Source organism: Acomys russatus, chromosome 15, assembly GCF_903995435.1.
Source record: "Acomys russatus chromosome 15, mAcoRus1.1, whole genome shotgun sequence".
Taxonomy (NCBI): domain Eukaryota; kingdom Metazoa; phylum Chordata; class Mammalia; order Rodentia; family Muridae; genus Acomys; species Acomys russatus.
This window is the reverse complement of record NC_067151.1, coordinates 36,193,913-36,266,001: the sequence shown is the minus strand read 5'-3', so window position 1 is coordinate 36,266,001 and position 72,089 is coordinate 36,193,913. Positions and strand designations below refer to the sequence as shown.

The following is a 72,089-nucleotide window of genomic DNA, read 5'->3' as shown; positions in this document are numbered from 1 at the left end:
ATGTGCTGCTTATGTTAGGGCTCTTCAGTGCCCACTGTAGACTTTCCTGAAGAAAGCAAGGCTAGAAAATGAAAGCAAAGAGTCTTCTCAGAGCTGCAAACTAGGACACTTCCCACTTTCAGTGAAGACTTATAACAGACAAAATGGTCTATGATTTTCTTCTGCTGTTCTGATTTTCATAAATTATTCTTTGTCTTTTCTGTCGTGCTATAATACTAATAACATGGTAAAGTAAGACAGATAATAGTATTGTTTTCAACATGTAATATCAAGTGGTTTTGTCCAGTTGAATTGGTTTATGGCATGCTGCTTTATTATTTTCATTGTTGCTGCTCCTTTAGATTACTATATGTCAAAAACTCTTGTAAGCATACTGGTCACAACACATGCCTATGTCCAGATCACTTGGGAAGCTGACACAGGTGGGCAGAATGTTCTACATATATCAAAATAACTTTTCACCAAAAACTAAACAAATCTTTAACCAAGGTCTTTCTGTCATCTTCAGTAAGATTCTTCAGATCATGGTCCCCTTTGGTTGACATGTGTGAATAAATGTGAGTGAACAGGAGAGTGTGCACCATTTTCTCGCTGAAGAAGATGGAATGTTTCAAACAATGAGTAATTGTTATGAAAGTCATCATTAGACACTGTTTTAGTGTTGTACATTTATTTACCTCAGATAACTAAAATAAAACTACCAATGCTTTTGTTTAAAAGCTACTTAATAATTAGCCCTCATTATGTCTTTTATTTATAGCTACAGGATGACCCACAATACAAGGACAATATTAAGGCACAGACCTTGCTATACCCTATACTACAGACACTTGATACCTTGACACCATCTTACCAAACATATGAACATGGCCCCTTTCTGTCAAGGAGAATAGCAATGAAGTTGACATGTCTATATTTAACAGACAATAAAGAATTACCTGAGACAATACTCAGAAATAATCATGTGCCTCACGAATCAAGACATCTGTTCAAGTTTGTTAACTGGAGTGACTTTCTCCCAGAGAAATACAAAAAGAACCATGTTTACAAGGAACCAGTTCTTGGAAACATAAATGCTTCTCACCCAGCACTTATGGATAATAAAGTGTCACCCTTATTAGTCAATGACTCTCAGTTACAGAGGTTGCCACTAACTTACATCCTCACATGTGAACATGACATCGTAAGAGATGATGGACTTATTTATGTCACACGACTCAGAAATGCTGGAGTTCCAGTCACTCATGACCACATAGAAGATGGATTCCATGGAGCCATATCATTTGCCACGTCACCACTTCATTTACAACTAGGTTTGAGATTAAGAGATAAGTATATAAGTTGGCTAGAAGAAAATCTGTAAATCAATGGTATATGTAGCTAGGCAGTCACTCTGTTAGCAACTTAATTTCTGCCAAGGGTTTTAGTTGTGTGATGTCCATACAGAAATTCAATTTCCTCAGTGTAAATTAGATTACTTTTTGGTTTTATTCACTTTATATGAAGTTTATATATTGTTTAGTGCTAAAGTTTTCTGTGTATTGGGGACCAGTGTTAACATCTTCACTATAAATAGTTCCAAAGCTTAGCTAAACTTTAGAAAGATCAAGCCAGGTTTGGACCTACTAATTGCCTATCTGATAAAAAGTGATCAGTCTTGGAAACATATACATGCAAGTAGCACTAAATCACAAATATATGTGTTTATATATACATATTTATATACATATATACATGTTTACATATATGTATATATACACACATTAATAGGGAATAAGGAAAAATATATGGGTTGATTTCAGTTGTGAGGAGCAAATGGAAGCTGAAAATTATGCAATCATACTTTATTTTAATTCTAAAAAAGCTAAAACTTCATTCACTCTTGGGAAATGATTCTTAATCTGAAATGATAGCTATCCAACTATGGGAGTCATATTTATTTGTAGTATTACTTTTATATTTTGAAGGGATTCATTAGCCTACATAGAAGTTTCATACCTAACCTAAGAAGGTGTCTGAACTGATGATAGCCAGGCTTACATGCCCCTGTTGTAATAGGATCCACACCTCTGTCAGTAGCAACAACTGCATTTCCTTGCGGAAGCACTAAAATCATTGTCTGGTGTCTCAGTACTGCTGCTGTTTCCATATGGTTGTGTTCACATGTTTTGTGCCTTTGCTTAAAGCTGAGAAAACTTTAGAAAATTATGTATGTCTGATGAATTCACTTAACAAAAGAATCCTTATCTTCATTACTTGCATTAATTTTTTTTCTTAAAGTGTGAGCATTTTTTTCTTCTTAACAGCAATCAGACTGCTGATCTCTGTGACCTTATCATATGAGGTTAAAACATTAAATTATTATTGGTAAACCAGAAAAGCTTGGTTAATATATTTCTTTGTTGTCATCTGACCCAATGATAAGTGTGAATATAAAACATCTACAGGATACTTTTTGGTTTTGTTTCTGTCTTTTTATTTATGAAAGATAGGGATCTTTAATCAAACTGTTTTAAACCAGAACTGACAAAGTTTTTCTCATGTACTTTATTTTGATACAGGAAATATTTTTAAATATTGTAGGCATAATGTTAATGTGTACTGTGTAAAGATTCAAATGCTGGTTTCTGTTCCTTCTATATCTTGTTTTTATCCCTTTTCTGATAATCTTCTGTTTAAATTTTGCTTCCCACTAGTTCCAAGATTTGTCAATAAAACAGCTTAACAGCCAATCACTGAGTAGTTGAGAGAACATAGCTGGACTTCATGACATCCATGGGAAGAGGAGAGAGAGAAGGGAAGTAGGGATTCAGCCATGGGCAGAGATTCAGAAGATACGAGGGGAGAACAGCTGCAAAGAGAAAGTCATAAAGTACAAGGAACTGGGATATTTATACTGGAAGGAAGCCAGATTAGCTCAGAGGTATAATATAGATATCTGTTGCTCAGTTGTTGTGCTATAAAGCTTATTAAACAATTATGCAGGTGCTAGCTGGGTTATGAGAGAAACTTCACCAAAAATTTTTAATAGTAACACTAACATTTGGGTGTACCAACTGGGGCTAAGACTTACAGAGAGTATAAACTTAGACACACAGTTTTAAAATTGCCACTAACAAAATATCAAGTTACATAGTAATTTTTGATAAGTATAGAACATTGTGGAAGAAATTATCATACGACTTTTTTAATGTTCATGGGTAAAATAATAGCACAAATATCATGGGAGTATTAACTTTCTGGTTGAATTGAAGGCTTATCCCACAGGAGGCAAAGCATGCCAGGTACCTGCAATGGGGTCAAGAACCTAGAGCTGTGACATTCAAAGGACTGACGGGTGAATGAATCACTATTATGTTCGTAAGTGCACAGTATTAAACTCCCTTCAAAACGCATTCTCTATCTTCATAGATTAGTGTATAAGAATTCTTTCTGTGCAGGTGACAGGAGGAAACACCAAAAATTACAAGTGCTCAACGTGTACAAATACTTTGGGTTCTTAGGCCATAAATCTGTAAGGTACATGATTATTATGCCCCCTTCCTCCGTAGATCATTTAGAAAGGGAGGGCATGAACACTGTAAGAGCTAGATGTTGGAGAGAGCCAGAGTGAGATAAATATCCTATGGATTGATGGGACAGTTGCAATGGACATGAATGGAATGGCTGCCTTTATGATACCTCAACAAGATCAAGTCATGATCAGTAAACATTTCATCGCTAGATCTCAGTCCCTTAAGGCCAGATGAGAATCCACTGATAACATATTGCTAATAAGAAGAAGAGTTTTTATTTTAAGGGCATGGTCCTTTGTAGTTTCATCATGATCCAGTGGATGGCACCACACATATGTATGTATGGGCAGCACAAACTGGACCCAATGGGATATTAAAAGCAAAAAAGAAGACATAAAGTTGAGTAGGGTAGGCATATGGATGGAGGAGGAATTAGAGGTAGAGTTGGGGGGGGGGCTAGTGTGATAAAAATGTACTATATGGATGTATAAGATTTTCAATTAATTTGTAAGAGTATTATATTTAAAATGACTTTAAAGTCCAGAAACTTAAATAATTTCACCTCACTAAAAAAGTTTATGTTCCATGGTCTCTCATTCTATGTCCAATGGTCTCACATTCACTGTATACTATCTTGTTGCGGGTCTCTATATTTGCTCCCATCTCTTGCAGAAGAAGGCTTCTATGATGATGGTTGAATATTTGGTCTGTTGAAACCTGGGATTCACACATAAAAATTTTTTCTAGTCACATCCATATATTTGCCTGCAAATTTTTGGATGCTGTTGTTTTTAATGGATGAGTAGTAATCCATTCTGATAATGCACCACATTTTCTTTTTCAGTTCTTCTGTTGGGTAACTAGGTTGTTTCCAATGTCTGCCTACTATAATGAGATAGTAATGAATATGGTTGAATGAGTTTCCCTACGATAAGATGAAACATGAGAGACCTTGGAACACTCATCCTAAATGAGATGTTTCCAACAAATTCTTTCCTTCAGAGCTCAGGGACCTCTGCAAAAGAGAGGACAGAAAGAGTATAAGAGCCAGAGGGTATGGAGGTCACCAAGAAAACAAGGCCATCTACACCCACATGAGCAAAGCTTATGAACTAACAGACAACATGAACAGGACCTGAATGGTTCTGTACTATGTCCTCTGCACTTATATTAAGTCTTATACCTAAGTGTTTTTATGGGATTCCTGAGTGTGCACACAAGTGGGTGTCTGACTCTTGTGCTGTCTCTGGAGCTCTTTTCTTCCTATAGGCTTATTTTGGCCAACATTAATGTGATGAGTTTTGCTTTTAAACTTTTTATGTTATACTTGCTTTAAGAGGGGAAATCTATTTTCCCCAAAAGAAAGACAATGGGTATATAGACCACAACATAATAGACCTCATGTTCAGGAGTAGTTGACAGACATAATTGACTCCAGAGTTTCTTTGTAGTTTGTTATTTTTATGACTTTAGTGGCTGCAGTGCAGCCTTTTTTCCCTTTCTTTTTGGGTAGTGATGTATTTGGATTTCCAGGTTTGAGAGGGGTTGTTGTTGTATTGAGGTTTTGGTTTATTTTTCAAGAAAAACTTAAAAGTTGCATAGGCAGAGAGGAGGAGAGAATGTGGAAGGACTTGAGGGACAGAAAGAATATGATCAAAATATACTGAAATTTAAAATTTTTTAATTAAAAATATAATAAAAGCAAAAAAGAACAAAAAATTTAATGTTTATGTAAATGCTCATGAAAATTTTGAGTTGAACACGTTAAATCATCACATTACAAAAATACGCTGAACTTCTAGAGCTAACTATGAAAACATAGTTTTATAAAAATCCTAGGCTGGGAAGTATTGAGACAACACCATGGACCACACCCAGGCTGCAGGTCAATGATGGGAAAGACAGAATTAAGCAAATAAGTTGTGGAGAGAGAGAAGATGAAGAGAAGCAGAGCAGTGTGTGCACTGTGAAGACAGGCAGAACTGAAGACGGGAAGATAGTTGCTGTTCTTGCTCCTTGGGAAATGGTGAATTACACTATCCATCAATAAAGCCAGTGACAAATGCAAGTGCCAGTGGGCTTATGCCTTCTTCCTTTAAGAAACCTGCCTGGACAGTATAGTAGAGCAGATCCTGATGGCAGGGTCAGGGGTGCCAGTGAGCTGGCCCTGAGAGCATAAGCCTGAGGGAGCTGGCCCACCACTTAGCTTCCTATAGTAGGCTGGAGATCTGACTTCACCTTTCACCTGAATAGCATGGGAGAACTGGCTCAAGGGCGTAAGAGTAGGAGGCCTGACCCCTTTACGAGCTGCAAAACTCAGGAGAGTCGGACCCACACTCTGCCTGGGTCATAGATAAGCCAGCCTTGAGGATGTGAGAGTCTAAGAGCTGTCCCTGAGCCTTACTGGTGGCAAGACTTGAGTAAACTGGCTCTGCCACTTGCCAAAAAAGTGAGGAAGAACTGGCTGCAATGCCGTGGTGGCAGAAGAGCTGGTAATCAAACTGGCTCATCTACCACCCAGGCCCAGACCTAGGACTGTGAAATATTCCACCCCAACATCTATCCCATATGTATGCTGCTGGAGCATGTTAATGGGGTGGTCCTGAAGAACTAAAGTTTCAAGGTCTCCATGACATAGGGCAACAACAGAATATCCCAGAAAAGTGCTGCTAAGGATACATTGGAAATATAGCAGAACCCAAAGCCCTTGAATCAGACCATTGCTTTAGTGTATCTTGAAGACAGGATATGAACCCCCCAGACTTGAGGGGACAGCTCAGGTGGTCAAGTTTGCCCCCACATGGGAAAAAAGGCCCAGGATCAGATCACAGAATTCCACCTTTCCTTGAGCTCAAAAATTCCACCAGTCCCCTGAGAGTGCCCCACAAAATAGCAATAATCTCAGGCCACCTTGGAAAGCTCCATGCTCTCACAAAGACCCCAATATAATGAATACCTCCTGCTCAGTTCTTTGCTGCTTCTCACCCAAACAGAGGCAGCCACTCTCAGGTCTTTCCCAATAAATATTTTTCTGTGAAGTTTGCAGTGAAGTGTGACTCTGTGGTAGTCCTTGGCTCCTGACTGTAGGGATACCTTTCCCTTTAGAGCTGCAACACTTACAGTAACCAACCAATATCAGCTTTTATTTAAAGCCTATTCTTGAGATAGACCGCATACAGAATGCTGTTCATGTGACAATAAAACTAGACAGCCCAGGGACATAAGGGAAAACCCCACAGATTTCACCATGGTGATACTGGTCTCTTATTAATGAAAACTAATTATTTATATGCCAGACATTCAGCATCAATAATCTAAATAAAGGAAAGCTTTCACTTCTACAGACTGCTAATAAAAATATTACATAAATGACTCTGATACAGTATTTGTTTCTTTGTAAAACTTCACAAGTCAGGCCTTTTCTACCTGGACCTCTGTCAACACTGATTTCTTTCAAGTTGCCATAACAAATGATCAATCATTAAGCAATCATTGCCATTTTTAGCCCAGAGCTCCCAAAACTTTCCCTTCCATATAATACCACAGCAATATCCCACTCACAGGTAGAAATTTATCTTCTAATTTGCTTCCTGTGGATTTAAAAAAGAAACTAACCAAAATAAATGTGTGTGGTTATTGTTAGTGTAATATATAATTTACAGACACCCTTGAAGGAAGTGAGAACTAGAGCTCTGGACCAAAATTTGGAGGCAGGAACTACATCAGAGCTCATGGAGGAGTGATGCTTTCCATGATTTGGTCATGTTCCTTTCTCATGCAACCCAAGACTTCCTGCCCAGGGATGGCATTGGCCACAGTAATCTATCCAACCACAATCCTTAATCAAGATAATGTCTCATAGACATGGCTACAGGCCAATGTGATGAGACATTTCCTTAATTTAGGTTTCCTCTTCCCCAATTGACTCTACTTTTTATCAATTCAGCAAGAACTAAGTAGCTTACTGGTGTTGTCCTCATAACAAAACATGAAAAATTAAAATGACAAACTGAAATCCACAATGAGATACTAACAAAATTCTTATAAACAAAAGTCAAGAACACATCAAAAAGCTCACTCACCATTAGTAGGCTCCATTGCAGCTGTGCAGAGATGATTTAATATGCACAAATCAATAAATGTTGAAAGTAAAATAAATGAATTCAAGAATAAAAATCATATAAATGTTTAAATAGGTGTGGAAAAAGATTTTGACAAACAACACTCTTCACAGTAATATTCAGATGGGAAGTATCACATCTCAACATAATAAAAGGTATATGTGCAAAAACTATAGTTAACATCATTTGAGGAAAAGTGACAAATGTGTGCAATTCATCCATTTTATTTGATATAATGTGGGTAGCCATGCCAATTTCTATCATGTTAGAAATCCCATGCTTAGACTGCACACTGTGACCTTCAAGTTGCTGACCTTTGCTGGAGGAGGTCTTGTGTTTTAGGCTATCCTTGGACTACTTACCTTTGAAAGAAGTAGGGAAGTACCTACTGGGAACCACCCAGAGGATTAAGGAAGTTCTTACAGGGAGCTACTCAGAGAAATATGAAGTTCTTACAGGGAGCTATTCAGGCCATTGTGTTCTTGCCTGGGGGCTAGGGAGAGTGGGATTAGAATAGATCCTATTGATCTTGCTATATATGTATATTATTATTCGTCCACATTAGAGGGAATCTTGATCAGAAATTTCCAGACTTAGAGGATCCAAGATGGCGGCGAGCAGTGTGGACCGCATTTGGAGGCTCCAGTGAACAGTTCAGGGAATTGCACAGATTTCTGAGCCAGGAACACCGAGGTCCAAACATCACGGCAGCGGGAGTGCTCCACGGTTCGGAGGGACCAGGGTGCGGAGGACCTGCGTGCCCCTGCACACGGGAGGAGCGTGGTTTTTCTCTGATCGGAGCGGTAGCAGCAGAGGCAGCAGCACCAGCGGCACCAGCAGCGGCAGCTGAGGTTTGCAGCTCATAGCCTTCCGGTGGAGGCGATTGGTGTGGTGGCTGGTGGGAATTGCTGCGGGAGAGGGGACTCGGGGCAGGATTTGGGTCGCGTGGAGCCCTTGGACCCAGACTGGACTCGGCGGACAGTTCGGCCCCAGAGTCCCGGGTACTGGCCCGGCCCAGCAAGCAATTCTGCCTGAGGCACTAACTCAGTGTGGCCACAGCTCCCCTGCTGTGGCGCAGGCTGGACAGAGCTCTCGGTTCCACCAGCTCTAAGACTCTGGTTGGACACAGTGTGCAGTTTGAATCCAGAACTCCTGGCTGAGATTGGTGGTCAGTTCGGGCCCTGAGTCAATAACTGACCACAGCACGCACTTTGAGCCAAAAGGCCCTAGCGGAGCTTGGTGTGTAGTCCCAGTCCAAAAATTCTGGCTGGACCCTGTGTGCATTTCGGGCCCAAAATCCCTAGCTGAGCTTGGCAGACAGTTCAGGCCTTGAGAATCTAGCTGAGTTCTGCCCGTGGTTCGGTCCCAGTGCTCCTGGCTAGACTTGGCAGGGAACACAGAAGGCTGTGGATACCTTGGCCTGACCCAACGCTCATTCAGAGACCGAGAACAATTACAGGATCCACAGCAAAGGGGGGCTGAGGATCACTGGCTGTGAGAGACCAGAACAACAGGGCTAACCTCCTAACATCCACACCAGTGAAGCTTTGAGCTCGCAGCCTAGGGAAATCGTGAGAAAACAAGTGAATCTATCGTCAGACACCCTCCATTCAACTCTGGAAGCTACCCAACAAAAACAAAGACAGCAAGATGTCTAAAGGACAACGAAAAAACATACGCAAAAAAAACCCAAAACAACATGGCGTCTCCAGTTTCCAGCTATCCCAAAGAAAACAACCCAGAGAACTCAAATACAACGGAAATACAAGAAAATGACCTCAAATCCTTAGTAATGAGGATGATAATGGAGGAAACAAATAAAATTCGTAATCAAATGCAGGAAGACGCAGACAAACAGGTGAGAGACATAAAAGAAGCACATAGAGTGGAACTGGAAAAATTGCAGGAAAATGCAAACAACCAGATGAAAGAAATAAATTCAAGCTCTGAAGACCTATAAAGAGACAATAGAAGAAACTCAGGAATATACAAAAAAATCAGATGAAAGAAATCAAAAAATCAGTTCAAGATCTGAAAATGAAAATGGATTCAATGATAAACACACAGACAGAAGAAAAACGAGAATGTGAGACCTCAGAGAAGAAGGCGAGCAACACAGAGGTGAGCTTTTCTAACAGAATCCAAGAGATGGAAGAACGAATCTCAGGGCTAGAAGATACAATCACAGATATTGAATCAACCATTAAAGAAAATGCCAAATCTGGAAAACTCCTGACACAAAACATCCAAGAAATTAAGGACACCATGAAAAGAAGAAATTTGCAGATAATAGGCATTGAAGAAAGAGAAGACATCAGACTCCAGGGCCCAGAAAGTATTCTCAACAAAATTACAGAAGAAAATTTCCCCAATCTAAAGAAAGAGATGCCTATAAACATACAAGAGGCCTACAGAACACCAAATAGAATTGACCAGAAAAGAAAAACTGCCCGCCACATAATAATCAAAACACAAAACATGCAGAACAAAGAAAAAATATTAAAAGCTGCAAGGGAAAAGGGCCAAATAACATTTAATGGTAAACCTATCAGAATTACACCCGACTTCTCAGCAGAGACCATAAAAGCCAGAAGGGCCTGGACAGAGATCCTGCAAACCCTAAGAGAACACAGATGCCAGGCCAGACTACTTTACCCAGCAAAATTATCAATAACCATTGATGGAGAAAACAAAATATTCCATGACAAAAACAAATTCAAACAGTACCTATCCACAAACCCAGCTTTACAGAAGGTACTAGAAGGAAAACTCCATCCCAAAGGGTCAAGCTACAACCAAAACTACCCAGGAAATAGATAACTACCCCATGGCAAAAACAAACTACACAAACGCTCGACTGGAAACAACATCAAAATTAAGACTCTTAACAGTCACTGGTCATTAATATCTCTCAACATCAATGGCCTCAATTCTCCAATAAAAAGACACAGACTAAAAAAAAAAAAAAAAAAAAAAAAAAAAAAAAAAAAAAAAAAAAAAAAGACACAGACTAACTGAATGGGTACATAAACAAGATCCAACATTCTTCTGCATCCAAGAAACACATCTCACCCATAATGAAAGGCATTACCTCAGGGTAAAAGGTTGGAAAAAAATATTTCAAGCAAATGGTCACAAGAAGCAAGCAGGCGTAGCCATTTTAGTATCGAACAAAATAGACTTTCAACCAAAATTAATCAAAAGGGATGAGGAAGGACACTTCATACTCATCAAAGGTAAAGTCAACCAAGATGACATCACAATTCTGAACATCTATGCTCCCAATACAAGGGCACCCACATTTGTAAAAGATCTCCTAAAAAAGCTTAAACCACACATCGATCCCCACACAATAATAGTGGGAGACTTCAACACCCCACTCTCACTGAAGGATAAGTCATTGAAACAGAAACTAAGACGAGAAATAACATCATTAACCAATGCCATGGGTCAAATGGATCTAACAGATATCTATAGAACCTTTCACCCAAACAAGAAAGAATACACCTTCTTCTCTGCACCCCATGGAACCTTCTCCAAAATTGATCACATCGTAGGTCACAAAGCAAGCCTCAATAGATACAAGAGGATTGAAATAATACCTTGTATCCTATCAGATCACCATGCTCTTAGGCTGCAATTCAACAACAACAGAAATAACAAAAAGCCTACACGTACGTGGAAACTAAACAACTCTCTGCTAAATGACACCTGGGTCAGGGAAGAAATAAAGAAAGAAATCAAGGAGTTTCTGAAATTCAATGAAAATGAAGAAACAACACACCCAAATTTGTGGGATACATTGAAAGCAGTGCTAAGAGGGAAAATCATAGCACTGAGTGCCTTTAAAAAGCAATTGGAAACATCACACATAAGCATCTTAACAACACAACTGGAAGCCCTAGAAAAAAAAGAAGCAGAAACACCCAAGAGGAGTAGACGCCTGGAAATAATCAAACTCAGGGCTGAAATTAACAAATTAGAAACTAAGAAAACAGTCCAAAGAATCAACAAAACCAAAAGCTGGTTCTTTGAGAAAATCAACAAGATAGACAGACCATTAGCCAAACTAACTAAAAGGCAGAGAGACAGTATTGAAATCAACAAAATCAGAAATGAAAAGGGAGACATAACAACAGACACTGAAGAAATTCAAAGAATCATAAGATCCTACTTTGAAGGCATATACGCCACAAAATTTGAAAATCTAAGGGAAATGGACGATTTTCTTGAACAATTTCACTTGCCAAAGTTGAATGAAGAACAGATAAACAAGCTAAATAGTCCCATTTCCCCTACAGAAATAGAAGCAATCATCGATGGTCTCCCAACCAAAAAAAGCCCAGAGCCAGATGGTTTCAGTGCAGAATTCTACCAGACCTTTAAGGGCGAGCTAATACCGATACTCTTCAAGCTACTCCAAAAGATAGAAATGGATGGAAAATTACCAACTTCATTCTATGAGGCCATAGTCTCATTGATACCTAAACCTCACAAAGACTCAACAAAGAAAGAGAATTTCAGACCAATTTCTCTTATGAACATAGATGCAAAAATACTAAATAAAATACTTGCAAAACGAATACAGGAGCACATCAAAGATATCATTCATCATGACCAAGTAGACTTCATTCCAGGCATGCAGGGATGGTTTAATATACGGAAATCCATCAATGTAATCCACCATATAAACAAACTGAAAATAAAAAACCACATGATCATCTCCTTGGATGCAGAGAAAGCATTTGATAAAATTCAACACCCATTCATGTTTAAAGTTTTAGAGAGATCGGGGATACAGGGCACTTTCCTCAACATAATAAAGGCTATATACAGCAAGCCAATAGCCAAAATCAAAGTAAATGGTGAGATACTCAAGGAAATTCCTCTCAAATCGGGAACAAGGCAAGGCTGCCCACTCTCTCCATATCTCTTCAATATAGTACTCGAAGTTCTAGCCAGAGCAATAAGACAACAAAAGGAGATCAAGGGTATCCAAATGGGAAAGGAGGAAGTCAAATTATCCCTCTTTGCAGATGATATGATAGTGTACATAAGTGACCCTCAAAACTCCACCAGAGAACTCCTAAAGCTGATAAACACCTTCAGCAAATTGGCTGGATACAAAATTAACTCAAAAAAGTCTGTAGCCTTCCTATACACAAATGACAAGCTTGCAGAGGAAGAAATTAGGAAAACTACACCCTTCACATTAGCCACAAGCAATATAAAATATCTAGGAGTTACCCTAACTAAGCAAGTGAAGGACTTGTATGAAAATAATTTCAAAACTCTGAAGAAAGAGATTGAAGATGACCTGAGAAGATGGCATGATCTTCCTTGCTCATGGATCGGGAGAATTAACATAGTAAAAATGGCCATCCTACCAAAAGCAATCTACAGATTCAATGCAATCCCTATCAAAATAACTACACAATTTTTTAAAGACATTGAAAATTCAATTCTGAACTTCATATGGAAAAACAAAAAACCCAGAATAGCTAAAATAATCTTGTACAATAAAAGGTGCTCCGGAGGAATCTCCATACCTGATCTCAAACTGTACTATAAAGCAATAGTAATTAAAACAGCATGGTCCTGGCACAGGAACAGGCTGGTTGATCAGTGGAATCGAATCGAAGACCCAGATATGAATCCACACACATATGGTCACTTGATTTTTGACAAAGAAGCCAAATCCATTCAATGGAAAAAGGATAGCATCTTCAACAAATGGTGCTGGTCTAACTGGAGGTCTATGTGTAAAAAAATGAAACTGGACCCATATTTGTCACCTTGCACAAAACTCAAATCCAAGTGGATTAAAGACCTCAACATAAAACCAGAGACACTAAGCCACTTAGAAGAAAAAGTGGGAAAGAGCCTGGAACATATTGGCACAGGAGACAACTTCCTGAACAGAACACCAACGGCCCAGGCCTTAATGTCAACCATTAATAAATGGGACCTCATGAGGCTGAGAAGCTTCTGTAAGGCAGGAGACACTGTCAAGAGAACAAAGCGACAGCCTACAGACTGGGAAAAAATCTTCACCAACCCTACATCTGACAAAGGTCTAATATCCAAAATATATAAAGAACTCAAGAAATTAAACACCACCAAACCGATAACCCAATTGAGAAATGGGGCTTGGAACTAAACAGAGAATTCTCAACAGAGGAGTATCAAATGGCTGAGAAACACTTAAAGAAATGCTCAACCTCCTTAGTCATCAGGGAAATGCAAATCAAAACAACTCTGAGATTCCATCTTACACCCATCAGAATGGCTAAGATCAAAAATTCAAGCGACACCACATGCTGGCGAGGATGTGGGGAGAGAGGAACACTCCTTCATTGCTGATGGGAATGCAAACTAGTACAGCCACTTTGGAAATCTATCTGGTGCTATCTCAGAAAAATGGGAATAGGGCTTCCTCAAGACCCAGCTATTCCACTCCTTGGAATATACCCAGAAGATGCTCCAGCACACAACAAGAAAATTTGCTCAACCATGTTCATAGCAGCCTTATTGTAATAGCCAGAACATGGAAACAGCCTAAGTGTCCCTCAGTAGAAGAGTGGATAAAGAAACTGTGGTACATATACACTATGGAATACTACTCAGCTATTAAAAACAAGGAATTCCCGAAATTTGTGGATAAATGGATTGAGCTAGAAATGATCATAATGAGTGAGTTAACCCAGAAGCAGAAAGAATCAAATGGTATATACTCACTTATATCTGCATACTAGCCCAAGGGGCATGTCCCACAAAAGCCTTCACTTACCAGGAAACTGGGACAGAGGGGAAGGCATCCTATTGGGACTCTAAATGAGAGACGCATGGGAGAACAGCAAAATAAAAGGATACAGAGGGTCCTAGAAATCTACAAGTAGAACAATATGATAGGCAGATTTGGGCTTAGGGGTCCCACTCAAACTAAGGCACCAGCCAAGGACAATACAGGAGGTAAACTTTAAACCCCTTCCCAGATCTAGCCAATGGTCAGAATATTCTCCACAGTTGAGTGGAGAGTGTGATACGACTTTCTCACATATTCTGGTGCCTCACATTTGACCATGTCCCCTGGAGGGGGAGACCTGGTGGCACTCAGAGGAAGGACAGCAAGTAGCCAAGAAGAGACTTGATACCCTATGAGAATATTTAGGGGGACGTAATCCCCCTCAGGAACAGTCATAGGGGAGGGGAATAATGGGAAAATGGGGGGGAAGGAATGGGAGGATACAAGGGATGGGATAAACATTGAGATGTAACAAGAATAAATTAATAAAAAAAAATTCCAGACTTGACTCATTATTTCTCATGTCTCTGTACCCCACTTTCAATGCCTACTCCTTCTTTCAGATGAACCCTGGTTTGATTTGCCCCATGGGCCGGGACATATCATTTGGTGCCTGAACAGGGACCTGGAAATGAGGAATTAAGTGACAGACATTGCATGGAGGGGTCTCAGTGAAAAGACAAGTGAAAAAACAAGTGGACCATTTCCCCCAAAGCTGCCCACTTCGCAGAGAAATGGCAAGGTAAGCAACGCAAACACGGGACAGAGCAAAAGCAAAGATTTATTCAGATAGGCATTGGAAAATAAGCTTCAAACTCAAGGAATAAGGGCAAATACTGAGCAATTGGATACATTTTTAGGTTTTGTCAATGAAGTATATCCATGGTTTCTTGAAGAAGAAGTGGTTAATTTAAAAATGTAAGATAGAGTTGGTAAAAAGTTACAGGAACACTATATTATGCTTTTAGACCTATAAAAGTTCCTATACATATTTTGTTTGTGTGTTTTTTGGCTTTAGTTAAAGATAGTTTAAACCCTGGATATACCATTTATTGTCAAGGTTTCGAAACTGCTTCTTTTTGTCTTGCCTATCAGACTGTTTGTTCGCTTTATGATCATCATGTCAAATTTTATGTCTATGTCTGTAAATTTGTTTAATTGTATAAATATCGTTTCTTTTTCTATATTTTAAGACAGGACTAAGCTTTACTTGCTGGCCAATTTTCTAAAACATTGTAGCCCAATATGGTACACACAGCACATGAGGCAGTAAGAGTACTGCATCTGTGGTGCTGGCCAACAGTAGACCCACACTTGTGGGGGCCTGGACCCAGGGACAGTGGCCATCTATAGGGAACAAGCCCAGTGTTGGACTGTCCATGAGCCAAAACATTTTACAGGCACTGGTGCTGGCTGCCTGTGGAGCTCAACTCTTACAGAACAGAGATGTCTGTGAACACGTGGCTAGTTAGAGAAGTATGGTCTAAAGAATAGAGTTTATTGCCTAAAACTTAGAATTTTCTTCCTTAATTTTTATTGTAAGAGACTAACAGTTTTCTAAACTGGTCTAGGGAATGGAGTTAATTACAAACTCCTTAGCTACAAGGTGTTTATAATTTTTTTTTTGTTTCTTTCCTTAATTTTTACTTGAGATATTTCTACAAATTTTTAGATTCTCAAAAAAAGAGAGGTAAGCTAGTTTTGTCCTTGGAACTAGACATTTACAGCTGGGAGTTTCCAGCTTAGATCAAACTAGCTAAACAAGCACAGGGATATAACATCCTTGGACAGATACTTTTACAGACACTGCTCCTAGTTATCTGTGGGCTTGACTCTTACAGGGCAAAGATGGATATAGACATGTGTTCTATTGAAAAGGTGGATCTAGGAGGCTGATAGTTTTCTAAACAAGCCTAGGGAATGCAGTTAATTGCCTGCAAATTAGAATTTTCTTGTTTCCTTGATTAATTTTTGTTTGAGATGTTTAAAGATTTTTTTTTACTAGAATTCAGATGAAATAATTAAACAGGGTGTGGTAATGCAGCCTTTAATCCCAGCACTTGGGAGGCAGAGGCAGGCAGATCACTGTGAGAGGGCATGGTGGTGCACATGTGTTTAGTCCCAGCACTTGGGGATTAACACAGGCCAAACTCCTGAATTCCAACCTGGTCTCCACAGGGTGTGATATGCTGGTAAGCTAAATTACTTACAGAGATGTAAATTTTTAAACTTACATGAGACTATGAAATTTGTGGGAACATTGCAGCCAGGACTACCCACTCCTGTGGCTTTTCCCAAGAATACTTTCAAAATTGTCATACATTTTAAGGATTGTTTTTTTACTATTCCCTTGCATCCAAAAGATTGCCATCACTTTGTTTTCAGTGTGCCTTCTGTGAATTTTAAAGAACCAATAAAGAGATACCATTGGCAGGTTTTGCCTCAGGGAAAACAGCCCTACCCTATGTCAGAAATTTGTAGCTATAGCTTTACAAAAGGTTAGAGAAAAATATACTGATTTATATATCATTCATTACATGGAGGATATACTTGTTGCTGGAAAGGATAGACAACAAGTGCTTCTGTGTTGTGCTTTTATGGAAACCTAATTATCTCAGGCTGGTCTGCAAATAGATTTGCAGCCCTTATTCAAAATCTTGCAAGGAGATTCCTCTCCAAATTCACCCTGGGAGCTTACAGCTGAAGCCAGGAATGCTTTGGCATTAGTAAAAGAGGCTATCTTTCATCAATTCATAACCTATATAGATTATGACAAGCCTCTAGGGTATATTATCTTGGTCACTCAAACTACGCCTACCACGGTGTTCTGGCAAGGTGCTCCTATTGTGTGGGAACATTTGCTCATCTCCCAATAAGGTAATAGTACCATATTACTTGGCTGTTGCAAAGTTGATTCATATAGGTCGATGGCAAGGAAGAAAGTATTTCGGCAAAGAGCCTGATTTTATTATTCAGCCATATTCTAAGGAACAGCAAAATTGGCTGTCACCTAACTTGGGCGATTGGCCATTGGCTTGTGCACAATATTGTGGATATATAGATAACCATTTTCCCTCTAACAGGCTTCTCCATTTTTTAAATAAACATTTAGTTATTTTTCCTAAGATAACTAAATTTCAGCCTGTGAGAGATGGTTTGCTGATTTTTACTGATGGGTCTTCTAATGGAAAAGCTAGTTACATAGTAGAAGGACAGACATATGTTATTCCTACTGCTGCTAAGTCTGCTCAAGTTGCTGAACTGTAAGTGGTAGCTACTGTCTTCCAATATTATGTCTTTGTTTCTTAAATTTATATTCAGATAGTAGCCATGTAGCAGAGGCAGTTTCTAGCCTAGAAACTGCGGTACAAATCCAACCCCAATCACAGGCTAGTGGATTATTTTCTCAAATCCAGACAGCTATTCTAAAGAGAAAAAACATCCTTTTTATAGGACATTTAAGAGCTCACACTGATTTACCTGGACCTTTGGCTGCAGTAATGCGTTAGCAGATGCGGCTACCAAAACTTTGGTATGCCTTACAAATGTAGAAAAGGCTCAACAAGCTCATGATTTACATCATATTCATAGCCAAAGTCTAAGATTTCAATATAGGATTACTAAAGAGCAAGCTTGAGCCATTGTGAAGGCATGCTCCACATGTCCTCAGTTTCTTCCTGTTCCACATCTGGGAGTTAATCCCAGAGAACTGATCCCTGACCAACTTTGGCAAATGGAATTTACTCATATACCTGAACTTAGAAAGTTAAAATACATTCATGTGCCTATAGATACATATTCTGGATATTTAATTGCCTCTCTCCAATCTGGAGAAACCACAAAAAATTTTAATCGCTCACTGTCTGTGTGCCTTTTATCACATAGGTGTTCCTAAGGCTATCAAGACAGATACTGCCTCAGGGTATGTCAGCAAAGCTTTTCAAAAATCTTGTTACTGTTTTTCCATAAAGCATATTACAGGTATTCCTTATAATCCCCAAGGACACGGTATGGTGGAATGAGCTCATTCTACAATAAAAACCTATTTACAAAAAGTAAAGAAGGGGGAACTTACCCCCAATCACCTACATGTTCTGTTTATTTTAAGTTGTTATTGCTTGATGCCAAAAAAAAAATCTGCAGCTGATCGATTCTGGCACAGCAATACTGAGTCATCCTTCACTAGAGTGAAATGGAAGCATCATCCTTTAACTGGACAGTGGAATGGACCTGACCCTGTATTAATATGGGCTCAAGGCTCTGTTTGTGTTTTCTCACAGGAACATGATACTGCACGCTCGCCTCCTGAGAGGCTCCTGCATCAAATGGATGCTGGTATGGATGAGTCTGTTGATGATCCCGAGGTCGAAGGGGAGGCTTCACTGGACACTTATTCCTGATCCTTCTCTTCTTCGACCTGCTTCTTGGGATAACGTATGTCAACAACACCCTCTGTCTGATTTCCCTGTGTTTGAGGTGGAAAGGAGAACTCAAGTGTTCCAGTACCTATGAGGCATCCTCCTTGCGGACGTGACTGAACTTTGGAGTCGGTGTTTTGCAGAGACTCTCCTTCCAGAAACTCAGATTTTAAGCTTTATAAGTATTTTTCCACCCTAATTGTTAGGGTCCGTTTCATCTACAGGACTATGGAGAACTGAAAAGGGATTTGTGGCATGTTGTTGGGTGGTAAAATCTCTGTTGTTATTATTCTTGTATCCACTACTGTTTTTGCCATTGCTTTACTAATATTGTTTATGCCTTAAAACTAAGAGGTTAGCAATTTGAGATGACTGAGCAAGTTACAATGTCACCCTAGACATACCTAGACTCTTTATGAGTAGGATGCAGTTAGATTCACATTCAATATAATCCCTTTAGAATTGACAGTAATCTACAGCATGGATTATCCTTGGCGGGGATGACAGGGCTCAAAATCATAGCCTGTGCCTGCCTTCATTTCTAATAGAGCTCATGTCTCAGCAATCACAGCCAATTCAAGCACAGCACATGGCATAGAGCTCAAAGCCACTGCCCTTCTTCATGTGTTCATATGGAGGCAAGCCAGAGATGGGTAAGAATGAGTCTGAGCCTTATCTAACCTAAGACAGGATATGAATGATGGAAATCATGTGCCAATGATGGGTAAAGAAAGATAAGTGTTCTACTCACTGACCTAAGACAGACTCTTCATAATTTTATTTTAGAAGGGGCAGATGTGGGGAGTTTTGCAACATTCTGCCATGTTAGAAATCCTTTGCTTAGGCTGCACGCTTTGACCTTGGAGTTGCTGACCTTTGCCAGAGGAGGTCTTTTGTTGTAGGCTATCCTTGAACTATTTACCTTTGAAGAAGTAGGGAAGTACCTACTGAGAACCACCCACAGGATTAAGGAAGTTCTTACAGGGAGCTACTCAGAGAAATATGAAGTTCTTACAGGGAGCTATTTAGGCTATTGTATTCTTGCCTGGGGGGCTAGGGAGAGTGGGATTAGAATAGATCCTATTGACCTTGCTCTATATAGTCTTACTCATCCTCATTAAAGGGAGTCTTGATCAGAAATTTCCAGACTTGACTCATTATTTCTCATGTCTCTGTACCCCACGTTCAATGCCCACTCCCTCTTACAGGTGAGCCCTGGTTCGATTTGTCCCATGGGTTGGGACACATCAATGTAGTGCCCAAAAACATTGATGGATAAATAAAACAATATAAGCAAATTAAAAAGATGCAAGCAGCAATGAAAAGCCAAAATTCTCTATCTACATATTACATTATTCTATACTTAAATGAGCCTAATGTTTACTAGAAGACACTGAGAACTGATAAACACATATAAGAAAACTACAGGAGACAAAATTAAAATACAGAAATCAGTAGATTTCCTCTATAAAAAGAGTAAACAGATATAAAAATCTATTAAAAATATAATCCCATCATGAATAACTTGAAAGTTACTGCTATGTGATTCATATAAAAAGTAGGACTGAGAGATGTTTACAAAGAAAATGTTAAAACCTTAAAGAAAGAAATGGAGGAAGACATTAGAAAATAGAAAACCCAACCATGGCTATGAATATCAATAATTAATATTGAGAAAATTGTTACTATACAAAACCCTATGACAGATTCAATGAAATCCAACAAAAATCCTAGTGTAATTCCTCATTGAAATGGCTAAAAATAGAAACCAAACCAAGCAAGAAAAAAACCCTTAAATTTCTTGGGAAGCACAGAAGAACATGCAGAGCCAAAGCAATTCTGGGGTAAAGAATATCGCTTAATGAACCCCCATACTAGATTTCTTATAGTGAAGAACCATGGAAAATAAACCTCATACTGAATTAAAAACAGACACATGGATAATTATTAGAATATAAGACACAAATAGTTCATGTCACCACATCTACCTGATTTTAGACAAGCACTCCATAAATAAACATTAGAGGAAAGACAGGTGGGAAACATGACCCACACTCTATTTTACTTGGTATTGGAAGAGACTTCTGCTTTCATCATTCTGGTATTGCTAGTAGAAGTTGAATCGGAACTGGTGGGATGTAAAGCCTAGCTGGCAGAAGTACCACTGGCTAGGTGGAGAAGGTTGGATGCTATACTGAGCCTTGTAGGTTTTTTGGGTTTTGTTGGTGGTGGTGGTGGTGGTGGTTTTTTTGTTGGTTTTGTTTCATTTTTATGGCTAGAGAAATAAAGTATCATGCTGTCTGGGAACATTTACTATTTACCTCTTACTCTTTCTCCTTCTTCCACTTCTTCTTTTCTTCTTCCCCTCCTCTCTGTTCCTCTCCCTCTCCTTCCTGTCCTCCATCTCTCCCTCTGATCATCCTTCCCCATCTCCCTCTGCCCCTTCCTTCCTCCCACATCTTTTATATTTTGAAAATACATCTTGCCCCATAGTAAGATCAGCCTGGAGCTTGCAATGCTGGCCAGGTTCACTTTGACCTTTAACTTCTTCCCAATGACCTCCCTCTGCCTGAGATTTCAGCTCTGCCCCACTATACCTGCCTTAGTTTTGTTTTTAGGGTTTTTTTTCTTTCAGATATTTGATTGGGAACAACTCTCTCCTTTAAAGGCTGCCATTTGACCCTCTCTACTCAAGAGGAATTGGGAGATTTTTCACATGGCCTCCATTTTTCCCCCGCCAGTGCTTGTCTGTTGTGTCTAAACTAAAAAAAGACTCCTTGATTTAATGGATCACATACTTGCTTAGCTCACTTATCTAGTCACTTTGTCTGAAGACTTTCACTCCACCTACAACATTTCCTCACAGAGTCCTAAGATTATTGTTTGCCTGGTTATGTCAGATAATGTGTATCTTCCAGTGACTGGGAATCCTGAAGGCCACCTCAGAATTCTACTTACTCTAAGGCTTTTGAGGTTGTTTTATCAGCAGTTTGAATCTGTTGTGGATTCTTCTGTATTTATATTGCCTGCAGTTCACTAAGCTATTGGAACGTGAGTCGGTGTCTTCTGTCATTTAGACCTAACTCATCTGCAGTCACTTCCAGCACAGTACCCCATCTCTTGTTCTCTCTTGTGCTTGTGAGAGTCAACCAGACATCCACTAAATCAATGAGCAAGACATCTCTTAGGTTTTGGTACCTTTTATAATTATTTTTTTCCTCTGATTCTGTTGAGATGAATTTTATCAGCCGGCCCTTCATTCCTTCATGTTTATGTTTTTACTAAAACCATAAAGTAAGTTAATTTTATACTTTCTTCAGTTCTTTTCTATTAAGAAAAAATAATGTGATTCAGAAGCTAGACATTTATTCTTATTGATTTTAATTCTGGTTTTAAAAATTTGAGGGTAAACAGAGCATATCTGACTGGATGGAAGGAAAGCTAACATCCACTGAGTTCCATTTGAGTTCTAAGCAGTTCAGAGGAGCGAAGAGAGAAAAAACATATAGAAGTAACCTAGTATTTTAAATAGCGGGTTGGTGTTTCCAGGATGTTCATGTGGGGTTTCTCCATTCAGCTTGTCTTCAGCCTCCTCAACCTTCTTCCATCCATGATCCATGCATTTCTTGTTCCCTGAAATGGAGAATGACTTCTTACACTGATGTTCTGGTGTTCACATAGATATCAAAGCAGAGTTGCGTTAAGATTACAACATGGACCAAGTAAGAGTGCCAAGAATAGCTTCTGCCCACAGGTCAGTGAAGAAGGTGGGAGAGCCCTGATCTATAGAATATGTTCTGTGTCAGAACTGGTAGGATAGGAATCAGAGAAAGAGAAGAATTTTCGCAATGGAACAGATAAATGTCGTTATACTCAATGTTAAAAATCTTTTCTCTAATATGAATACATGGAATACCAGGATGCAGCAAATGTTTGTTTAATCAACATGGAGTTTCTCCATGATTATACAAGTAGCTATCTGAATCTACACACTTTAAGTTTAATATACGGTGATCTGCATACAAATTTCAGCATTAGATGAATTGGTTCATAATTTGGAAAAGAATATCAATTTCATTTCTATTTGCCCTCTAATGGTAACTGACAGTGTAGATTAGAGATATCTAAATGTGGGTGTTAGCCTTAAGGTTGATAGACTCTTACATAACATTTTATCTTGCTTTTGAACTGTTGCCACTACTCTTTGCAAAATGGCAATAGAACAAAGTGATTCCCTGGCCCATTTTTGCCTGTGCTCTAATTAGGGTCCTAACTGCTGCTGCTCTTCTGTGTTATGTGGTGAAAGAGGAGCTTTCCACTCCTCTCAGAAGGCTTTTGTTATTGTTGTCTATTTTATTAGACATGTCGTAGTAAACGCTTTTCCATAAAGCAGTGCAGTTGCATAACCAGTTTCATCAGTAGTTTGATCTCAGAACTGAATGTCAAGCCACTGTTGCTAAAATCATTGTTTTACCTCACACACTTACCTTTGTCTGCTCCATAGTCAATATATGAGTTGCCATTGACTATCACCACACACAAGTTTGCAGAAGTTTTATCATGGGATACAAAGCTCTGTGCTTTGGATTCACTTGTATTCTATTTGCTTATTGTATTTATTTACCTCTTCCAAATAATATTGAAGAACCCTGGAAAGTGAGAGTCCTCGATGCTACCATAAAAATGACTTCACTTGTGGTAATATACATTTTAAAGGGGAATTGGGATGCCATGTTATAAGTACATTTCAAACTTTTATTTCAAAGTGTTTGGAAATGATATCAATTTTCTTTTCTTGTTTTGTTGTTGCTTGCTTGCTTGGTTGGTTCATTAGTTTGGTTTGGTTTGGTTTTTCAAGTCAGGGTTTCTTTGTATAGCTCTGTCTGTCAAGGAATTCACTCAGTAGACTAAGCTGCCTTCCCAAGTTTTGGGATCAAAGGCATGTGCTACCAACACCTGGCTTTCTTTATGGTATGTAAATCAGATAATCCTGATTTTTTAATCACTAACATTCTTTACTAATGTTCTATAAGCAGTGGGTGGCAGACAATGTTTCTATAATACTAAATGTAGTTATTATACATCAAACATCAGATTAAAAGAAATCATATTGTCTGATAAGAATTTGGGGGAATTGCTAAGAAGCTTGGGTATGTTTCATGTTTTCACCAATACCTAGGGTCATAGAGTCTTTGAAAACTCATGGGTTATGTCCATTAAGTTTAGACTTTTGATGCATTTAATTATTTGTTGGTCTAGTGATTTAGTTTTTAAGGCACTTCTCAAGATTTCTCTTCACAGAAACTTTGCATATTCTTTGAGTGACTGAGGCCTCCAAATAAACTTGGATATGGATACATTTGCCAATATTAACTACGTGAACAGTTTTCATGATGATAACGCTGTCACCATTATAAGTAATACACCTAATATATTTACAATTGGATGAAATGTGTTTTAAGAACAAGGCATTTATTTTATTTTCTCAGATCTCTTTTCTACATTGTTTGTGGATGTTAGTTGACTGTCCTGTCTGGGTTTCCAATAGTCCGTTGTGAGATTCCATCTGGAAAAGCCATAAAATCTGTTGGAAAGCTGCACTGTGTACTTCTGAGCAGAATAGATTTACTTTTAAGCTGGAAGTGCACTGACATGTCTCAAAGGCCCACAGGGCTTCAAGAGTCACTTCCTGAGCTCTACTGCCATCATTATCTTTCTTGAGCCCTAAGATGCTGCAGTTTGGACTTTAAAATGGAAGTGATATAATTTGAGCACAGAGAATACACTGAGATACCATTAGCCAAAATACACTTTCGTCTAAAATCCATACAGATACTAGGAAGGCTAGGCAGAAAATAGGAGAAAACTATGGATGGCAAAGACACAAAAGACAGTGCCAGATGATAAAAATGGAACCTAACACACTGCAGAAGGGCTGTCAGAAATCCCATCTAGACATCTAACACATCTTATTCTCAAAGTCCAACATTTGCTGGGTCATCCTGGAACCAATTTCTTTCTCTACTAATTCATGTATCACTTTCTTTGTTGGACAATAGAGGAGATAGTTGAACCAGTGCCTTTCAGTAGAGAAACTGCTACATCTTCTCTGAGTCTTTCATAAATATCTTGACTTCAAAGACTGACACTTGTCTCTTCATTGATATGTATGAATTCTGAAGAAATACAATTGCTGTATTTTAGTTTAATTTCTCATATTTCAAAGATGAATAATGACACATGTGAATGCATAAGTGATTTTGCATATATATGCAAATATATGAACAAATTATAAGTTATGTAAATATTCTGCATAAAAATTGACAAACTTCTACCTGAAGTTCAATTGATAAGTATTCTTATTATTATCTCAGAATTATATAAGCTCATATCATTTCCAAGAGAAGTAAATTGTGAAACATATTTCATGAAATAAACTTTAAAGATATGATAAAATAGTGCAGAAAATAGAGTACTCAATGGTAATGCAGTCAAATGACATACAGTAGAACATACATGAAAGCACATAAATTTAAATCCAGTTATATCCTATACAGCCTATTTAAATTCATATGTTTCTATTTTTCTCAAGGTTAAAATGAATAAATACATTGTAGCATTGGTATTAAGAGAATAGGAAAGTATATGTCACCAAACATCATTCAATAATTTGTAGATAAGCTCATTTCCAGTCACGGTAGTCATAGACTCAATAATGTCTAGAATCCTAGCCAATAAAATATGGAGGGGGCCAACATTAATTCCATGATTGGAGCTAAGAAAAATATGGAAATTAATATAATAATGACATATTTATTTGATTGAGAATATATTTATAACTAATTGTATTAATGAAAATATTATTTATATTTAAACATTGTAGCACATGTAGTAAAAGCTTAAAAGCTAGCATCCACATATAAAAGCATCCATACAATATTTAAATTACCTCACTCAGGATGATTTTTTCCTAGCTCCATCAATTTCATTGACTAATTTTCCAATGCATAAATACACTCATCTCTGGTGAACATCTAGATTGGTTTTCGATTTCGGGCTATTATAAAGAGAGAAGTCATGAAAATGATTGAGCAAGTGTCTGTATAACAGAATGTAGTGTCTGTGAGGTATATGCTCAAGAGTGGTATAGCAGTATCTTAGGGGAGATAGTTTTCTAGCTTCCTGAGGAACCACTGTGCTAAGTTCCACAGGGGTTGTTCATGTCTGCACTCTCATGATCAGTTCTTGAGTGTTCTTCTTTCCCCACATCCTCAACAGAATAAGCTGTCATTTGTTTTATTGACATTAGCCATTCTGACTAGCAGAAGATGAACTCTCAAAGTCGTTTTGATTTGCATTTCCTTGATGACTAAGCATAGGAACATTTCCCTGAGTGTTTCTTCTCAGCTATTTGTTGCATCTTTTGAGAACTCTCCTTTTACTTTATACCCCATTTTAAGTGGGTTGTTTTCTTGAAGTCCAGATTGTTTAGTTCTTTATATTTTTTATCAGTCTTATGTTGAACATACATTTGGTAAACATCTTTTCCTATTCTCTAGCCTACTGTTTTGTCCAAATGATATTATCCTTTGCTGTACAGAACCCTTTCATTTGGTCTTATTTATTAATTGTTTTCCTTAGTACTTGTGAAAATACTGTCTCATTCAGAATGTCTCTTCTGACATGAGGTCAAGACTGTTCACCACTTTCTCTTCTATCAGATTCACGGTAACTGATGTTATGTGATGGCCTTTGATCCATATCAAGGTGAGTTTTGTACAGGATGAAAAAATATGGATCTATTTGCATTCTTCCACATGCAGTAAGCCATTTTGAACACCACAATTTGTTAAAGATGTTATCTTTTTTTCAGTTTGCATTTCTGTCTTCTTTGTCAAAAGTCACGTGCCTGGAGCTATATGGATTTCTGCCTGGATCTTCAACTTGATTCCATTGATCTCTGTTTCTGTTTTTGTGCCAGTACCATGCTGGTTTATTACTAAAGCTGTGTGGCGCAGATTGATATTAACAGTGGTGATACAGGCACTAGTTCTTTTATTATTTAGAGTTTTAGCTATTATGACGATTTTGTATTTTCATATCATTCTAGTACCATCAGTGACTACAACTGGCAGGGACAAAGGTAGATGATTTATTGGGTCCTTCCTGTCCTTCAATATGATCTTTCAATTCTTACCCTCAGCATCCGTTTACAGATGCCCCTCCTCTCATCTCAAATCCATTCAGTGGAGACTTCAACTCCTGTTTCATACCTAGGATCCCCCATCCTTTTCATCCTTGCCTCTTCCAATGACTTTATCTTAATATAATCTACTTGAAGAATCCCCTTCTGCTACCATACTGAAAATCCCTGAGAACCTGGCCTTGTGATGTGGATAAGATCCCCTTGGCTTTTTCCTGAAGTCCGTCTCATCTTTTTCTCCTAGCCCACATTTACTCATCTTTATAACCTACCAACATGCAGAAGCACTCTCTAAAAGGCAACCCACAGACACCACACTTTCCTAAGATTCAGAGGTAGCAACAGAAATCAAAGAATGAAACACCTACTTAACAAGACAAGACCAGATATCTACATCTATCAATCACCCCAAAGATCCTAACCCCAGATGCCTAGACATAGCACAAAACCACAAACATTAACAGCCAAGACAAAATGCCTCCACTAGAACCCAGTAACCCCACAACAGTAAGACCTGAGGAATGCAATAAACATTACCACAGTACAAGGACTTAAAAATAGTGCCCATGAAGATGTTCAAGGACCTTAAATAAATATGAATAAGTCCCTTAGTGAAGTCTATGAAAAAACAATGAAATGAAATCATGAAAACAGTTCAAGACATGAAAGTAGAAATAAAATTACTAAAGAAAATACAAACTAGAGACAAAAAGAAGGCATACATGCTTTAAATGTGAATAATTCTCAGTAACTTCCACAATATTATTAAATGTTATTACAGTATTTATAACGTAAAATGCTCAACACATTTTGAAATCAATTGTGTGTATATATTTATATAATGAATATGTATAATATATTATATTTGTATATTAAAAATACTGTATGCCAAAAAGAAAGAAAACCCAAACTGAGATAAAACTGCAAAAACAAAACAACAAAAAACAAAACAAAAACAAAGATATTTAAGTGCATTGGTGGATAACAATTAATAATAAAAATAATTCACTTCTTGATGTGGTTTGGAGTGATAGTTTATTTCCAAATTTGTTTGTTTGTTTGTTGAAGGCATAAAATACACTTTCCAACTAGGTTAAAATAAAGATAATCAGAATTAACTTTGACTTCTTAACTAAAATATGTCTTACACTTTGAGCAACTGCTCCATCAAGTACTTGAATGGAGAGACCTAAGACGTTGATGATAAGCAGAAACATGCATATCTACTAGGCATATAAAGACAGTGCATATCTACAGCATTGTTACTTGAAAGACACAAAAATATAAATGATTTGGGAACTAGAGATGAATAGCTGTTTTACAACTTTTTCTTTTTATTTATGTTTCTCTTATACCCAACATCCTATGCCGACTTCAGCCTCCCCTCCCTTCATTGTGTCCAGTCTCCCTGCACACCTCCTCCCAAAATTCCACTGCTCCTCTATTTCCCTTTAGATAGAGCTTGCATCCCAGGGCTATCATCAACCAATAGTGATGCCATAAGAATAGACACAAATCCTTATATCAAAGCTGGAGGCATCACCTAGGAAGAGAAAATGGGCCCTCAAAGCTGGCAAGAATCAGAGGTACCCCTCCCATTATAAGGAGTCCCACAAAAACCTCAAGCTAAACAAGCACAAGCATGAAGACCTAGTGTAGACCCAAGTAGACTCCATAATTGCAGCTCACAGTCTCTGTGAGGTCCTACGAGCCCTGCTTAATTGATTCTCTGGGGCATATTCTCCTAGTATCCTCCTCCAGCCCTCTAGTCCCCACTACCAGCCTCTGCCTACCATGAGGTTCCTTGGACTTCACCTACTGTTTAGCTGTGAGTCTCTGTTCCTATTAGGAATCATTTTAATGACTTGTGGGGGGCGTCAGTCATGTTTGGTTCTCCCCTAGATCTCTGAGCCATGCAGCTTCCAATTCAAGACAGTATTGGACATTGGCTTTCTCCCATGGTTTTGGCTTAAAGTTCGACCAGTCATTGATTGACCACTGTTATAACCTCTGAGCCACAATTGTCCTAGCATATCTTTCAGGCAGGACAGGTTGGGGCTGAAGGTTTGTGGCTGGCTTGTATCCTAGTCTCACCATTGGAAAATGTGCCTGGTTATGGAAGATGGCAGCTTCAGGCTCAGTATCCTCCATTACAAGAAGTCCTCACTAGCCTCACCCTCATAGGTTCCAGGAAATTTCCACTGCATCAGGTTTCTAAATTGCCCCACTAAATGCCCCCCAATTTCAGTCATCTCTACCCATTACTATCTCCTTCTGTTGCCCTATATCCCACCTGATCCGTCCTGTTTCTATCCCCACCAGCCCTGAGTCCACAGCAAAATCTATTCTATTTCCCCTTCCCTGGGAGATCCATATGTCTCCCCCTAAAGCCCTCCTTGTTACTTAAACACACTGGGCCTGTAGATTATAGCATAATTATTTTTTAATTAGCCACTAATGTTGATTTATATGTGAGTAAAAAGAGTTTGTCTTTCTGGGTTTGGGTGGCCTTGCGCAGAACATGAGTGACAGCTCATGCTAGTGAGGATATAAAGCAAGGGGAAACACCTCCACATTGCTGGTGGGAGCAGAAACTTTTACATCCACAATGGGAATTAATATGGTGGGTCCTCCAAAATTTGAGAATCAGTAAACTTCAATACCCAGAAATCCCACTCTTTGGGATATACCCAAAGATGCTCCATCTTATCTCAAGAATTATTCAAAAAGTTAGGAACTGGAAACAACCTAAATATCCCCTAATGGAAGAATGGATAAAAAATGTGCTACGTTTACACAATGGAGTGTCACTCAGCTTTTAAGACAAATTATAATACAAATATTTCAGCCAAATGGATAGAACTAAAAAAAGTCTGAAAAACAGAGACCAGCTGTAATTTTCATTCATGTTCTTGACTTTAGCCATTCTGACAGATATAAGATGGAATCTCCAAGTCATTTTGATTTCCATTTCCCTGATGCCTAAGGATGTTGAACATTTTTACATGTTTTTCAGCCATTTGAGGTTTCTCTGCTGAGATTTTCTGTTTAGATACATACCTCCATTTTTTAATCGGATTGTTTGGTTTGTTGATATCTAGTTTCTTGAGCTCTTTATATATTTTGGATGTTAACTCTCTATCTGATGGGAAGTTGGTAAAAATACTTTGCTATTTTGAGCTGCTATTTTGTCTTTTTAATGGAATCCTTTGTCTTATAGAATCTTTTCAGATTCATGGGATTCCATTTATTAATTGGTGATCTTAGAGCCTGTGCTATTGATGTTTTGTTTAAGACATTGTCTCCTGTGCAATGTGTTTTCTTCTATCAGGTCGAGTGTATCTGATTTTTTGTTGATATCTTTGATACACTTGAACTTGAGTTTTGTGCAGGGTGATTAATATGGTTCTATTTGCATTCTTTTACCTGCAGATATCCAGGTACTATCTTGGAAATATGCTGTCTTTTTTCCAGTTTGTATTCCTGACTTCTTTGTCAATGATCAGGTGTCTATAGGTGTGTGAATTTATGCCTTGGCCTTTGATTTGATCCCACTCATCAGCATGCCTGTGTTTATCCCAATACCATTTGGGTTTTTTGATTACTATAGTTCAGTAGTACAGCTTGAAATCAGGAATAGTGATACCCTAGAATACTTTTTATTGTTCAGGATTGTTTTAGCTATGCTGGGGTTTTGTTTCTCCTTATGAAATTGACTATTTTCCTCCCAAAGCTCTGTAAAGAATTGTGTTGGTATTTTATGATTTCATTGAATCTGTAGACTACTTTTGGGAGCATGGCCATTTTTATCATGTTAATTCTACCAATCCATGAGCATGGGTGATTTTCTTGTCTTCTGTTATTTTATATTGTTTGTGGCTATTGTGAAGGGTGTTGTTCCCTGATTCTTTCTCAGTCTATGTGTCGTCTGTATACAGGAGGGCTACTGATTTTTTTAAGTTAATTTTTTATTCAGCCACTTTATTGAAGATGTTTATCAGCTGCAGAAGTTCTCTGCTAGACTACATTTGAGGGCTGCTAATATAAACTATCATACCATCTGCAATAATAATTTTTTTATTTCTTCCTTCCCAATTGATCTTGATCTTCAGTTTTCTGATTGTTCTATTTAGAACTTCAAGTACTATACTGAATAGATATCAAACTGCCTCCTCTCTCTGAAAATTTGCTGTTAAGTAGCTTCTCTTTCCATTCTTTTCTTGTGAGAGTGCGGTGTATCCTTTTCTGTCAAATACTCTAAATCCTCATCTTTTCTGCCACTCAGTTAGACATTACTTTCAAACATGGGTGTTGCCTTCTACAAACTAACATTACCTTCCTCTTGGATTAATGATGTGTACCACCACACCTGGACCTAAGCATTTGCTTACCTGATACTTGCTATATACCAGGCAGGCCTTGAGCTCAGATCTGTTTGTCTCTGTCTCCTGGATTAAAGGTATATTTTTATTCCAACCTGATCACACAGACCTAGATCTTTGGATGTGATCTCTTGTCAGAACAGCTAGGTTCTGAATTAATATCCTTCTACAGACAGGAGAATCACTTGAAGTTCCTGTGTCAGGTAGATTGACATATACAGCTGAAGTAATTGACGAGGTCAAATGATGAACACCAACACCACAGTTTAGGTCTGATTTCCACAAGCACCCATGGTTAACAAGTTCACATACACACATACAAACACAGATAATTTTATAACACTAAATTGAATGAATAAGAAAAATGTAAAATATTAGAACATACATAGAAAGCCACATTTCAGACAGTTTTGCTTTAGACTACAGTTAAGAGTAAATTATACCTATGTAAAATAAATTGAAATTTTTGATGGCATTAAGTGAAATTACTATTATTTCTAAAGTACATATTTAAGATTTTTTTTCAATTACTTATTTATTTATCGTTCATGTTTTCCTGTTGTATTAGTTCTTTGATAATTTGGTAAGATTATGTTTGACCATATCTACCATTCTTGAAACCACTTAGCCATCCAAATTTCTTTGTATGTTTTCTTTTTTCCCCACCCATAATGTCCAATCTGTATTGCCTGAATACTCTTGGATATATGGCTATCAACTGGAAAGAGGGTGGTGTTCCAGTAGCTATACCCTTAAAGAAAAATGACTACTCCTCTCTGACCAGCTAAAAATTGCCAATAGCTCCTTGGCTAAGGGTAGGACACCATGTTCACCTCCCTCTTCCAAGATGAAAGTTAGCCTGGCTTGAGTTTGCATGGGTTTGTGCATGCTGTCCTGATTACTGGTTTCATACATTCAGTTGCCACGTTATATCTAGAGGACACTGTTAATTTATTCAATGCCTCTCGTTTATTTATTTTTTCAGTCCCCTCTTCTGAAATGATCTCTGAGCTTTGGCAGGAGAGAAGGCAGTATAGATATTCCATTTAAGATCTGAGTATTCACTAGTCTCTTATTCCCCTCGCATTGGTTCATTTTACACCTCTGCATTAATCACAATCTACTACAAACTGAGAATTGAGAGATGCATTAATCTATGACTATAACAATAAGTCATTAGGAGTCAGTTTAATACTATGTGCACTTAATAGAGCGGTAGAAGTAGGTTCTTTCCTATGCTCTGTGCCTACCCACAGTCTCTTGGCCCAACAATGGTGTTAGGTATAATTTTCATCTTTTGTAATGGACTTAAATCCAACAATCCAATAAGGAGGTGGTTGTTTATCCCATAATGTTCAAATTGTTATTGCAATAATGGACAAGTCTTTCCAACTCAGTGGCTATTGTTTTTCATGGTGTTCACAGCTGGACAAGATTGATGATGATTATTTTTATCCTCTGGTGGTATTGTTATGCCCAAATTTTGAGAGACTCCTTGAACAGAGCACCTAAGAGCCAAGTCCAAATGCAATCACAAGGAAGTCTTTATTGCAGGTTTGAGCCTGGGTCACACCTCCAATGCACAGACAAAGCAGTTGCAAGGAAGTGGCCCCGAGTCTCAATTGTGAGGGGTTTTTATATGCTTTAGACAAAGAAATGGGTTTTACAGTATGTGATTGGGTGTCATTTGGGCAGAAAAGCTGCAATCAGGGAGTTATAAGCCTTGGAGTTTTGTGGTTGGGTAATGTGTGTAGGAACAAGTTGACCTATAGAAATGTTGGGATGAAGCAGTCATGGGACATTAGAAACTTTGGCCTGGCTTCTCCTAATTGGTTGTTGCTATGTGGCAGATCATCTGCTGGTCAGCTTGACCAGCAGAGTGTATTTGGACTTTCCCAAGGTGAACTGATTATGTTGCTAGGGGAATTTTTCTGTTTAGAATACTTTATGGTTTTTCCTAGCATCTGGGTTAGCCCTTGGTCAGGTTTAACACAAAATGGAGTTTCATTTTCAAAATGGAGTTTGTCTGGTCCTTACATTATCATAGCAACTTCCAGCCCTATTCCACCAGTAGGGACAGAGTTTCCAGATCAGTATCAGATTAATATCTTAAAACATCTATTTATGTATTTTTGACAGTTTTATGCATTTACCTGATGAATTTTCTTCTTTCACTCTTTCCTAAACTTACTCTAGCCCATTTCCAAAACACATGTCCCTCCTCCTTTCTTGTCTGCATTCTTTGTGTGATCCAATGAGTTTAATTAGAGTTTCTTGGTAAGAATTTGAAGAAGATTATTTACTATAGCAGGGACAAATAATTAACAGATTTTTAAAAATGTATACCTCTTTCTTCAATAACCAATAATTATCAATATTTCCTCAGGGAGTAATGGGATTTTCTCTACTCGTCCAAGATCATATAAATGGTTCATGAACTTAATCTTGTGGTAATCTGGTTCAGATGAAGACATAGAGATTTTCATGCTACCAAGATACAGTTAGGAAATAAAATCATTCCTCCAGATTATTATCACATTCTCTATTTTTTATCATTGTATATGAATGTATATTTGTTGTTACTAAAAGGAAAGTGTTTAATGTTTTATTATTTTGTCTTGCATTTATAGGCTACATTATCTGAAAATGTAGGTCTTATGAAATATGAGAAAGTATTTTCAACTTTATCAGAATTTTCCTTTACAAAAGCAGTTTCTGATGAAAACATAACAGTGATTGACACAAACTTTAGTGACATTCCAGTCCGTCTGTATTTCCTAAAGAAAAACTCTGAAAAACAGCGACCAGCTGTAATTTTCATTCATGGTGGTATCTTCGTCTTTGGAAGTGTCAGTAAGTGCATTTCTGATGTGTGTGTTTTTCATATATTTATATTCAAATGAGTGCTATGCATTGACAGAGTATTTGTCAATATAATGTTGACTTGGGTAATATATACTTCTTAACAGAGATACACAGGAATATATGGGTCATGGCTCACACATATTTCTTCATTCACAGGTTAGTAAGTAAAACAATACTATGGAAATAAGACTGTTTATTTATAAAAACTTTGCTAATTAATAAACATAGATAGCCTGGACTTGGATGTATAAACATTTAATTTTTAATAAAATCAAGTAATAGCTTTCTTTCATTTGTAGCTCCTTACAAAAGTTAACTGTGAAAGAAATAGAGTTAAAATAAACATGAAAAAAATAGGATTGAAAAAAAGAAAAAAAATTCACTAAGCTTTTAATGTTTAACAATGTCAAGAATCCTTTTAGTTATAAATTTTATATATGTATACATATATATATTCACTTAAAATACATAAATTTTCATTTATCATGTAAGACATAAAAGTACTAGCAAATGAACTAGAGAAAATGTAAAAATTTTAAGTAAAAAATAATAAATTTGTAGAACTTGCAATGTTTGGTGAGATATATGCAACTAATACAGAAAAGTAATATGAAATATACTTACAGGTTTGTTTAAAATGCATAACTTTATGTAAATATCTAAGGCTTTAGCAAAGGAAAAACTCATTTGCTTAAATTACACTAAAAATGTATCTTGTATCACGTAAGTTGATGTACCTATACTTAAATTTTCCTTTAAAAAATAACTATGGTCAGTATATTAATTTGTGAAAATTATGACACTGGCTATAATGTTATTATCAACTTAATTCCAGATTCCCCAATTCTTCCACCAATGGTTTTGAGGAATATGGTGGTAATGAGTTGTAAGCATTCTTTTTCTTCCCCCAGAATGCTGTCAGAGTATTTCCCTACATGACAGCCAAAGTGAGGATTACAAGGTTTCCATTTCCTTCTTTTCAGAGGTACCAGCCAATGACGCCCTGAACAGACTGACAGCAAAGAAGCTTGGTGCTGTTGTTGTGGGAATAGAGTAAGAGAGTGATAATACTTCTTACCACAGCTCTTGTGCTCACAATATAACTTGGCTTTTTCTGAGCTTGTCACCCAGCCATCAAATACCCATATCCTGTGGGGGTTTGTTTATATTATTTTTCCCTAGAATTTTCATATCAATGTGTTATCAAAGGCTTTATTATTTGCGGGAATTTCTGACATTATAGGTACAAGTGTAAGGCCAGAGGAAGAACCATCTTTGTTATCACAGGCATGACACCTCTAGGAGTGTGAACTCCAGGTTTCACAAGTAGCTGCCTATCTACCAGTAACATAACTAGAAAGGATACATATTATTTTTTGGTATGTTGAGCTTTATTTGACCTGGTTATAAAACAGTGGAAGGTTAGTTTTGTTCCTGGTTCTAGGTTTTTTTGTTTGTTTGTTTGTTTTTTGTTTTAGGTAAAAATGTTGAGAAAACTTGACTATATTAAGACATTATCTAAATAATATCTTATTATCACACGATTTTACCAACCTTTCCAACAACATATAAAATATGAGGAAGTTCTTAATACTTTATGAACTATTGTGTCTTCTGTGCCACTGAAATTGTCATCAAAAGGATGAAACACTGGTGGACATCTTGCCAATTCCATAGTGAATAGTGTAGAAATTGACTTTATAGACTTATAGACCTCAGATGAAATCACTGTAAGGAATTTCATAGTTGAGAGTATATTAGGGGCTGGTAGAACACACTAGAGAGATCAGTTCTGTCTTGTTCACAATTACTTATTAATGGAACCAGAAAAAAATACTTTCGTTTTGGGAAATCTCTAAATTAAAAAACTATGAATGTGTGCCTTCCCTGCAATATTTGTAGCTACATTTGATACATTATTGTTTTAAATAAGGTTTTTAAATGGTATGAAATACCATATGCTGCTTAAGCATTCTACATGATTTTAGGTACTTACTGTTCTTTATCTTGAAGAGTAATAATAGTTTTATGTCATTTTGCCAGTTTCAAATATTTAAGAAACAGAATGAAATACAAATATATGCAAAGAATACATGATATAAGCATTGAATAATTCCCCAATTCTAACAGATATTAAGATGAAAAAATTTAAAAACATGAGTTCAATTGAGGCATGCTTCAAAGATAGAACACACACAGCAAAATATGAAAAGATACAGTAGTACTTAGTCTTATGAAACAATTCAAAATTCTAAGTATATCCTTTGGTATCCTGAAAATGTTCACACTTCAAAATGACTATGTTGATCTAAATTCTGATTCACATCAATTTATGATGTGAAATTCTACAATTTCTAGAATATGGGCCTACATACATTTATAATGAAAGCCACCTGTCAGTAATTTACTCTCATATTTTCTGCATGTAAAATTTCTGGATAATCATATCAATGGTGCTGAATTTCATTTGAGTCACCAAGTGCACTGAGGGCCACTGAAGCTACAGACTTCACAGGGTAAACTCACCTTCTGTCTCACTCCTTCTTTTTAAAGAAGTTACCAGTGAGCTCAGGGTTAGTTGGTGGGACTTACTATTCAAATAGGGCCATATATCAGTGCATCTGTTGGTGAGAGGGAGATATTTACTTGCATTATTTTAACATGGGCTTTGCCATGCTTCTCCTTGATTTACCTCTTAAGCTACAGACTTGCTCCTAAGAATATATTCCCAGCTTCACTTGAAGACTGTATTTTTGCGGTCAAGTTCTTTCTCCAGGATAAAGTTCTTGCAAAATACAGAGTTGATCCTGCTCGCATCTGCATTGCGGGAGACAGTTCTGGGGCTTCGTTGGTAGCATTAGTGACTCAAACGGTACGTTGTATGTGTTATATATGTTTTAATCCTAACACAAAAGAAGCTGTGTTTTAGGTGCATTTGTATTACTTTTATACAGTATCTGTGAACTTTAAAATAAACAAGTAAGATTAACCATTTTGCATAATATTACTTTAGATGTGGCTTTATTTTCTAATGCTAAGGAAGGCTTTTTAAAAAATATTTATTTTTATGTATATGAGTGCTCTATCTGCATGTACCCCTGCATGCCAGAGGGGGCATGAGATCATACTAGGGATAGTTGTGAGCCACCATGTGGTTGTTGGGAATTGAACTCAGGGCCTTTAGAAGAGCAGTCCGTGCTCTGCTTTCACAATCCTACTTTCTTTTTTAAGGATGGGGGGCAGGCTCTGGGCATTGAACCTAGAGCCACTTGCTTCACCACAAGACTATGCCACTTTCTCTTTTAAACTTACTGTTTCAACACAGGCATTTGATAAGATTCCTGGAAGTGCTCTGCAGTTTGTGTAGACCTTGCACTTGTGAGCCTTCTGCCCCCAAAACCTCAAGATCCAGGTAGTAGAAAACTGTCATGCTAATCGTGGCTCACTCTGCCAATGTTAGGGAAAACACTGTCATTATCTATGAACTACTCTAACTCATTACCATAAGGGATTTGGATTCTGATTTTATTGATTTTCTATAGATAAGATAGAAAAATATCAAAATTTTTGTATCACTACAAGTGATGAGTATATTAGCTTCTTTTTTTCCTCTGAGACTAAATATCTGACAAGAAGCAGTTAAAGGGAAGAGAGGATTATAAGAGTTCCTAGTTAGAATCATTCGGTGCATCATGGCAAGAACGGCCTGGTAGTGGGAGTTGCTTATGGCTATAGCAGTGAGAGTATAAGGCTGTTCTTATCCCTCAAGCCTAGAATTCAGAAAGAGATGACTGCTGGTACTCAGCTTCATTTCTGAACAATCCTCTTTTGTTCTCCTGAGAGCCTCAACACATAAGGTGGTTTACCTCCATGTTGAGGGTGAATTCCCCTGACTTAATTCTCCCTGAAATACTCTCATAGACACTCCCACAGATGCACTCCAGTCCGGAGCTCCTGCATGATTCTAAGTCCAGGCCGGATGGTACTGATGAGTAATGATGGCAATGTGGTAAACATGTGGACTGTCGTACATAACATTGGGCAACAGATCACGCTTGCATAGAGGAATTCCTACTGTTATAAAATTAAGACGTCTCATATTAAAATTCTTGCTGAGCCTAGCTAAATAATCACTGTCTAGTAGGCAATATTTTGAAAAGCAAACTCAGTCCAATGCATGATTCATATTCCCCCAAATGCTTTTGTAGAACAAAATGAATGTCTTTTATTTTTATCCTATATACTGGCTTGCTCTTACAAAGTGGATGCAGTCTCAATGTTCTCATTTATTGAATTTTACTTGATATTCCTATTTTATTTAAAATTTAATCCAATCAATAATGTAAGTTTCCTTCTTCAAAACTAGTTGATTCATTAGAAGACAACTATCCCTTTGATTATCCAATCATAAAATCCTAATGAAATGCCATCTCATATAAGCCCAGAAAAAACTTAAAAATGTTTTATTGAAATACTTTAATTCCTGTTTGGTGAGGTAACTGGTACCTGAGCAGGCTCTGAGAAAAATATAACTTTCTTTTAAAGAAACTTCTAAAGTAAGTCATAGTTTTTTTTGCTAGTATCTAGCTCCAGTACACAGGGTAAACAAGGCAGGTCATAGGATTGGAGAAGACCAGGTGATTGGCTGGTGTTTCTCTCTATACTTTAAGTCTTTTCTTTTCTTTTCTCTATTTTTATTAAGTTTACATCTTGGTCATGGCTCCATCCCTTCTCTTCTTACCCCACCCTCTCCCTCACCCTCACTCTCACCCTCACCCTCCTCCCTCCCCAATTCCTCAGAAAAGAAGAGCCCCAACTTCCTATGCACCCCATCTTATCAGGTCATACCAGGACTGAGCGTGTCCTCTTCCCCTGTAGCCTGGCTAGCAGTCCTGCCAGAGGGAAGTGGTCAAAAAGCTAGTGAGTCCATATCAGAGACAGGCCCAGCGCCCCTTACAGAGGACCTGAAGCCTGAGATGCAGAGGCCTAGGGCGTGGTCCTTGGTTGGTGCTTCAATATCAACAAGGCCATCTGCGCCCTCCTTAGATGCTTCCCTTGGTCGTAACTCTTAATCTTTCAAGCTGGTAGCCTTGCTATTTGGGGTCCACTGGAGAGAAACACTAAAAGAAAAGAGAAATATCAGGGGATCAAACCCTAGACTCTTAGATTGAGAGTCCAAAGCCCTATCTATTGAGCTATCCAAACCTTCCAATTTTTCCCTGGCCAAAACAACTCTCTAGCTAAAACCTTTTGATTTTTAACAGCAGGAAGTTGTAATCAGCAAAGCCAAGTAGTTCTTTTAGTTCAGAGTACAAGCTGCCACAGCACTGACTGTTTCCTGCTGTAAATGACAAGGCGTTGTTAAAAAGAAAACCCCAGTTCTTTTAAACTTACTGGCTTAATGATCTCTAGCTTCCTAAAAGCTGATAAAACAAATAAGACTGCTTATCACTCAGTGGTGGTGCATGTCTTTAATCCCAGCACTCGAAGAGGCAGAAATAAGCTGATCTCTGTGAGTTCAAGAGAAGCCTGGTGTACAAAGTGAGTCCAGGACAGCCAAGGGTGTTACACAGAGAAACTCTTGTCTTGAAGAACCAAAATAAATAAATGAACTTTCTAAAGTTAGAAGCATACAAAAATATATACACATCTGGCAGACAAAGCAAACAGAATTTTACAAAACACACATACATACACACACACACACGTATGCCCACGTGCACACATGCACACACACACGCACATACAATCAACAGATAAAACAAGGGAGTTCCTAAAGACACCATTCATCGACATATATGTAAGCATACATATATATGTGTACTATACATACATACATATAGACAATATATACAGACAGACAAATAAACAGAGAGATAATCTGACATGGAAAATAAATACATACAAATAAGTACAACTGATGGATGAAGTTAATTCCAGTGGGCTTCAATGGTTGTTTAATTCTGTCTTGGGTTTATATACCATCTATGGGAAAAAATTACATCATTCAAAAATAGATACAATACTTGCATAAAAGGGGAACCACAGTAGGATTCTTGATTCTAAGTTATGTAATTAGAACTGTATCTAACTAAATACTTCTGTTTACTATTAGTTTAAAGCAGTGGTTCTACCTATATGCTCATTATCAGTTCAAAGTTTTATGTTTTTTTTTTTGAACGATATGTATTTTAATCTCTTTTTAATTTTAGGAGCATTCACCCAAATAGTAGTATTTTCTTTTATTTTTTTATTTTATTAATTTATTCATATTACATCTCAATGGTTATCCCCTCCCTTGTATCCTCCCATTCCTCCCTCCCTCCCATTTTCCCCTTACTCCCCTCCCCTATGACTGTGACTGAGGGGGACTTCCTCCCCCTGTATATGCTCATAGGGTATCAAGTCTCTTCTTGGTAGCCTGCTATCCTTCCTCTGAGTGCAACCAGGCCTCCCCCTCCAGGGGACATGGTCAAATATGAGGCACCAGAGTATGTGTGAAAGTTAGTCCCCACTCTCCACTCAACTGTGGAGAATGTCCTGTCCATTGGCTAGATCTGGGGAGGGGTTTGAAGTTTACAGCCTGTATTATCCTTGGCTGGTGCCATAGTTTGAGTGGGACCCCTGGGCCCAAAACTGCCTATCAATGTTCTTCTTGTAGGTTTCTAGGATCCTGTGGATCCTTCAACTTTGCTATTCTCCCATGCTTCTCTCATCTAGAGTCCCAGTAGGATGTCCTCCCCTCTGTCCTAGTTTCCTGGTAAGTGAAGACTTTCATGGGACATGCCCCTTGGGATAGTATGCAGACATAAATGAGTATATACCATTTAACTCTTTCTGCTTCTGGGTTAACTCACTCATTATGATCATTTGTAGTTCAATCCATTTGTCCACAAATTTCCGGAATTCCTTGTTTTTAATAGCTGAGTAGTATTCCATAGTGTAACTATACCACAGTTTCTTTATCCATTCTTCTACTGAGGGACACTTAGGCTGTTTCCATGTTCTGGCTATTATGAATAAGACTGCTATGAACATGGTTGAGCAAATTTTCTTGTTGTGTGCTGGAGCATCTTCTGGGTATATTCCATGGAGTGGAATAGCTGGGTCTTGAGGAAGCCCTATTCCCAGTTTTCTGAGATAGCACCAGATAGATTTCCTAAGTGGCTGTACTAGTTTGCATTCCCACCAGCAATGAAGGAGTGCTCTTCTCTCTCCACATCCTCGCCAGCATGTGGTGTCACTTGAATTTTTGATCTTAGCCATTCTGATGGGTGTAAGATGAAATCTCAGAGTTGTTTTGATTTGCATTTCCCTGATGACTAAGGGCGTTGAGCATTTCTTTAAGTGTTTCTCAGCCATTTGATATTCCTCTGTTGAGAATTCTCTATTTAGTTCCAAGCCCCATTTCTCAATTGGGTTATTTGGTTTCGTGGTGTCTAATTTCTTGAGTTCTTTATATATTTTGGATATTAGACCTTTGTTTTTCTTATTTCAAATGCACATTATATGTTCAAAGCAAGAGTTTTCTTTCTTTTTTTTTAAGCAAGAATTTTCATGTCAAGATTTTTCTAAGAAATAGGTGTGTGTCTTCTCTTATGTAGATAACCATTTATTCTTTGTTTCTGTATTCATATGGCCTTTCTTATCATGGTATACACTCGGGCCTTATCCTTGGACTAAACCTAGTATTTCCTTGATTATTAATTTTCAATCTTGTTTTGCTTCTCAGTGTAATTTACATGGAGGTTCTCAGAGGTCCTAGCAGTTTTTACTATACTACAGGAGGGCTTTTAAATTACTTAGGTCAGAAAATCTATAAAATCATCATCAGGGATTATGAAATCATCAATTCATTTAAACAGCACTGTGTCATGAAGGTGCATCTTCAAAATAATCCATAGGAAATCTGCCCAACAGAGTGAAACAATAGGCAGTGAGAGTCTCTGCCATGCCAGACATCTGATGCAAGCATGGAAAGGCAGTATAGTAACAATAAACAGTCATGAGGCAAAATCCCTGGGGCTTTGCTTAAACCAGGGACACACCCATTCGTCAGCCTTGCAAAAACGACTGGGCTACCACCAGGAAGATCACTTGCTTGCTTTGACTAATCCATCATGCAATTGTTCCCAGCTGTTTTTCAAGTAAAAATAAAATCTAGATGAAGTAGAGTACAAAATTTGTGTGTTCTTGTGTTTTAAAGAAATAGGGCAGGCTTGATGAGGTGGCTCAGAAGGCAAAGGCACCTGCTGCTAAGCTGGAAGACCTGAGTTCAGTTTTCAGAACCCACAGAGGAGGAAAATTAACCAAATCCTAACACTTGTCTTCTTCAGGCAGTGACGGCACAACACATTGTTCTCATATGAATCATCAGGAAAAAAAAAAAAAAACAACAACAACAACACTATTCTAAACTTTGTAGTTAAAAACTAAGATAAAGAGTTAGGGATTAAAATAGGTCACTTCAGTAGGGAGCTCCACTGTGATGTCTTCTTATGAATCCTGAAGTTCCCAAGATTCCACCAAGTCATTTAGAAAGATGAAAGGATGGCAAATGAGTTAGTCAGATGAAGATTAATGAATAAATAGGCACATTTGTGAAGTCTCAGAAAGTGTCAGGAGTAAATGAATTAAGAAAAAAACTAGAAAGATAAATAAAGACAACCTCCTACTTAACTGAATAAGCTTTTAGGCATAACATATCCAGTGTATAACATAAGATGGAAAATGATCCATGTAATTGAGGTAAATTACTCTATGTGCTTAAAAAGTGATTCATTTGATTAGGAGTTAACATGTGCAAACACAAGTGTGCATGGTTACAGTGAAATTAATTATGGTGATATTAAATACATGCAATAGTTGTTGCCAGTTTGATAACCCTGTGGTTCTGGCTAGTACAGAATAATTAACTTGATTAATCCTTCAGTTAATTTTTGGAAATTAAATTTAGCATATGACTTGAAATAAGGAAAGTAAGAACACTACATGCTAGGTAAGCAAGCATCACATGCAAGGCTTAGGGATATTAGGATTGAAATGTTTGTGGATGGAAAGTTGGCTCAGTGAGTGAAGAAGCTGGCTACCAAGACTGACAATGTGAGCTCTATCTTTGGAACATGTTGGAGGGAGAGTACAACTCCTGCAAGGTGTCCTCTGACCTCTTAGTTTAAAACTGAAAACTTAGAGGGAAATACAGAATTTCTACCAGGAAAATTTTAGAGCTTTCGAAAATGAGCATTGGATGAAAAGTGTATCTAGTGGCTCACGATAGCACATGACTAGGGAATTTTGAAGCCACATGCACACCTGCACATTCTCATCCCCCACCACCCCCGCCCCTACCTCTCTCTGTCTCTGTGTCTCTCTGTTTCTCTGTCTTTCTCTCTGTCTTTCTCTCTGTCTCTCTCTGTCTCTCTGTCTCTCTGTCTCTATGTCTCTCTCTGTCTCTCTCTCTCTCTCTCTCTCTCTCTCTCTCTCTCTCTCTCTCTCTCTCTCTCTCTCTGTAGGTTATAAAATTAACACGTCAGCAAAGAACATTATGGGAACATTAGAGAATTTAGGACATGTACAGAAGGATAAAATAAGAAACCACTACATAGATGTACCTCAGGAGTATTCTCTGTTGTTCCTGGATGCTAGGGCCAACACTGCTCCGACTGCCATCGTGGCTTCCTACTCCACCCTATGCACCATTTTACCAGTCACACAGGGAGCCATCAGCAACCTTTGTTTTACTTTTACTCAAACTGCCATTACATTTTTTTGGTGTGGCTACTGAAATTCTGTAAGAATGCCTGGGAGGAAAGTTTAGAAATAAGTCAAGCAATTTAACTCACCATATTTCTTATAGACTTTTTTACAAGATCATAATTTTTCTAGTTGAGAAGAGAAGATTCAGCCTTACAGCTGCATAAGTTTTCCTTCCAAGGTTCTTGTATCAGGATAATTGCTCAGAAGGTCTCAAAGTTTGTACAGAGTGTTAAAGGCATCTTTTGATTTGGTAGGGTGACACCCTTCCCACAAAGTTCCAGGGTGGTGTCACAAAAGACTGTCAGATGCAAGAAACAGAGATGTGACCACCATATATCCTTTCTGTGCTTCAAGGTTCAAATGCTTTGGGCCAGGTTAGACCCTGTGATGTCCTGACTTGCCAAGGTTAAGGCTTCCACTGCTGTTCCTCAAGTTTTCAGTGTCCTAGGTAAATTTAGACACTGACAATTCCTGTTCTCTTCAGTGAAAATGAACCTTTAACTGGTCACCTATGTCTCTATAGAGAATTTAGCATAGGACATTGTGAAATTAAATTGTGTACTAATTAAATTAAATTAGTGTACTATCATCAAGTTTTGGAGTTTGTAATAAAAGATTTTAATTTTAATTAATATTTGTGATTGATGCCTTTTAATAAAGTTTAAAACTGAGAACTTAAAGGTAAAGACAGTATTCCCACCATGAAATTTTACTAGCTTCAGCAAAGCAGGCATTGGAATAAGAAGGAATTTAGTGTCCCAGGACAGCACAGGATTAGTGAAATTTGAAGCCTAGACAGTCTCTCCCATGAATAGTGTATAATGGTATTTATTCCGGTTTGTTTTTATTTAAGGAATGTGGATTTTTCAACTATATAGGGAACTATAGTTCTCTCCTTTTTCTACCTTAAATGTGATAAATTTCATTTAATTTGTATGTGTGTATACATGTGTTTATGTGAATATACACATTACAAATTTATCCACTTGAATGTTCATGTCTATGCTTATGCATGTAGAAAGCAAAGGTATACAGTGAATCTCTTCTTCTATATTTCTCTACCTTATTTTTGAAACTGGGTCTCCTACTGGTCCTAAGACCACTGGGCCAGCTAGATTTGCTATCCAGTTAACTTCAGGAATCCCCCAGAGTCCACCCTACCCATACAGTCCTGATGTAATATGGATATGCTGTTATGCCCAGCTTTCTATGTGCTGGTCATCTGTACTCAGGACATCAAGTTTGTATCAACAAATATTTTACTGACTGAGATATCTCCACAGTCTTTAAATGTACTAATTTCTCATTCGTTTTCTTTTATAATTTCAATATAAAATTAATTGGTTAAACTACCTTGTAACCTTGGTGGTCTTCAAGCACAAGCATGTGTGTGCTAAGTCACTTGAAGCAGCAACCCTAGTACACATGAATCAGCTATCTCATGACTCTGCCTCAGTTTAGAGAGTATGTGCACTGCAGAATTTTTCTCTGCTTGTCTGAGAGGCTTCACTTTATTGAGAAAATATCCATTCCAAAACCACTGGGAAAGAATAAGAAACCTGGAAATATTCCCTTAGGGATGCTTTTTCTGAACTTATAAGACCTCCCTTCTGTTGTCCTGCAATTTGGAGTTGGTCAGCCTTCTGATAAGCTAATGAAATCTCATGGAATTCTTTTATTTTGTGGAAGTCTTTTGCCTTTCTGAGGACGTGGCCTTGAGAACTCTTTGCATAGATTGGTATTTCCCAAAGACTTGCAGCCAATCCAATCACTAACACAGAACTGCTGCAGGAGCTGCTGCTCTACAGTACTCAGGCTCACAGGGGAAGTCTAGGTCCACTGCTGTGAAGAGGACAAGAAGAAGATAACGTGGCTACAGACTCAGGACTCCTCTTATTTCTGATAAGAAACAGGCTGCACATGCAACATCCATGTCCTTTTCTGGTCTTCTCATTTTCATAAATTATTCTCTCTCTTGTCTAATTTCAGGAATTTCATGAACCCACCAGTGGTTTAAATAATGACTTCTATACAGTTTAAACATTAGGCCTTTACTGGGTTGGTCTCCCAGATACTGTCTAAACTTAACATGACTATCCTATCACTACAGCCCTCCACGCAGGCAGCTCTTTACCTTCATGCTCCCTTCTGTGTTCTCTGTGATTCTCCCTATTAATCTTGTTTCTCCTTGTATCCCTCTCCCAGCCAGGAAGTTTCAAACTCAAATTTCTTGCCCCAGATATTGTGGCAAGCTGTCGGCTCTTTATTACAACCAACCATCTCTTAGATTGCCTCTAGGCACGAAGGGCTGGCTGACCTTCATGGTTGTGAGCAGATATGGGAGGACAAGCATTTGCAAATAGAAAGCTGGTGATGGGCCCATGAAAATAAAAATACCAAGATCCTGCCAGCACTTACCTTTCTTCCAGTACAGTATTCAACATTAGAAAATACGAAGACACACCTTCATGAAGGACCATCACCCCAACAGTCTATCACCTCTATCACATCATCTTACTTAGATAAATGTTAAGTGTTTTTTTTTTAACATGCCTTAGTTCCAACTTAAGTTTACCCTACACGTGAGCATTGGGAGTTGTATTTGTTGTATTTCATTATATTTGTAGATTTTGTTTATTCTATTACTCAGGTCAAAAATTATTTTAGGAAAACTAGACATGGTAATAAATTCATATAATTAGAGCACTTGGAAGACTGAAACAGGGAAACACTGTGTTCTAGAACAACCTGAGATTCACAACCAAACGTTATTACAAACAACAAAAGCCTAAAAGAAACAAAAAAAAATTATAGTTCTTATACTATGTTTTCTAGGATGCTTCTGATGATCTTGATCATATTCCTGTCTCATTGTCATATGTGAATAAATATGTGAGCAACAGAATTGCATTGTTTCTCCACAGATGAAAATGGAACATTATACTCATCTTTCTAACTTAATGAGTAAATTTATGAGAAAAATCGCTAATAATGTTTCAGATTAATTTTAACTTAGGCTATTAAAATTAAGTTATCAATTCCTTTTTTCAAATGTATTGACTCATTCATATTCATTTCTAGTTACAGAATGATCCAGAATTCAAAGGTAGAATTAAGGCACAAGCTTTGATATACCCTGGCCTACAGATGATTGACAGCTATCTGCCATCTCATCAAGATTATGAACATGGTCCAATCTTATTCAGAAATATGGCATTCAAGTTGGTATCCCTCTATGTGTCTGAAGACACAGCACTGGCCCAGGCTATACTGAGAAATGAGCACATGCCTGAAGGATCAAGACATCTGTTCAAGTTTGTTAACTGGAGTTACTTTCTTCCTGAGAAGTATAAAAAGAACCATGTTTATACTGAGCCCATTCTTGGCAAACTAAATCCTTCTTATCCAGCACTTGTGGACAGCAGGCTGTCCCCTTTGCTAGCCAGTGACTCGCAGTTACAGAGTGTGCCACTGACCTACATTCTTACATGTGAACATGATCTCGTAAGAGACGATGGTCTCATTTACCTCTCACGGCTTAGAAATGTTGGAGTTCAAGTTACTCATGACCACATAGAGGATGGAATCCATGCAGCTTTGTCATACACCACAGGTACAGTGGTCTTACAATTAGGATTTAGAATAAGAGATAGGTATATTAATTGGTTAGTAGAAAACCTATAAATTGGTACATGTATATAGGTTATGATTTAGTTAGTAAAGTAATCTGAAAATTGTATTTTGAACTATTGTATGATGAATGGGCACAAAATAATGCAAGTTTGGGTTAAAACTTCATTTCAATCTAAATAAAGATTACCGTATAATTTTTGGGACAGTTCTTCTAAATTTTAGAAATATTGCTATAATGAGGATATTCATTTTATTATTTCCATAAATTATAATTTTTCAGGAAGGACATACTCTGAGTATTAAAAATGGTAAGATGTGCAAAAATATGATGAAATTCAAGGTTGTAACATGAATGGAATCATGAAGAATGGATAGGAGCACATCACTCTCTAGTGCTCCAGAGACAAAAAAAAAAAAAAAAAAAAAGGAAACTAATCCCTAAGAGTCTGAGTTCTATGTAGCTAGTTCTAGTACAGCTATTGTTATATAATGGCATGCTGTATTAAAAAGAAAAAAAGGTTAAATATAGTAAAGAAAACAAATCATAAATGAGAAGAAAGTGTAATAAGGTACAATTGTAATGACATATGTATGGACTGAGCATCACAGTGTACTTCTGCTACTGTTCCAGTCATGGCTGTCCATACACTTTTCACTCTACTCTAGGTAAATTAAGAAGTTAGTTGTTTGTTTGTTTGTTCGTTTTTCATTCATTTTCACCGACCTTAGGGCAAGTAGTAGAGGGTTTACCTGACAAAGTTTCAAAGACCTCCAACTGTCCGACAAGGTATTTAGACAACCAGAACAGCTGTTGAGGCTTTGCTTGACAAATTTCCCAAGGTTCTCTGACTGATCACCACTGCCCCAAATGTTATCTATGCCCCAGGTGTAATTCTGTCTAAAAACTACTTTGAAATCTGCTTATTCTCCTAAAACTGCCATTCTCTCTATTTCTCACTTTGACTATGAGCCCTAAAGAAAACTACACTGGAAATCTGTTTCCCACAGAGAACGTTGAAAGAAGGCATCTAGCCAAAGGCTTGAGACTATTGGGTGCAGCTAGACAGAGGCTGCTGGAAAGAAAGTTAGGGCTTTGGCATAACAGTACACGATTAGATGTTATTAGCTGTAGAAAAGTAAGACTTGTTTCTTTACAATCTATTTGAAAGCAATAGGAGGTAGGTTTGGGACATCATGCTATACAGAGGACCCCTTAGCAAGTAGCCAAAACTTGGATAGCATACCAGGTGGGTTAGGACTGGAAGTCAAGTTTTTTTTCTTTGTTAAGGACATTTGGTTTTGCGCTCTGCTGCTATAACAGTCACATAAGCACAATGGCTTTAGCCTGGGGGAAATCTATGATCCCACTTTCCTGAGTATTATTTAATAAATATTAATCAGGTCATGCTCACCATTGCTTGGAAATTGATTGATTTTTGCTTTATGCCTTATTGTAGGTTATAGAGAACTGTTTGCATTTCTTTGTTAGATTGTTTTATTGCTCTGTTGATTTTTAAAGGCTCTACTGATTGTAAATGTTTTGAAAATCATAATATAATCTGTAATGAATAAAACTGAATTTCACTTTAAATAAAATACTGGGGTTGGCCCAAAGAGACAGGAAAACCAGAAGAAAAATAAAGTTCTCTTGGACTAGAAGGCTTTCCCATTTGTATCGCATTTATGCCTGGGCCAAAATTTTTCTCTCTTCTATTTCTCAACCTCTCCTCAACAACTATTCCCTCTGACCAGTTGTTCAACCAACAGTTGGTTTCCTTAACCAGCTATTCTCTGCCTGCTCAATTCTCCATAATACAAGACCACCAAGGCCTTCTTTTCTCTCTGTGGAGCTGGTCTGAGGGAATTTGGTGCCCAAAATGGGGCAGACGGTAAGATAATCATCATTTATTATTGCTTCTTGGTGTTTTGAGCTAGGCTCCCACGCACTGGGTGCTGCAGGCTCATTTAACAAAAAGACTGTCAGATCAAGAGTGGGTAATCATGGGACACATATTGAATCTAAGGAATGTAGCATGTATATTCAGATTCTTAAGAAAACTTTAAAAACAAAGGGTATGGCAGTTCATTCTGATGTTCTGCATAAATTCATAATATTTATTCAAAGGTGAGCCCACGGCTTCCAAAATCATGTACATTAAGCCAGGAAGAATGGCAAAACGTAGGGCAAGAGTTAAAAAGATAGATTGTGAGCCATGCTGAGGAACTCATGCCAGAATCTACACATGCACTCTTGATAGTAATTAAATGGGGACAAAGAGAAGAGCGACTGTCATTGCCAGACTTGCCAGATTTTAGCTTTTAAGAATGCAGCTTACAAGGGTCTCAGGTTTCTGATGAATCTTCTGGCTCTTCTGTGGAAGAAAACTTAATTGAAATCCCACTTGCAGACTTAGACTTGCATAAGAAACAAAATCAGGAAAAGAAACTGCTGAACTGCAGCTTTCAGAGAGAGAAAAAAAAAGTTTACAAACATCTTGGCTTGGTTTCAAAATCTGGTAGGCACCAAGCCTTCGTTAAAATAAAGCTAAGTGATTTCTCATCAGATGACACAGAGAAATTCTTAGATTCCATTTCTCAGACTAGTTCTGATGCCAGCTCTGATTTATCTACTGAAACAGTTAAGGAAGCGTGGCCTCCAGATGGAGCAGGCACTGCTGGCAATCACCAAGCATGCCTATCCCAGAGGCACAATTCTGGCCAGTCTCTGAGGTAGAGGATTAGCAAAGCCCCAAGATCCAAAGTCAGTAAGAGGGGTCTAGTTCTGGTTACATCCCAGGCTGCAAAGGCAGGTGATACCTCCCTTTATTTTTACCCAGTAATGTATGATGAAGTGATTGACACACTGTCTTGGAAAGTCTTGCCTTACAATCTCATAAAAGAATTAAAAGAATCAGTTATACACTATGGTGCAGCTACTCCTTACACTGTTTCAGTGGTAGAAAATGTGGAAACCTATTTTCTTATTTGTTTGGATTGGCAATTCATAGCCAAGACGTGTTTGTCTAGAGAGCAACATTTAATGTGTAAGTCAGAGTATGAGGAAGCTGTAAGAAGAAATGTAGTAGATGTAGACATGTTTTTGTTTTGATCCTAAGTATGGGATGGAAAACAGACTTGTGAGAGAACAGATGATGTTTATCCCCTAGAAGAGGAACCACCCCTTTGGGTGCCTTGGTCTTTGCCAGTTTAAAAACAGACCCTGAAAGGATATATATATGCAAAACAAGAGGCTGGGCCTTTGGTCTTGGCAGCTATTCCTTTGATTTGGGTGCTCATCACTCCACTTGGCAACACCCCTAGAGAGAACAACTCCAGAGAACTCTTCAAGGTTCCAGGTTCCAGCTGTTGCACCTGGTTCCAGATGCTGCAGTTGCAGCCATCTTTGTTGAATTGCTGGTTTGCTACTTAATGGGTCTGCTAGAATCCTGCCAACTCTACCAGTGGAATTGCTCCCAGGAACTGAGTCTAAGAAGATCTATTTCTCCTGTTCCCTTTAACATCTTTGCTCTACTACCTGGGATAAGTGCATTGGAAGGGAGGTATAAGCGTTAAAGAACCCCAAATAAAGTAGGTTTGAAGAAGTTCGAAGCCTACAAAGAGAGCTTACTTTGCATGCTAGAGCAGGAAATGATGCTGTGGACTACAATAGTCTTACTGGAATGGGTCGTTGGTCCTCCCACCCCAACCCCAAGGGCAAATAAAAATACTTCAGAAGGTCTTGACAATAAGTGGTAGCACTGCAATTGCTGCCTGGCACTGCCTTTCTAATGAGGACAGAAAAAAATCTTACTCTTACAACCATTAGCCAGGGGGAGATGACCCCTATTCATAATTTGTTTCATAGTTAGTTGATGCCATTTCCAAGATTATTCCCTCATAGAATGCAGTACGAATTTTTTTAAAACAATTAGCCTAGGAGAATGCCAATACCACTTGCCATGGTTTGCTGAAATCTGTGTACTGTAATGGAAAGATTATTGATTATGATAGAGCCTGATCTGATTTCTCTCCTTCAATTATGAAGGGTATGGCCCTTGTAGCCACTTTCCAGGGTAACCCTAGGGGCCAGCTTCCCTTGGCGTTGGTGCAGCCTTCAGGGCTTCAAGGTAAAAAGGAGCTTGCTTCCTTTGTGATCAGCATGGTCAGCAATGCTGCCAATGCCCACAGAGCACTGGCAGGGCTTCGAGAGGGAGTGGATTTAATGAGCACACAGCCACGCATCCTGCAAGTTTATCCATGCTGTTAGAGAGGCTTTTATTGGTCAAAGTAGTGCTATTCTAAATTTCACAAGAATGGCATGGTTCTGCCTCTTGTGCCTCAGTATATTTCCTATTCTGGCCCTGCCTTGCATCAGGTAAATGGGGTTAGAGGCTTTTCTCAGGGCACTAAAATTATGGAGAATACACAGAACCCTTTCCTGAATCCTCAGACAGGCCAACTGTCAGCTCCCTCTACAGGGCAAGGCCAGGTAGTGAAGGACTGCAATCGTGTTCCACCTCCACAATCTTATTGACTTCAGAATCTCAAACCACCTTTGTAGAAACCAGAATTCATGGCCCTCTTCCCTCAGGGACAATGGGCCTGATTTGGGGATGTAGCTTTACTTCCCTGCAGGGCATTAATGTGACTCCTGAAGTTACAGACTCTGATTATACTAGGTAGATTCAAATTATGCTTCAGCCATGTACAAACCTGGTCAGATTCATTCTAGACAAAGAATTGCTCAAGTGTTAGTGATGCTTATTTGCAATATGGGAAATGTTAAAACTCAGGCTCCTAGAAAAAATTGTCGTTTTGGCTCTAGTGATCATGTATTCTGGATTGAAAAAATTAAGAAAACTCACCCTATGAAGGAAATTTTAATAGAGGGGGAAAAAGATTACAAGCTTATTCGCTACTGGGGCAGATACTTCTTGCATATAAGGCAAAGACTGGCCTGATTCATGGCCTACTATTCGGACTTCTTCTGTTCTGTATGGGGTTGGAGTAGTTTCAGATGCTACAAAGAACTCACAGATCCTACATTGCACTTAGGGAAATGAATCAGGTACTTTCCAGCCTTACTATTATTCCTGTGCTTCCACTTACTCTATGGGAAAGAGATATTCTTAGTCATATGGGAGCTTTTCTGGTAACACCATCTGATTCTATATTTAAGCAATTGTTAGCGATTGGCTTCTGTCCTGATAAAGAAGTCAGTAAACACAGTCAAGGCATGTTCAAACCTATCCAGCCTGTCCCCAGGCTGGAGAGGCTAAAATTCGGGCATACTTTTTCCTAGGGACCATTGGATTAACTGCTGAGCCTATTGTTTGGCTTTGAAATGAACCACTCTGGATCAACCAATGGTCCCTGACTGCTGAAAAGATCCAGGCTGCTCAAATGTTATTCCAAGAACAATTGCAACTGGGTTACTTAGAAAAATCTACACGCCCATGGAGTTCTCCTGTTTTTGTAATAAAAAAGAAATCTGGAAATGGAGATTATTACAAGAATTAAGAAACAATGGGGGATTTACAGCCTGGATTGCCAACTCCCACAATGATTCCTTCTGAATACGAAGTGGTAGTAATTAATTTGCAAGATTGCTTTTTTAATGTTAAGCTTGATGAACAGGATAGAAAAAAGATTTGCTTTTAGCCTCCCTTCAACTAATTTACAAAGACCTAACCAATAACATCAGTAGAAGGTTTTGTCTCAGGGCAGGAAAAACAGTCCTACATTGTGTCAGAAATTTGTGGATGAAACCTTGTTATCTATAAGGCAAAAATGTTCCCTTGTCATTATTATCCATTATATGGGTTACATCTTATTGTATATCATTATTATTTAATGCATGTTTTGCAGGAAATGACCCTGGCTCTTGAACCCTATGGACTTAAAATTGCTCTTGACACAATTCCTTTCAATTACAAGGATAGAATTATCCAGACACATCCTATGATTCCTCAACATCTGAATTTGAATGTCTCACATCTAAAAAGTTTAAATGACTTTTAAAAGGTGTTGGGAGGAATAAACTGGGTCATACTTCTCTTTAAATTGACAGCTAAAGACTTAAAACCATTATTTAATATTTTGAAAGGACTTTCAGATCCAAGTTCCCCTTGACAATTAATGCCAGAGGGAAAGGCTGCTTTACAACTTGTCCATCAGGAATTACATAAATATCAGTCACAGAGAATTTCCCTTGCTTCACCCTGGTAACTTTCCGTCCTGCCTAGTGTTTTAGACCTACGGGTTCTTTCACTTCAGCTCAAAAGTTTGAGATTGTTGCTGCTATTATGGCCTTATCCATGTGTTCATCGTGCCCTTTAAATGCTCACACTGATTCTCAGTATGTTGCTTGACTTTTTCCAGTTATTGAAACTGCTGCTATTGATTATGATAAGACTCAAATTAACAACCTCTTGCTTTAACTTCAGACTTTGGTACGGACAAGAGAGCCCCCCTATTTTATTACTCATTTCCGAGCTTATTCTTGCCTTCTGGGACATCTGACAGAAGGAAATCACTAGGCAGATGAAGCTACCAAATTGACTATGCCAGTACTCACCCATATAGAACAAGCCAAGAATTATCAATTTCATTTGTCCAGAGAAGTGGTTCGACAAATTGTTAAGCAGCGTCAGGCGCATCCAATTCATCATCCAATCCAACAATTAGGTATAAACGCTCGAGGCTTGAGGGCTGAAATTTGTGGCAAATAGATGACACATTATGTTCCTTTCTTTGGAAGAAACTCTTTTATACATGTTTGTATAGATACATATTCACATGTATTGATAGTCACTGCCCATACAGGAGACACCTTAAAGTATGTTATACAACATTTATTTTATTGTTTTTCTTATCTAGGAATGCCTCAACATTTAAAAACAGATAACGCCTCCAGCTTATTCCAGTAAAGGTTTTGTTCATTTTTGTTCTACCTTTAATAGTAAACATACTAAAGGACTTTCTTATAATCCTCAAGGACAAGTCATTGTGGGTTTAGTACATCAGGCTCTTAATCCAAATAATGAAGTTTAAAAAATGGTGATTTGCATTATTATTCCCCAGCTTATATTCTGGCACATTCTATCTTTGTCTTAAATTATTTGAACAAGATAGGAGATGGCTTAAGTGACATTAAAAAGACATTGGGTATGATAAACTGAATATAAACCTAAAGTTGTGTAATAAGATTTAATAACTTCATAATGGAAAGAACCAGATGTTTTATTATGGAGTGGGTGAGGATATTCCTGTATTTTCCCAACAGATGCTAAAGTATCAGGCTGGATCCCAGATTGCCTCATCCCACCAGTGAGAGAACTCAATGCTTTTATTGAAAAAGAGAAGAAAAACAAAGAATAGAAAGACACTACCACACTCCACAGCTAACATGGTTTCATCCTCCTCATTGGAACAGTTTGCAGATCATGCACTGGCTGTGTCATTTTCTCAGTTAAAGTTGGAGGAGCATAAATATACTCCAGTTGCATCAGCCATATGTGATAATCTGATTCCTACATGGGGTCAGCTCAAGGCCTTGACTAATGGAACCCAGGCCCTGGTTTCTACTAGTAACTTCCCTGCATTCACACAGAATTTGTTTTTAGGCATGTTTGCTCTTTTGGCAGTAGAGGTATGTTTTCTGCTTTCCTATGTCCAATGCTCAGGAATTTGGAAATTCTTTGCCTTATTGGGCTTATGTACCTGATCCTCCCTACTTCATGTGGCTACATTGGATACTGATCCAATTAAAGTCAGTACTGACAATGTTGACCTGCTGGGTAGAGAGAGTAACAAGTATTTAACTCAGAAAATAACTTTACTTTGAGGGCTTTGCTTCCTCATGGTCTATTTGTTTTACAGTTGGAGAAGTAACTAAAGATTGTTTTCTGCTCAAAACATAGTTTAGTAGCTGATTCTCCTTCTCCTTATTGTCTAGATTGTTATTATAATATTCTGAAAGATGTGTGGTTCCTTAAATTACATTTACATAGATTTATAATGAAACTTATTTGGAATGGGTTCCAACACCTTTGCCTAGGACATTAGTTGACATGAATCTATTAGTATAGATTATGTTTGGATTTAGTACCTGAGGAAAGTTACTCAAAATTATTTTCATATGGTTTTCCCCCAATGCTGTGATATAAACTCCCTTTCATAATTCTGATTGACAGTTCTGGGATTGGTCAGTTTCAAGTCTATATCTTGACCAAGACCATGCATTTTAATGACTTTCTCTTATCTCTTCCTGGAGCTGTTCTATGGGAATTCATTTTTCATTATGTTAAGTACTGCTTTTTACAAGAACACTTTGTGTATTTGGAGGGAAAGATTAATATCTGTACTATAAATTGTTCCTAAAGCATAAATACGTACTTAAACTTTTGTAAGATCAAACTTAAGGTTGTTTGCATTCATTGATATACAATGTCATTTAATGCATGATGGTACCCAGCCAACTAGAAATTTCAGGGATAATTATTTCCAGTTTTCTTTTGAATTTTGTACTTGAAGCATTGTGCACACAGAAACTTGCATACCGAGGTAGTTATCTAAGCTGATGAGCCCCAGACATGTTTCCTTCCCTGTGATGATATGACCTGTACCCATCACCACAAATAAATTCATGAAGATTGCCATTCCCACCAGGAAATATTGGCTCATTATTCTGCTGCTTGTGCATCATTTTCTACTTGTTTAATGATCTTTCTTAGCGGTGAATAATTTTTTTTTGAAATGGAGTTAAGTGTGTCTTGTGAATTTGGTTGCTAATCCAGCCCTCATCTACAAACATATTTTCATTGCTGTTTTTATTCATATTGAGTTTTTTTGTTCATCTCAACTACGACTAGCTCACTAGTCTCTTAGACTTCAACATATGAGCCTCTTCTTTGACATTCAAACACTAAGATATTGCAAAAATACCAGGAAAGGTTGACTAACAGGTGTCTTTGCTATTGTTTCTGCTTGTCTCATTTGTTAAAGAGAAGAAATATAGGTAGCCTTATCTCAAAACAGACTTGACAGAAACTGCTTCTCTTCATTAACTATTAATAACAAATTGAGGGAGAATTAGAAGCATGTAGGTAGACATGAATAGTAAATGTGAGATCCCTCAGGTGACAGTCTATTATTCAAGAAGACATTTTAGAGGGAAAAAATGGGAGATGGGTTGGGAAAAAGTTTCTAAACATAACCAAAAAAGAAAGGGGAAGACATAGAAACCCTATAAATCACATAACGAGAGTCTCTTCAGCATAATCCCAACTTAGAATCCCTTACATCTCAATGGGAGCTCTTTAAAATAAATTTCTCACCTTGCCTTATCTGTGGTTTGTCATTCTGTATTCCCTGGATGTTCAATTCTTTGTCCTTTTCATGGAATAAGCTCAGCAGCCTCCTAGACAACAATCCACCAACCCCTTTTTTCTTCCTTTCACAGTACTTTTTAAGTAAAATGTGAGATCTATCCTCAAAAAAACACAAACTATATATTTTATCAATCAACTTTTTTTATTAACTGTTTTAAAGGTAGAGCCCTGGGTACTATTTCAAGAGTGGCCTCTCTTATAAATTTGGAAGTTCAATCCCTGTTCAGTCCTGTTTTGGTACAGCCTGCACAGTCTGTGGTTATTCTGGTTGACATTTTTCAGTACCTTACTCAGAAGCACCTTCTGTTTCACCCCCTTATTTTCATGATTGCCTCTCATATTGAGGAGGTATTAATATGAGTTCTCTACTGCTGTCATAAATCTCTTCCCCATAAATGCATGCCTATATAAACCTCATAAGTCTTAACTTTTCTATTTGACCTCTGGATCCACACATTTAAGCCATTACACACTTTGTTTCATCTGGGATAACTTTCTAATTCCTAGAAACCTGTTATAAATCTTCTGAAGTTGCCATTCTGACTTCCAAGCATTTGTGAAATAATGGTTAGATCAGCTTCTGTATCCACTGAATATTCTATGTAAATGTTATTTACTTGAAACAGTTGATCATTAACAATTATTTCCCAGAACACATTTTTTCCAGTACCTCCAAACCCTACCAATCTTTCCAATGGAGCAGCTTCGCCTTTGATAAAGAGAAACAGTAACATCTGAGCAATCCTATAACCTGCATAGAATTGCATATCTTTTTTACACAAGCTATTATTTTAATTTCTTCTTTGAAATCTTAATATATAATTCCTAGATACAAAATAAATCCTTGGGAAGTCAAACTGCTTCCTCCTAATACCATTCCTACTGTCCCTGAAGGCAAAGGACCATAAACTTCAGTAGATATTTTATAGTATACAACTTTTGGTGACAGTGTAAGACGTTTATTTATGGTAAAAAATCTAGAGAATTATTGCCTGTAGTAGCACACACTGGATTTGTAATACTTAGCTGAGGTTTTTCAGCCTGCTTGTTATTTCCTGATTGACAATGGGCAAATGGCTTGTACTTTTTGCTCCAGGGCCTTTATGTAGCCCCCATGTAAAATTTCCTGAGGCAAGAACTTGCCTTGGATATCTCTTTTGAACCTACATTCATTGGTCTAATGGCAACTCTTGCCACATTACCTACACACCCCTGGAAGTCTGGGCCCTTTTTTTTGTTTTATGTTTAGAAAAATCACTGTCTTTGGATATAACCTCCTCAGAATTTTGTTTCATAGGTCCATGTTTCACAGTATTAAAAAGTTGGGCCTTTTGATAATGGAGACCTCTGGCTATAGCTTGAACTATTATTTTAGCATGATATACATTAGAACCAATATCATTAGTTCTTTATCCATTAATTCATGGGTGCGGCCCATGCTTTCAGTGGTTTTATGACTTTTTTCACTCTGCATTTGCAATTCTGTGTGCTAGCATCTCTATCAGCACTTGCTTTGCATCAGAGTCCAATATGGTCTTACTTACCACTACAGTCAAGCTTTAAAAAATCAATGAAGGTTTCTCCAGAGCCCTATATAACTTTTGCAAATAATGTGAAATATTTTCCTTCTTCTTCAGCTTTGTCCCAAGCTATAAAAAGCTGAAAAATGCCATTGTTCTATGACTGTGTCTTCAAATTGAACCTGTTCTCATATCAGCATATTGATCTTCACCTAACAACTGGTCCCTCCCTATATTAATTCTTCTTACTCTATTACACTGTTCCAAATTCCTGCATTCTTCCCTTTACCATGACAGCCATTATAATTAAGGACCAGCCTCTAGTAAAGCTGGTATCAATTCACTCCAATCTTTAGAAATAACCCTAATTTTGAGTAGACCAATTAATTAACATTCATTTCGCAAAGGATGAGAGACATTATTACCTCAAAACTCTTTAGGTCCTTCCTTTCTATAGGACATCATCATATTTCATCATGAATTGGTGCATTATCCGCATTAGCACACATATGCTGTGTAAGTATTGGGGATGCTGTTGGTAATTTTTTGAACAAGGGTTATTTATCTTCTAAAAGTGATGTGGATTTAAGCCTGTCTCTTGAAGAAGGCTGTCTCATCTGATCACCTGTTGCTTTTTCATTTCTTTGACTTTACTTCCAACTGACACATTCCTTCCCCTCTTTCTACTTGTGGGAAACTCCCTCTCTCTGGTTCAGTCACTGGGAGTCAGCCTACCTGTTCTCTGTTTTCTTGTTTGTCATCTTTCTTCTGTGTTTTGCTTCCCAAGCTTCTCAAATACCATTCTTTCCAGTAGCTCAGCCAGCCCTTACTCTAATTCCACCTATATTTTTCCATTGCTCAGCCAGTATTTTGTTTAAAAAAAAAAAACAGCCCAAAATGAAGAAAAGGAAAAAGAAAAAAAAACTGCTGAGAGAAACCATGTGGAGGATGTTGCTACAACAGCTCAGCAAATGTCTTGTCAGCTTTTGAAAACAGTATCCATCCCTTCTTTTTCTGACATTTGCTCTACAATAAATGAAAGCAAGCCTCACACTCTGCCTAGCCACATAGTGGCCATATGTCTTTTTATCTTTATTTTCCTTCAAACAGCTTGACACCTTGGATGCCAAATGGCAGTTTTTTAATCAAATGTTGCTTTTTAATTAAAATGTACCTGTTTAGTCTTTATTACTGTTCTTTGTCTGCTTCTAACAATAAGTTCCTGGTCTCAGCTCAGATTCTCTTGGCTCAACCTCACCAGCTGTCTTCTCTTTTCACTCTACTAGCTCAGCCAACTCTTTTCTTCTCTCTAGCCCTACTTAATTTTCTTTCTTCTTGCACTGTCTTCTTTGATGCTACTTTTCTGTCTCCAGAAACCTAGTCCTGCCTATACCTCCTACATCTCTCATCTATCTATCTATCTATCTATCTCTCCCTCTCTATCTGCCTCTGAGACCTTTTTATATCCTTTCCTGTTTTCGTAAATCCAAAAGCCAACTGACACAATGGGAATATAGTCATTCAAAAGGCAAAGCGTATAAAATACTTCATTCTACACTTCATTTTTCACTATTCTGCCATTTCTGAATACTCAAAGTATATCATTCAAAAAAATGGTATTTATTAGCATAGTGAAGTTCACATTCTTATTTTTGCAATATTTCTAAATTTTGGAAGACGAAATAACATTATCAAACATATACAGTAATCTTTATCCAAATTGAAATGCAGCTTTGTCCAGAAGTTCATTTTGTGCCCATTCGTCATCATTCATCATGCAATAGCTCAAAATATAACTATCAGATTGCTTTACTGACTACCTAGCTATATGTACCATTGATTTATAGATTTTCTTCTAAGAAAGCAATATATGTATATCTTATTTTAAATCCTAAATGTAAAAACACTGGAGCGCTGGTTAATGGCAGAGCTCCATGGACTCCTTCCTCTATGTGGTTGTAAATATTAATAAATCAATAGCTTTCAAATAAAAACATTTGTAATTTCATTTTAGTGGCCAGAGGTAAATATATCTATTAATCTGAAACACTAGTTTCAGATTTTTTTTTTTAGAGATATGAGGGTGTCACTCTTGTCAATATACACTGAGTTGCTCACACATTTATTACCATATGACACCTAAACAGGAAGGTGATAAACAACATATTAGTGAGGACAATAAAAGTTTTTTTCTGATGTTAGATTATTTGCAAAATTTTTGTTTTGTTTTTGTTTGTTTTTTAGAAATTTATCTTTTGATTTTCATAATAACATCTTGTGGTCCATCTCAGGGTTGTTCTGTAACATAGCGTCCCCCTGAGATGGGGGGGGGTCATCATCTAAACATATAGCAATAATAACAACATGTACTAACATGTCTAATTTTCCCAAAGGAATCATTGACCTGAGTAATATAATAAGCACAATCTACAAATATAATGAACAACAACTGTCCATGCTCACATATAAACTAAAGTCTAATGGAACTCGGTTTGATAAAGAAAACAATTAACATTTACATAAGTAGTATGGTGTGATAAATGTCATGATGACACAGAGAATAAAAAACAAGGGTAAGGTTCACTCAAGGGGATCCATGAAGTTAGGTAGACTGCCATTCTAGCTGACTCAGTATTCTCCCAGGTCTGAGTGTACCAGTTTCAAATATAGGGTAGAAAAAATATAGAAACACCCAGTGTTTCACATCCAGACTAGGATGTGAAATGTTGCATGTGCAGCCTCTGTTTCTTATCAAAAAAGATAGGAGTCCTGATTCTGTAGCCATATTCTCTTCTTTTTGTCCTCTCCACAGCAGCAGGCCCAGACTTCACCTGTGAGCATGAGGACTGTACAACAACAGCTTCTATAGCAGTTCTGCATCGGTGACTGGACCTGCTACAATTCTTTGGGAAATCCCAAACTATTCAAAGAATTCACAGAGCCTTGCCCCTGTAAGGACAAAGAAGTTGCTCCAAAGTATAGAATCCCATGAGATCCACTATCTTGACACAAAGCTAACTATCTGACCATCTCCAAATTGCAGTACAATAGAGAGAAGGTCTATAAGTACAGAAATTAAATTTTAAAATGCCTAAGAGAACTGTTTCATGCTCCTTAGCTCTCAGTGTGTTTGGAGTAGGACTTTTGTGAAGAATATGCAGCCTCTAAAATTAGTAGAAAAGTCAGTGAGCAGTAAGCACAATGTGAAAACTGAGGCAGTTATGAGATAGCTTGTTCAGGTGTACCAGAAGGGCTCTCACAAAGTGGCTAGCACACATGCTTGTGCTTGAGCAACAACAGGGGTAAACTTCAGTCAAATCTTTTAATTTTATATTGAAATACAGAAGAAAATAGTAAACACAGATTGGGGTGATGGATTAGCCAGTAAAGTATTTGCTGGCCTCAGTACCAATGGCCAGAACAAAGAAAGCTTGGCATAGCAGCCTGTACCTGTTACCCCAGCACTGTGGGGGTAAGGTTCACTCAAGGGGATCCATGAAGTTAGGTAGACTGCCATTCTAGCTGACTCAGTATTCTCCCAGGTCTGAGTGTACCAGTTTCAAATATAGGGTAGAAAAATTATAGACACACCCAGTGTCAGTGTCTGACCTCTACATTCATAAACATACATGAGAATATGCACATGCTTGTGCACACACATGTGTATACTAACACAAACATATATATAAAAAACATTAAATAAAACTGTCACATTTAAAGTACAGAAAACAGAGAACAACTGTTCTCAGTAGAAGTTGAAAATTATAATATTTAAATCAAAAGAAACTAGCATAAACCCCATGACACATAAAGGGAAGAATCATGAGAGAGATTGTCTGGGCTTCCATTTAAACTACTCCCATGCTGTCCTGTGTGACTCAGGCCCCTTTTTCCCTCATGGCACTGCCATCAACCTAGTAAAACTTCATGTGGTGAATATCTGATGTTGTCACCAGTAACTGTTTTTTTTTTAATTTATTTAATTAATTTATTCAGATTACATCTAAATTTTTTCCCACCTCTTGTATCCTCCTGTTCCTCACTCCATCCTGCTTTTACCCTATTCTTCTCCCCTATATCTGTGACTGAGGGGGACCTCCTCCCCCACTATACAGTCACAGGCTATCAAGTCTCATCTTGGTAGCCTGTTTCTTCTTTCTCTGAGTGCCACCAGGCCTCCCCACCATAGGGAAGTGGTCAAATATGAGGCACCAGAATTCATGTCTGTGTCAGTCCCTGCTTTCCACTCAGCTGTGAAGAATGTCCTGTCCATTAGCTAGATCTGAGTATCTGAGTAGGGGTTCAATGTTTACTGCATGTATAGTCCTTGGTTGGTGCAGTAGTTTGAGCATGACCCCCAGGCCCAGATATGCCTGTCATGATGTTCTTCTTGTAGGTTTCTAGGAGCTTCTGGATCCCTATTTTCCCATTCTCCCATACTTCTTTCATCTAGAGTCCCAATAAGATGTCTTCACAACTATCCCAATCTCCTGGTAAGTGAAGACTTTCATGGGACATGTCTCTTGGGCTAGTATCCACCACACAACAAGGACATATGCTCAACCGTATTCATAATGGCCTTATTCATAATAGTCAGAACCTGGAAACAACCTAAATGTTCCTCAGTTGAAGAATGGATAAAGAAACTGTGGTACATTTACACTATGGAATACTACTCATCTATTAAAAACAAGGAAATCCCAAAATTTGTGGACAAATAGGTGGAACTAGGATGATCATACTGAGCAGAAAGACTCACTTGGTATATACTCCCGTATAGTAACTGTTTTTAAATTTCATTATCAAGTGCTCTTTAAATAAAAACATCGCAAGTACTGATAAGTATATAATTTTTATTATAAACTTCAACATAGTGCACTAAAGCACTTTCAGAATATGCTTTGCCAAATCCCCTATAGAGACACTGTTGACCAGTTAAAAGTTCATTTTTACTGAAGAGGACAAGGATTGTCAGTGTCTAAATTAACCTAGGACACTGAAAACTTAAGGAACAGCCAAGGGAGCCTTAATCTTGGCAAGGCAAGGCATCACAGGGTCTAACCTGGCCCAAAGCATTTGAACCCTGAAGCACAGAAAGGAGACTCTGCTTCTTGCGCCTGACAGCCTTTTGTGACAACACACCTGGACTTGTGGGAAGGCTGTCACCCTTAACGCTTACAGCAGAACCAAAAGATGCCTTGACACTCTGTACAAACTTTAAGACCTTCTGTACTATTATCCTGATCCCAGAACCTAGGTAGGAAAAACAGAACAGCTGTAAGGCTGAATCTTCTCAACTAGAAAAATTACAATCTTGTAAAGAGGTCTATAATGAAAAAATACAGTGAGTTAAATTGTTTGACTTATCTCTTGACATTTCTTGCAGGCATCTTATAGAATTTCCACAGGCACAACAATAAAACGTAAAGGCAGTTTGGGTAGCAGTAAGCTATGGTTGTGCTGGCTCCTTGTGTGTCTCGGGAAACACAGGGTAGAGCAGAAGTGCACGATGGCAATAAGAGCAGTGTGGACCTTACCATCTCAGCAAAAGAGAGACTAGTCCCAAGGTAACTCTACGCACCGCCCTACAGTACACACTCCTCATCCTCTTATCATCTTTGCTGATATGTCTCTTTTAAAACATGCTATTTCAAAAACTTTACTGTATTTATCTATTTTTTATTATTACATTATGTGTGCCCAGCATCTTTAATTTGTTAGCCAATGTTCCAACCCTCAATAGCTTCATTTGTTACAACTATTTTGAATCTAATACCCTTCAGAATTCCAGCATGTTTTTTTTTTTTTTTTGCTAATTTAGCATGCCTAAATTACCTAGCATGTTTAAGCCATAAACCAAATTTATTTTTTTTTCAATCAGCTGAAGGACTACAATGTTGAAAGTTAATGATTTTATAAGCTACTACAACAAGATTAGTATTCTGAAAACAGCTATTCCTTGTATTACATATATAGTATTATTTAATTTGTACCGTTGTGATACATACCTTTGTTTGTATATTTTTATTTTTCTTTTATTATTATTATTATTTTCTTTTTACATATATATACATACACACAATAAACTACCTACAGCCTAGTGAAGAGAATCACTATCTAACTCATAGAGCCTCACTGCTATGTTTATATAGTAAGAATGAATATGAAAAAATTGAGTGCCCAAGTAACTCTTTGTACTTAGTAAACTAATTTTGCATTATGTTTATTTACCACAAAACACAAATCATTTGTATTCTAGTGCATATATTGTTTGGTTTCTATTAGAGAACTATGTCTGGCTTTAGAGCCATTTTGGCACTGATGACACCACTAAACAAAACATTAAAATGATTCAGGAAATTTTTGAATATTTTTTTAGAGTTATAGAAGATGTCATTTCATTGGGATTTTATAATGGTTGCATAATTAAAAGGATAGTTTTATTAAATTAAGTTAGACTTAAAGAAGGAAACGTATTTTGGTTGAATAATAAGATTAAAAATTTAAAAACATAGCATGCTCAGAAGCCCTGGAACATGATTCCTCCTCATTTATTTAGTCCTTGGGCTGAGACTGCCATATTTTCCTATTTTTAATATATATTCTGTTTCCCAGATTTGGCCAGTTTGGATGTTCTTACAAATTAGAAAAACCATGGCAGGGTGGTGGTTGTGGCTGCAAGTAAACTCCTCTATTTTGCTGTGTGCACTTCCTTTCTGGGTAGTTTTGATATATTACCCAAATATTTGTTATCTATCTGTCTACCATCTATCTATCTATCTATCTATCTATCTATCTATCTATCTATCATCTAATCAAGGCCTGTCCAGTGTTTTAAGGCTGGACGTTTCTTCTTAGAAATTGAATTGCTCTGTCTTTATACAGTGTTGAAAATTTGTTTTTCTCATTGGTTAATGGGTTAGTAAATATCACAATGATGAACCTCAATATTCATTTATGGTTCTCAGTGAGATGCCCTGAGTGAAACTAAGTGGCAAAAGATAATTTGTATTTACAATGCTTATTGTCTAATCAGACTCATAGCTGAATTTTTAATCAATTAGGTTTATTTGATTCATGAACCATTTAAAACTTAGTCTTGTAGTATAAAGTACAGAATAAATAATAATTGATACATTAAAAAAATTTAAAAACATGGAACTAATCAGTAAAATTCAATACATATAAAATTCGAGACTATACCTTCTTTGTAAGAGGATGCAGTCTGTATGATTAAAAACAGTTACAAAATACGAATTTTGTTCTACAAAGTCATTTTGGAGATTTTGAATCATGTATTGAACTTATTGATTTTCAAAATATTACCTAATTCATAATGATTGTTTAGATATACTCAGCAAGAATTTTAATATGAGGTGACTTAATTTTATTACAATAGGTATTCTAACCATAATATGTTTCCCAATGTCATTTATGACAATCTACATGTTTAACGCATTGTCATGATTACTCATCAATATCAACTGGCCTAGACTAGACTCATGTAGGAGATGAAGATTAAAGCACACCTTTACAAATGTCTCTGAGTGTTTTTCAGAAGGAATTAACTAATGGGTAAAGAGTCACCCTGAATATGGAGCCACCTCCCTATGAGATGAGTCTTCAAAAGAAAAAGATCAGGAATAATAAGAAATGAAGCTAAGTGCCAGCAATCATCTCGCCCTGACTTCTAGACAGGGGAGAGAAGAGTAAGGAGCCTTATACTCCACTGCCGCAGCCATAAGCATCGATCACTGCCAGGGCCTTCCTGCCATGATGCACTGGATGTTAAAGGAGCCATTATAACCTCTTCCTTTTAATTGCTTCTGGTAATATCTTTCTCTTCAGAGGAGAAAAAGTAACTAGTACACACTTTGACTATAACTATACAAAAACATCGAGAATGTTTAAGAGTTTTTCTATATAAATTGAATGAGTTGTGAGCAACAAGAATCTCCTATTAAAATGGATAGAGTAGTTCGAAGACATTGGGGAACTCTTAACTAGCATTGGCACTGTTAATAGGAAACAATAAAAACTGAGAAACAATCAGGAGTTGGAGAGAAATGTTAAGTTTGATTGTTGGATGGATGGATTGATTGGTGGAAACTCAGAAATGACATTTATTTTCATGTCATCAACACATTATCAGATCTCAGGGAAAAGATTAGCTACAAATCACTACCACCATACTCTATAAAACTCTTATGAGAAGTATTAGAAAATTTGGAATTAAATTGAAGATAACATTGTAGCCAGCACTGTAAATTGAGCAAATTCAGAACATCAGCATAGCTATTATTTATTTAAGGGATTTTTCAATGAAAGATATCAACCTTCTTAAAGCAAGGTGTGCTGTTTAGTATAATTAAAACAAATGGGTTTTTGTTTTTTCCAGAGGCTTACATGTTTACATAAAGCCATGTATATTTTATAAATTTACAAGTAAACTTTAGATTACCATTCTGTATATAAGTGACAATTTTACTTTTCATTAAAATCAAATAAAAGTGTGTTCTTACACTTGTAATTCCTTAGAAAGTTAACTGTAGATAAAAATGTTAATAAAAGACATAGAAGTGAGAATACTTGCTTAAAAATTTTTTAAAAAGTAATATCAACTATTCTCTTTAAATAGCAATATATATAATATATTTAAATAACAATTTATATACATATATTACTTCACTTACAAAGAATTAATTGGCATCCATCCTCCTAAACATAAAAATAAGTATTGCCAGAAAATAAACAAGAGAAAAATGAAATGTTATTTTAGTGAAATGTACAACAATTATTGAGAATGTATAGAGCTTTGGGAAACATACATAGCTAAACACATTTGAAATATAATGTTAGATAGAACTCAGGCAGAAAGTGGATAAGATAACAAAAGGAGAATTTAGGCATTTACACTTCAATGTTGGACAAAAGATTTGTCAACCAGTGGATACTATTACTAATCAATATGGCCAAATATTCACATCATGGAAGGTTAAAAGAGAATATAATAGAAAAGACAAAGTGATGGTGAGACACCAGGGATGAAAGAATCAAATCTGAGGGTTCCAAAACATGGGGCGAAGGGTCTACATCTGACACGGACTCTGGTACCTGCTTGTTGATCATTTCCCACAGGCAGGGAGGCCTTGTCTTGCCACAGAGGAGGAGGAAGCAGGCAGTGTAGATGCAACTTGATAGGCTAAGGCCATGTGGCAGTGGAGGAAGGTTCCCCCTTCTGAAGACTAGGCTAAGGAAGGAGGGAGAATGAGGAAGGGAGGGTTGGGTAAGGAGAAGATGAGGGAGGGGATATAATCAGAATGTAAAGTGAACAAATAAAAAAATTTTAAATTTAAAAGAAAGAAATGAAAACAACCCAAATGATTATCCGTGTAGCTTGGATAGGAAAAAGTAGATGCTCAAAAATTTTGGCTAAATATGTCATAAAGTGTAAAAGCTAAAAGACTGTAAGCAAGAGAATGGTGGTTACTACTAAGAAACATTTGCTTTTCTTGTGTTCTTGGGAGTTTTATGTATTTTTTTTCCCATTTAATCTTTAAGGGGCTAATATTAAAGAATTTTCATGATACACTAATGACCAGGTATGCAGCCCAGTCCACAGCTGAATTTATTTAACTTTAGCTCAGCGACACTGTCAGAGAGAGAAAACAGGGCCCGTATTACAAGAACGGGCACAAGGACTAGAGTAAAGAATAAAGTAGAGAAAAACGTGGAACCAACAACTAAAGAAGGAAATACTGAAACATGGAGAATATTAATATTTATAAAGTATACACAAAGGCTTGTTTCAACATGGTTTTAGCTTTCGTTATAAAATTGCAGCTGCAAATGAGTAGACAGTAATAAGGAGAATAGGGCAGGACAAAGAAATTTGTTCCAAAAAGGTTAACAGCGTATCAAAGGGCAGTGCTCACTTTCACAGATTACACAGTCTCAGGAGAGAGAGAGAGGCAGAACCTACAGTATATGGGCACAGGTCTCAGGAAATAAAGCATGATAGGGTAATAATTAGAAAGAGCAATTGGGGCCTGTAACAGAGGTAAAAGGCAGAAAAGACAGTACATATTTAGGAGTCAACAAAAGTGCTAAAGTTTCAGGTGGAATAGTCACAAATCAGATGATGATTTCCTAGGAAAGTAGAGACTAATCTTGACCAAAAGCTAAGCATCTTCTTTCCCAGGACTTAAGTGGAGTAGTGAAGGGATCAATAAGAAGCCAGGAAGTTTCAGACAGTGTAGGTGGTTAAGGAGATAAGTGGACTGGGACACACCAAACACATGGACTTATGTGCTGGTAGGAGCAGGTAAGGTCAGAGACAGGATGGAAATTTAGAAATATCACTGGAGCAAAACAGGGGGACTAACTTCTTTTGAGAGGTGATATTTCCCAGAAACGCCGAGAGCATGGATGAGTGCTCAGCAGCCTTAGGGCCCTGGTGTCTGCTCACAGGCCTGTGCTTCCTCCCCTTTCTAACTGTGGGACTTGGAAAACATTTCCTCACCACTAAAACATGATGAGAATACCTGTTTTTAAGGTGTTTACTCTGCAGAGGATCTGAAATACCTACCTGAAAAGTGCTTGCTCAGTTGGCTGCCCAGCATTACACAGCAACAAACATTTTTGTTTATCTTGAAACATTCACAATGAAGCCAAAAGCTGGTTCTTTTTAAAAAATAAATAAGGTAGACAAAACTATAGCCAAACAAACTAAAAGGCAGAGAGACAATATCCAAACTAACAAAATCAGAAGTGAAAGGGGGAGCATACCAACAGACATTGAGGAAATCCAAAGGATCGTTAAGTCTTACCTCCAAGCCTCTTATCCACAAAACTGAGATAAGTAGAAGCCCAGCACAGTATCAAGGCTTTTACATCACCATGTTTTTCCATGGTTCATATTGCTTCATTGGTCTTTGCAAAGAGAAACTCTCCAGAGAACTTAACATGGTGTTCTGGTTGAGTCTTGCTGCTTTCACTGACTCATGCAAATTTGGTGGAGTCTCCTGCTTCTCCTGAATAGTGCCATTGCTGCTGATTCCTGTTACTGCTTTGTGTTTGCTACTAGAATGGACTGCTGGTACTCTTACCATGAAGAATGAAATCACCCCAAGGAGCTATGTTTAAAAAGTCTACAACCCTCTTTTCCTACTAGCCTTCTTTTCCCCCTACCTCTGGTCCATAAGTTGAAAAGGTAGAAGCATTTAAGAGCCTTAAATAAAGTATATTTTGAAAAATCTAAGCCTGCATAGATCCATATCTATCACCTTCCACAAAACTCAAGTCTAAGGGGATCAAAAACCTCAACATAAAACCAGAAACACTAGATCTATTAGAAGAGAAAGTGGCAACTAACCTTGAACTCATTGACACAGGAGAATATATATATGATCCTCAATATCACATTAAATTGACCATTTAATTGGTCATAAAGCACCTCAACTGATACCAGAAAATTGATATAAACCCGTCAAATTTGTCAGATCACCATGGATTAAAGCTAGACTTCAACAAAGACAGAAATAACAAAAGGCCTAAACACTCATGGAAACTGAACATCCCCCTACTCAACTACCAGTGGGTAATGGAAGAAATAAAGAAATTAAAGACTTCTTAAAATTCAATAAAAATGAAGGGACAACATACCCAAACTTGTGGGACACAATGAAAGCAGTGATTAGGAAAGTTCATAGCCCTAAATGCCTTCATAAGGAAATTGAAGAGATTTCATACTAGCAACTCAACATCTCACTTGAAATTTTAGAGAAGAAGAAAAAAGAAAAAGGAAAACACATTCAAGAGGAGTAGACAGGAGGAAATAATCAAAGTCAATCCTGAAATCAATTAATTAGAAACAAATAGAACAATATGAAGATTCAATGAAACCAAAAGCTTGTTCTTTGAGAAATAAACAAAATAGAAAAACCCTTAGCCACACTAACTAAAAGGCAGAGAGACAAGATAAAAATCAACATAATCAGAAATGAAAATGGTAACACAACAACGGACACTGAGAATATCCAATGAATCATTAGGTCTTTCTTCAAAAGCCTGTATTCCACAAAATTAGAAAATGTAAATGAAATGGAAGTTTTTCTTGATAATTCACTTATCAAAATTAAATCAAGATTAGATAAACAGGTTAAATAGTCCTATAACCCCTAAAGAAATGGAAGTAGTTGTTAAAAGTCTCTCAAGCAGAAATGCCCAGGGCAAGATGGTTCTAGTGCAGAATCTACCAGTCTTTCAAAGAAGAGCAAATACCAATGTTCTTCAAACTATCCCACAAAATCAGATGTTGGAGGTTGGTCCGATGCTATGTATATTGATGCTAATTATTGGGCCCCAAGACCTAGTTGCAGCCCTACTAAGCACATTATCACATTCCCTTACTATAACGTATTGTATTGCCAAAGATAGTCACCAAGAGTTCAAAGCTAGTAGATCAGCACTGCAGTATGAGTGGTTAAATAAGCATGGTAGTTTTCAGACCATGATTAGAATGGAATGATAGGGAGGAGAGCATTTAAGAAAAAAACACAATGACAGTTGTATGGAGTGAGTATTACTTTGTATTCCTGGCAAAGTTTCCAATTATATCTTGTCTGTACATTAATTCCATATGCCCAATGTAAATTAACCTCTTCTTTAATATCGCATCTTCTGAAAGAAAGTAAGCCTTTCTTTATTGCAGAAAAATCTTAACATCTAAACTGAAAATACATCCTGTAGTTTAAATATGTGGTCCATCAGTGCATTCTCTCCTAACACAAATGAAACACAAGAAAATGACATTTAATCTATGTTGATGAAAATGATAATGGAGGAATAAAATCCTGAGAGAAATACAATGAGGTGCAGGTAAACATTTTGAGGCTTTTAGAGAGGAAATGAATAAATCACTAAAAGAATTACTGGAAGATATAAATGGGTGAATGAATTGAACAACTCACTTTAAAATGCAGGAAAATGTAAACAAATAGGAGAAGGAAATCAATAAAATGGTTCAAGATCTGAATATGGAAATAGAAATAATAAAGAAAGCACAACCTGAGGAAATCTTGGAGAGAGAGAACATAGGGAAGAAAACAGAAACTACAGAGGTAAGCATTGACAATAGAATACAAGTAGTTATAATGACAAACATACCAGATTCACACCTGACTTCTCAGCCAAGACCATAACAAAACAGAAGGGCCTGGGCAGATGTCTTGCAAACTCTAAGAGACCACACGTGCCAGTTCAGATTACTATACCCAGAAAAACTTTCAAACACCATAGAACCATGAGAGAACCAATTTTAAACAATATCTATGCACAAACGCAGCCCTACAGAAAATACTAGAAGGAAAACTCCCACCCAAGGAGGTTAACTACACACACACACACACACACAAAAAAAAAAAAAAAAAAAAAAAAAAAAAACCCACAGGATATAAATAACTTCACTACAGAAAAAAT

The 72,089-nt window shown here is 37.5% G+C and overlaps 2 protein-coding genes across 2 annotated transcripts in view; both read left to right on the top strand.

Moving 5' to 3' along the window:
* The window catches only part of LOC127198910 (arylacetamide deacetylase-like 2), a 5,852-nt gene extending 4,270 nt beyond the window's left edge, over nt 1–1,582 (top strand). The window contains exon 3 of the mRNA XM_051156831.1: nt 761–1,582. Within this exon, the coding sequence (XP_051012788.1) occupies nt 761–1,363 (603 nt within the window). The 3' untranslated portion in view covers nt 1,364–1,582. The remainder of the gene's footprint in view (nt 1–760) is intronic.
* Nucleotides 1,583–15,175: 13,593 nt separating this feature from the next.
* LOC127199002 (arylacetamide deacetylase-like 2) lies at nt 15,176–47,894 on the top strand. The gene is made up of 6 exons (XM_051156903.1): nt 15,176–15,183; nt 18,722–18,875; nt 34,075–34,297; nt 35,221–35,362; nt 37,010–37,181; nt 47,147–47,894. The coding sequence occupies exons 1-6, from the start codon at nt 15,176–15,178 to the stop codon at nt 47,747–47,749; spliced, it is 1,302 nt and encodes a 433-aa protein (XP_051012860.1). The 3' UTR covers nt 47,750–47,894.
* Nucleotides 47,895–72,089: the final 24,195 nt, after the last annotated feature.

Bases quoted from the DNA above. Each gene is read 5' to 3' on its own strand.
- LOC127199002 (XM_051156903.1), top strand. The intron at 18,876-34,074 runs GTATGTCAACAA...TTGCATTTATAG, and splicing joins GACCTGCTTCTTGGGATAAC to GCTACATTATCTGAAAATGT. The intron at 37,182-47,146 runs GTACGTTGTATG...ATTCATTTCTAG, and splicing joins TAGCATTAGTGACTCAAACG to TTACAGAATGATCCAGAATT.